The 61,320-nt window shown below is 39.6% G+C and overlaps 1 long non-coding RNA gene and 1 pseudogene across 1 annotated transcript; both read right to left on the bottom strand.

The window, feature by feature from the left end:
- Positions 1-5,469: 5,469 nt before the first annotated feature.
- LOC146571100 (uncharacterized) lies at positions 5,470-5,862 on the bottom strand. The gene is made up of 2 exons (XR_014893064.1): positions 5,749-5,862; positions 5,470-5,508 (listed from the first exon to the last, which is right to left on the bottom strand). It is a non-coding gene; the product is annotated as an uncharacterized LOC146571100 (long non-coding RNA).
- Positions 5,863-57,471: 51,609 nt separating this feature from the next.
- Positions 57,472-58,103, bottom strand: LOC146571099 (uncharacterized; annotated as a pseudogene).
- Between the last annotated feature and the right edge of the window lie 3,217 nt (positions 58,104-61,320).

The raw sequence follows: 61,320 nt of genomic DNA, 5'->3' as shown, positions 1-61,320 counted from the left end.
CACAGACTTCTGCCATGAATGTTGACAACAGTTCATGTGTTAGTAGTGTTCTTTTGCAGTCCTGTAACATAGAGTCGAGGATACGCCTCGCAATCCCAATCATCCGCTCCCAGGCACCGCCCATATGGGATGCATGAGGTGGGTTGAAGATCCATGAACAGTTTTGTTTGCTTAAGTAGCCTTCGACATCCTTGACTGACATGTTCGATCCGTCCATTTTCAGTTCCCGAGAGGCGCCGATAAAGTTCGTACCGCAATCCGATCTTAGTTGTCTTGCTGGGCCTCTGATTGCAAAAAGTCGCCTTAAAGCATTTATAAAGCTGTCTGTGCTCATTGATTCGATCAACTCGATATGGACTGCTCTTGTTGACAGACATGAGAACATCACGGCCCACCTTTTAGAGCTAGCTTGTCCTCCTCTCGTGCGCCGGGTTACAATGTCCCATGGCCCGAACACGTCTACACCCACATATGTGAAGGGGGGTGCAACTTGCATTCGTTCAGATGGTAAGTTTCCCATTTGCTGACATTCCGCTTTTCCTCTCAATTTCTTGCATGTGACACACTTAAAAAGCACTGTGCTGATAGCCCTTTTGGCTCCTACCATCCAGAATCCTGCAGCTCTAATGGCACCTTCCGTGAAATGTCTTCCTTGGTGTTTCACAGTCTCGTGATAGTGCCATATTAAGAGCGTTCCCAAGTGGTGTCGGGCAGGGATGATGAGAGGGTGAGTGGTGTCGATACCCAGTTCAGATTGTATGATTCGGCCTCCAACTCTTAAGAGTCCATTGCTATCTAGAATAGGATGCAGTTTCCAAAGACTGCTTGAGGGGGGAATAGGGATCCCTTCCTGAATACACTTTATTTCCTTTTCGTAGCACTCACTCTGAATGCTCTTTATGATACAGACCTTCGCATTTTCCAATTCTTCCACTGTGGGTTGACAGAGATGCCAACCACGACAGCTGGATGCTTGGTTGGATCGACCAAAGGAACGAGCAATGTGGGTCAAGCGGGCAACTGCTCTGAGGAGAGGACTGTAGTTGGAAAACCTCTCAAGATGGGATGAACTTACTGTTGACCTTGCGATTTGTGTCAGATTTGTTGTCACCAGCGGACGTATTTCTGTATCAAGAGTGGGATCCACAAGGTCAAACGTGACTGGAGATTGCGACTGTGCGGACGGTTTGAGGAGAAAGGCTGGCCCTTTAAACCATGTTGTGCTGCTCAGTTGCGCTGCTGCAACGGAGCGGGACCCATGATCTGCTGGGTTGAGTTCGGATGGAACGTGCCTCCACTGGTTGGAGCATGTTGATTGGAGGATGCGTTGGACCCTGTTATGCACGTACACATAAAATCTTCGTGACTGATTGTGGATGTAGCCTAGCACGACTTTACTGTCAGTGTAGTACTCAATGTCGTCAAACATGATGTCTATTTCTGCTACTATCAGCTCCGCAACTTCAACTGCAAGCACTGCGGCACATAACTCTAATCTTGGAATTGTGAGGCCGGCTTGAGGAGCTAGCTTTGTTTTTCCAAACACAAAGCCGATTTCTGTTTTGTTCGAAGTAGACAGTTTGATGTAAGCGACAGCTGCAATGGCTTTCACGGATGCATCAGCGAATACACAAAGTGTTTTGGTTTGGGCGCCAGATGTAGAGAGAGAAGTGTAGGGGCGTGGTATTTGGAGATCTTCTAAATCTTGAAGTGAGTCCTTCCAATTGCTCCACTCTGCCTTCATGTTGTCTGGGAGTGCTGCATCCCAGTCGTCCGTCAAGCTGGTAAGTTCTCTAAGAATCAGTCTGCCTTGAATTGTGATTGGAGCGAGAAACCCCAGAGGGTCGTAGAGACTGTTGACAGTAGAGAGGACACCTCTACGTGTGAAGGCCTTTTGCTCATTGTCAACTTTGAATGTGAAGGTGTCTGTGTCAACATTCCACAGCAGCCCCAAACTGCGTTGCACTAGCGAGTCTTGAGCACACAGGTCTAAGTTTCCAATGTTTTTTGCCCTGTCCTCTGGTGGGAAAGCTTCTAGGACTGTAGGGCGGTTGGAGATTACTTTGTGTAGTCTGAGGTTTGAAGAAGCAAGAGCCCGTTGAGCTTGTTGGAGAACTTGTATGGCCTTTTCTTCAGTAGGAAATGACTTGAGAGCGTCATCGACATAGAAATCTCGCTCAATGAATGTCCGCACCTCAATCCCAAAATCTAGCTCACCAGTCGCTGCTGCTTTCTTCAACCCATATATGGCGACAGAGGGGGAGGGACTGTTCCCAAAAATGTGCACTCGCATGCGATACTCTATAACTTCAGATGACATGTCGTTATCTTTGTACCACAAGAAGCGGAGAAAGTCTCTGTGGCTCTCTTTGACAACAAAACAGTGGAACATATGTTCAATGTCCGCCGTTATGGCCACCTGCTCCTTTCTGAATCTTATGAGCACCCCAACAAGACTGTTGTTGAGGTCGGGGCCTGTTAGCAACACGTCGTTGAGAGAGACTCCTTCATGTGGGGCGCTTGAGTCGAACACGACCCTAATTTTGGCGGGTTTCTTTGGATGGTAAACCCCAAACAAAGGGAGGTACCAGCATTCCTGGTTCTGACTGAGAGCTGGTGCCCCTTCAGCATGTCCTCTGGTACGCATGTTCTCCATAAACTCCAGAAAGTGTGTTTTCATTTCAGGTCGTTTTTCAAGAGTGCGCCGGAGTGACATAAGGCGATCGTAGGCTAGTTGTCTGTTGTTCGGGAGCCGTTGTCGAGGCGATCGAAAAGGCAGAGGACCAACCCAGCTATTGTCGCTGCCCTGATAGAACTCTGAGTCCATTATTTGGAGAAACTGCATATCCTCAACTGATGGTGCAAGTTTGTGATCATCCGCTGTTCGTGTGAAGACCTGCTGACCAATGCTGTCCACATTACATCCTGACACAGGAAGGCTTGGGAGGCTGTGACTGCGCTCAGGAGCTTTGGTAAATGTCTCTTTAACAGTTATTTGACCGTTGCATGGCTGAAAATGGCTTGCACGGCCATTCTCCAGTATGAAAGTCTTATAGCTGTTCACGTGTGGGGGTCTGTGCACTCCATCGAGACAGATGTCACCTACCACGACCCAACCCATGTCGAGTCTCTGAGCAAATGGGGCGTCGTCTGGGCCGTTTATCTGCTCCCGGACTTTGTGGACTCGAAGTATGTCTCGTCCCAGCAGTAGTAGTATGTCAGCATTTGGGTCTAATGGCGGGATCAAGTTGGCAATCTGTCGTAGATGGGCGTGGTGTTGGGCAGCTTCTGGAGTTGGTATCTCAGAGCGGTTATCTGGAATTTCGTTACATTCGAGGAGTGTTGGCAGAGGAAGACTTGCCTTTCCATTCACTGACTCTACTATAAAGCCAGAAGCACTTCTCCCTGATACTCCTGTGAGTCCGGCACACGTCTTTAACATGTACGGGCGACTCTCTCCTTGGACCTGAAAAACATCAAAGAACTGGGAACGTGCCAGCGATCGATTGCTCTGATCGTCCAAGATTGCATACATTTTCTTTGTTTGATCTCTGTGTCCAGCAGGGTATACATTCACTAGTGTGATTTTTGAACATTCTCTGGCGCTCACTCCTTCCCCACACACCTCAGTACACCGAGACGTGACTTCTTGGGTGTCTGCTTTGTCTCTCTCCCCGCCTTGCTGTGGGGGAGGGGGCGATTTAGACTCCCATGGTGCTGGACCTGGGTGGAGGGCAGAAATGTGATTTTTGCTGTCACACTCAGTGCACGTGGTTTCTGATTCACAGTTCTTGGCTAAATGGTCAGTAGATGAGCAGCAGCGAAAGCAGACGTTTAATTTTTTGAGGATCTGTTTGCGCTCTTCCAAGGGTTTCTCTCTGAACCCTCTGCACCTTTTCAGAGGATGAGGCTTGCTGTGAATTGGGCACTGTTTATTTGGATTCACAGCATACTTAGACTTTTCTGCATCTGCCTTGTCCTGTACTTGAGTTTTGTGAACAGATATGGGTCCTTTGGAGAACCTTTCGTGCATGTGTCTTCGTTCTGATGTTATGGGTTGGTTAGGGCTGTGGACGCTGAAGCTAGGGTCAGTTCGTGTTCTGGCTTCAGTGCGAATGAAGTTGACAAACACAGTAAAGGGGGGAAAGCTGACGCCATAATCGTGCTTGTACCTTGAACCAATATTCATCCACCTTTCTTGTAGATTGTACGGCAATTTTTCGACTATCGCTTGGATCCCTCTTGATGTGTCTAAGTAGGTCAAGCCAGGTAAGTAACCGTCCAACTTGGCTGTCTCTAGCTCTAACATTAGGTCGGCAAGATCACGGAGTCTATAAGGCTCTTTAAGTGTGATTTTAGGGAAGCTGTCGACCTTTTGAAAGAGAGCTTGCTCTACAGCTTCTGGGGAGCCATATATTTCTTCAAGTCTGTCCCAAGCCATAGCTAAACCAACTTCAGGGCATCTGATATTGACAGCTCTCATTTGTTTGGCTTGTTTAGCTGAATCTTTACCAAGGTAGCGCACCAGCAAATCCAGCTCTTCTCCTGGTGAAAGGTCTAACCCTGCTATTGCGGTTTTGAAAGATGATTTCCATGCCCAGTAACTCATGGGTTGGTCATCAAAGCTGGTAAGGCCTGTAGTAATGAGCTGGCTGCGGGCTAGATATTTGGCGAGGTCGTAAGTGTGTTGGCTCGGGGCATGTTCATTGCCCTGAGTATAACTGGATTTATATGGTGTCTGAACAAGAGGTGTAAACTCTTTGTAGTTGGTGGATGGGGGCTTGTACAGTTCGTTATGAGTAGCAGCACAGTTTGCTTTGTTTCCTTCTTTTATAGCAATTTCTTGAAAGGCGGGTGTAGGGTCTTTGTATTCAGTTTTTACTGGGGCTGTTGATTCTGCTGCATTGATAGCTGTTTGTTCCAAAACATACTGCGCAGTGCGTTTTTCTTTGCTCTCAGATAGGGGTGGCCCATAAGCTACACTGCGTGTTTCGAAGCCTAATTCAAGTAGACCAGCTTCTAAAGAATTAGCTTCTGCTATGGCAGCTTCCTTCTCTTGTTCCGCTCTCAGCGCGTCAAGAGTAGCTTGTAAGCGTGCTTGCTCGACTTTAATTTCTATTTCTTTCTTTGTATATGAGGCTCTTGTTTGAGCAGCTTCAGCCTTTGCTCTTGCTCTGAGCAGTTCAATGCTAGCTGACGAACCTGCTCTTGATGGTGGTTTATGGGAACGGACTGACTCTGTCTCGGCTTTGGAGGATTTACTTTCAGACATTTTGGATTTGTTGTATTTTGATTGTGTCCGCCCGTATACTTTACTTAGCTTATAGGATGGTCGTAGCTCCACGCGGTGGCTTCTGTAGCTATGATGTTTGCTGTGGTGCTGTCTTTTCACTGTAAATGGCCTCGCTAGAAGTCTGACTAGCTATCCACACAGCTAAACATGAACCCAGGAACTCCAGACAATAGATGAGATCTTGAGAAGTTTACTGGTTCTTTCATTTTGTGAAACTGTAACAATAAAACATATGTGGAAATGTACATTAATAATCTGTACTGTTAACAACAACATGTGCCAATGATCTAACAATGCATTCGAAGAGCTAACATGACGATTAGCACCGTTAATTAGCATATGAACTGGCGATCTCATTTACATATGAATAGCACATAGAAAACTTGCTAACTGTGGTCCATCACACATAAAGACAGCACTTTGAATGCCTCGTTGCTTTACCATTGAGTACTTACAGACAATGCTTTAACAAACACCCAAAGAAGGACACGAATGTGGAGCAGCCATCTTGAAGCAGCATCGCAAGCAAACATGAACTTCCTGTCTAACTCTTCTTCTACTGTCACAAAATATCGACTTAAAGGGACCGCAGGGCGGTGCACTTACTAACATTTAAAACATGAAATTAACTAAGCAGTAACATAACAGAGATAGAGTTGCTTGCATAAGTTTGGGGTGGAAAAGCCTCATGAACCCTCTGCAGGCTGCAGATATTATCTTATGGAAAAGTACAGACTTTAGCAGAGGATAGGGTCACGCTACAGAAACAAAGAGAGAAAGAAAGAGCATATGTCTACTACACAATGTGCACCATTCAGTAGTAGCAAAAAATCCAATTCTACTCACTTCAGGCACAACAATACATCTAGCCTTAAATTTTTAAAACATCTAATGGATAAACTCATTTTTGAACAGCCCCATGCCTCTATTTTAATTTTCTTTTTGGTGTATAACATATTAGTTTATACTATCTATCTGTTTTAAGAAATCTTATTTTAACAGCAAATAATCAAATGCTTCCCATTTGTGTGTGTGTGTATCATTTTATGTAAGAAATGCATCTTGATTTACTTGTGTTTTATGCCAAATGAATTCATTCATCATCATGTTGAAAACAAGCAACATCTTTGATGCTTGTTATCTCCTTTGCGGCAGGTTTACCAGAATAAATATTCTGTTATCCCTTTAGATTTTATCTGCATGTCATTCAGTTCCAAGCTTCTGCACCCAAATCAGTTTTAAGGTGATATGATCACCACTGAAGGGCAGGATCAAGGATGTTTGTTGAATAGAGCTCAGGGGCTTTATAATTTAGGTACAGCGTGGAATCACATGCAGGGCCTGTAAAACCTCGTCTGAAACACGGATTCTTTAATGTAATCTTCTGCTCGGTAAAGCAAAAGGCAATCACACAACTAGCAAAGTACTTTTAAGAAAGGGCTCGACCTCCCCCTCAAAATATGATTGCCCCTGACCAAGGCCAATGGACTAGAGTACTATTAATCTTACAATGTATTACTCCAGCAGATGAAATGCACTTTTAATGCACTTGTACTTAATTTAAGCATTCTGTGGCATACTCCTTTCTTCTTCTATTCTGCTTTATTTTGGATGCACTCTGTTATTACAGATAAAGCCACATGTAATTGTATGCTTAAGCTGCAGCCTTAAAATTACGTAAATACCAATTTTAAAATGTATAGAACTCTGAGAAAGGGTCAAAATATTCGTTTTGCCATTTTGCAAAACTGTTATTAAATCTAAAACTGTTTTCAGGTTCGTGTGCTATTTCACTTAAAATAGCACAGGGCCTTGCTTTAACTCCTCTCCGTGCTCCTATCCTGAGAAAATCCTAGACATCATTCTGCTTTATAAAATATACATAATGATATGAAAACGACAGAAGGAGAGAAACTATTTCTGTCCACTTCTTGTATAACACGAGGAAGCTGAGATAGATAGCAACGGTCAAATTTTATTAGCCTAAAAGCTGGAAAATCCAGTAATGATAAATTCTGCGACGACAAAGTCACCTTTTTTACGATGGGCTTGCCAATTATATTAAAAGAGATAAAAGTGTTATTCCTTGCCGTAAATTTAAAAAAAATTCCACTTAAAAAAAAAAAAAAAGACTTGTGTCTTAAATTTATTAGAGATCTTTGATTTCTAAATAGCATCCTAAAAAGGTAGTTAATGAAATGTACAGTGGGGGAAATAATTATTTGATCCACTGCTGAAATTGTAAGTTTGCTGACTTACAAAGAAATTAATAGTCTCTAATATTTATGGTAGTTACGTTTTAAAGGAAAGAAACAAAGTATTAACCAAGTAAGAAGAACCATCTCCTACAATTCAGCCAGAATTGTGTGTGCCACATGCACACACAGTTGCTTTGTGTGCATGTGACACACACATTACAATCAATCAATCACAGATAATCCTGATGTTACGAAATCAGCTTCTTTCATTCCAACCTTTGAACCACCATGGACAACACCAAATAGCTATTGGGGACAAGATTGTAGACCTGCACGAGGCTGGTGATCTGGAGCTCCATGCGAGACCTTGCCTCACGGAGTGAGAACGATCATGAGAGACGATTATGTCTAATCCAAAACTACAAACTTCCTTTCCTTAGCCAGAGCATTGAAGATGGAACATTTTTTACAGCATGACAAAAAAGGAGCAGTTATTGACTCAATCCTATAGAAAATCTGTGGAGGGAGGTGAAGATGCCAAGCAGAAGCCAAGAAACCAAAAAGATTTAGAGTTTCTGTAAAAAGGTGTTGGCCAAAATCCCTGAGATGTGTGCAAAGCTGGTGACCATCTTACTGCAGTTATTGCCAACAGGGTTTTCTCCATCAAGTGATGAGTCTTGTTTTAATTGTGGATCAAAAACTTCTTTCCCTCAATGACATGCAAATCAATTCAGAATGTGTTTTTTTCTGGATTATTGCTTGATATTCTGTCCCTCTCCATTAAAATAAAAAAAAACTTTATAGTAGCCAAGGAATTAAATAATTACTTGTTTTTCTGTTCTTTTTTAACGTATTTTTTTATTATAAGAGTTTATAATTAACTGTTACTATAAACAGGTGGACCTGCAGGGACTCCTGAGTGTGTGATATACATGGCAAAGCGGCTCCTCTTGTCATTTACACAGTCGCGACTGTGTGCTAGTCTTCTGTTTGGTGCCAAGTACTATTCCAAAGAGACAAGGATTTGCCTTTAATTAATTTCTTGAATGAGTGAGCGCAGTTTAATGGTTGTTTCCTTCCTGTCCAGAGGTGATAACAACAAAAGGCTATTTTTTTAACATTGTCGTATAAATTAACCTGGCCGTGGTCAATTTTGATCGAATGGGATTTTTTTTGTGTGTGTGTAAACAATACCATATAAAAAGGTGAAGACATCATTTCTGGTTATCAAAAATCGGCAATAAAACTAAACATTTATAGAAGGTTTTTAACTGCAAATGCAGCCAACAGTAAAAGGCACATCTTTATTACTGCTGCAGAAAATAGAAATGTCACCCTTTGTGACCTACTCGGACCTCGCTTTCGCAAGGAAAGAACTTCCAGAGGGAAAAAAAACAAGAGTTGGGACTTGTCTTGCCCTGAAATTCACAGGGCAAACTGCTGAGTTGTGCCTACATTTGCCTGTTCAGGCTGATCTGGCATACAGCCCCTCAAAGGCTGGCAGACACAAAACCAATATGACTGCAAGACAGGAGAAGAAAAACAGTCCTTTGTGTTTAGTTAATCCCAAACGTCCCATCGGTCTGAAATGATTTCAGTGTTGGCTCTTGGCTTTAGATTATGAGGAAAGGGTTGCCAGTTCCCTTGCCATCTGAATGCTTATGTTTTCTATGGAATAAATGTATGTAGATGTCACCAGCCACAGAAACAATACATCACCATGTGCTACCAGTTACACCCACAAAGGCAACAAAATAACTTGATATATATAGAACTTGATCATTTGAAAAAGAGCGTTTTCACAATACTCTGTGCAGTTCTGTGAAAGACCAAGTACACAAAATGATTGAATAGCTTGTAGAAACACCTTTAGCTGCAATAACTTGAAGTAATCATTTCCTGCTTGACTTTATCAGTCTCTCAGCCATTTCTGGAGGAATTTTGGTCCACCATTCTTATAGCATTGCTTTATTTCACTGAGGTCATTGTAAGCATTCATTTATACACAGCTCTTTAAATCTGGATTAGGTCTCGGCTTGATTCTTTTCTCTTTCAGTAATTCTGTCGTAGAGTTACTGGAGAATCATTGAATCATTGTCCTGCTGCATGACCTAATTTGGGCTAAGTTTTATCTAGCAGACAGACAGCCTTGCATTTGACTCTACAATACTTTGGTATACAGAGAAGTCCATTGTGTTCAGTGTTACAAAGAGTCCAGATCCTGTGGCTACAAAGCAAGCCCAAATCATCACCCCTCCATCACCATGATTGACAGTTGGTACAAGGTCTTTGTGCTGATATGCTGTGTGTAGTTCGGGCCAAACTTGGAGCCCTTTTGCTTTGTTTGTCCGAAGGACATTGTTCCTTCCAGAAAGGCTTGTGGTTTGTTCAGATGCCACTTTGTCATGCTACCATGTTCTTTTTTAGGGAGAAAAGGCTTACTTGGTCAGGCTCCTTATATTCGTACCTGGCTAACTCTGGCAGGTAGAATTTCAAATATAACTATTAGTTTTTTGTTACAGTTTGCTGGGACGTCCACATCTGTGGAGGATGTAGCTTTGTGTATTCACATCTCCAGACCAGCAAACTGCAAAACTTGCTGATGATCAGTTCATTAAACGTGTTCTTGGTTTAGATTCCTGTGAAAACTGTCATGTCTGAACTTTTAACTTATTTAATTCATAAACTGAAACAGACATGAGCCTTTCTGTGACATTCACCTTAACATGATGATATACAGTGTCTTTAAACCCCTCTCTTCCACACTCCTGCTTTTATCCTTGTCTAATTACAGAAGGTCGAGCCACATTCCCTCTGCTCCCTGGGGTGGGAGCTGCCATCACGACTGACCTCTCCATATAAGAAGGAAAAGGATAGCAACAGCGGCATTAGGTTGTTTTAATTAGTCTTTTTCTTAAAATGTACAATTTTCAAACTCCACACTGAAACCGCTCTGTCTTGGTATCCCCTTTTTCAAAGTAAAATTAACTGAAGTGAAACAATCAAAGCGAACAGTTGCTGCTGCTTTGGCAAACGTGCAGGACCATCAGACGAGTTTGTAGTTAGAAATAAACAGAAATATAATAAACACTGCTCCCCATAGGGTCACAGTTAAAACAATGAAAAATACCTCTGTTATGAAACAAACGTTTGGCAGAGTTGTCCGACTCAGAGGTCTAGGCCTTTTATCTCTAGACTATCCCACACGCGACACTAGATCCTCAAAGGTGATAGTATAAGGTTGTAACTCTTGGGTATTTTCTTTTTCAATCTCTCCCTTTACATAATCTAATGTCCCAGAAAATACATTTGCCTTGTATGCATTTATATTACTGTATGAATACCAGTTAGGCATGAGAAAGACCTTCATGTTTAAGCCTTTTTGAGACATTTTTCTGTATTATGAACTCATTTCAAACATTATTTACATCCTGGAAACAGTTACTTAACATATACTAATGTTGGGAAGTTGTGTGAAATGTAAATAACAACAGAGTACAATCTTGCAAACCTATATTTTATTCAGAATAGAAACTAAAATCAAGTCAAAGATTTAAACAGAGATTGACTGACAGTGAGTCCTTCTCTTAATATAAGCGGCATCCATGTTTTCCAAAAAACATGTTTTCAAAGTTAAATTCGCGTGACTGGAGGACAGTTTTCCATTTTACCTCAGTCCATTTTAAATGAGCTTTGGTCCAGAGAAGACAGCAGCATTTCTGGATCATGATCACATATGGCTTCTTTTTTGCATAACAGAGCTTTCACCTGCGTTTGTGGTTGGCACGGTGAACTGTGTTCACAGACAGTGATCTCTGGAAGTCTTCCTGAGCCCACGCAGTGATTTCCATGACGGAACCATACGTGTTTTTAAAGCACTGCCACCTGAGGGCCCGAAGGTCAGGAGCATTCAGTATTGATTTTTTGACTCTGACCTTTATCCACAGAGATTTTTCCAGATTCTCTGAGGTTTTGATAACATCATGAACTGTAGATGATGACATTTTCAAAGTTACATTGACAAAGAACATTTGTAGATTGGTGAACATCTGCCCAACCTTTACATCTATGAAACTCTGCCTCTCTAAGAGCTTTTTATTCCTAATCATATTACTGACCTGCTGCCAGTGAACCTAATTACTTGCAAAAAGTTCCTCCAGCTGTTTCCTTTTAGTATCACTTACTTTTCCAGCTTTTTGTTAACCTATCCCAACCTCTTTGAGACAGGTTGCTGCCATTAAGTTCAAAATTAGAAAAATACAATTACATTTTTTAAATATAAAAATTTTAAATATAATGCCAACATATTCTCAGTGGGAAACTCATTTTCAGCATGTCAACACATCAAACGACACGTACATTAAATATATGGAAATCTCTATGACAAAGACAATAAGCTAAAAAGAAAACAAGAGCGAGGATATAATAACAGGATAGAGGACAGTAGAAAAGCGCAATGGGTCGCCAACTGCTGCACCTGTAAGAAAAAACATAGAGACACAACAACAATGAGAAAAACAGCACCTGGAAGTGAAAGATATGAAACAAACACTGGCCCAGTTTTAAATGTGATGTGAAAATCTAACTGTCCTAATAATCTTCCAATAATTTAAAGAAAGGCTGACTGTGAATTGTACTGTTTAAAAGGGCACATCAAACTGTATTTGTATGTGTGTATGCACTTTTCCTTCTTTTATTCTAGTCCTAATAAATTAGTTAGAATGATATTTAAGATACAACTGAATATTGCAATACATTGCTTAAAATTTAAGCCTCAGAAATGCATTAAAACTAATATATATATAATGGTTATGAAGATAACATTCCTATTTATTTTATGCCTGCCAGGTCTGTTCCCAGCATTAACCACAAACCAGGACCACGATAACACTGCAAAGAAAGAGCAGAGCTGAGAGCTCAAGACTGATATGTGAAAATTGAGGCATCCTTCTGAGGACTAATGTGCAAAATGAGCAGACAGATTCACCACCTTTGGCAGCTTTTCAATTAATTCTCACTTTCCCCGAATACTATTGTGCACAAATTTAATTTTTGGCTTTAGGTTTCATGGGCACCAGACAATGGCTGTCATTTAGTGGTTTTTAGCTCAGTATTTTCTCATTTTAAACTCAGCACTTGCAATCAGTGCCCTTCTCTTTTGCTCTGTGGGGGAATCGGAGAAAGAAACGGAGCTTGTCTCAAATAAAGGAGCATTTTAATGTGAAACGCTGCTTTGAGCGAAGGTCATCAGTGAAGCTAAAACAATGAACCCGGGCAGGATATTGGCAGCACCTATTTATGGCCTCACCAGGATCAGGGTGTAAAGCAGCTGCTTATTTAACTCTGTTTCATCCGTAAGTTAAGATGCATCTTAAAGCAGGGCAAAAAAAAGAAAAAAAAAGCGCAGGTTTACTGGCTTTGTTGAATCCACAGAAGTGAAGACACCGTTCAAAAATGGACGGGGCTTCTAAGGCAGAGCAATTTAAATTTTCTGCCTTTGCCTTATTTTCTCGTTTCATTTCATCCTCTTTTATCAGCAACCTAGAAATCCTCATCTACCCGTTAATAGACCCCAGCAATGCTCTACTATGCAAATTCAAAAACAAAGAGCTGTGGATAATCTAAATTGCCCGTTTATTGTGAGATTTCTCACATGATAGCACGGAGCGAATGGTTCAAATTCTGAAAGAGAGCAACAGATGCAGTTCCAGTTTCGTTAACCCTCTCTAACTCTGCCCCACTTACTGAGGAAATGAAAACATGCTTTGAGATTCCTTAACAAGCAAATTTCATCATCAAATCTTCAGTGTGGCAGAAGGCAACTCTGCAACTCTCAACGTAATAAAAGCAATTGAAATGTTATTTGTGGTGATCACATTCACCCCTCATGGTAATGAATCTTTAGTTTTATTCATATTTATTTATATAGACCCAAATCACAACAACAGTCACTTTAAGGGGCTTTTGACTGCAAGGTAAAGACCCAGCAATAATAGAGAGAAACCCCCAATAATCAAACAACCTCCTATAAGCAAGCATTTAGTGATAGTGTGACAGAAAACCTTTCTTCTAACAGGAAGAAACTTCTGTCAGAGCCAGACTCAGGGAGAGCCATCCATCATGATGAGTAGTCTGGTAAAACCTGAGACAGAAGCCATTTATATTTAACTGAATACAATAAAAAGACACCAAATGTTGTTTTAGATTTAAGATTCTTTAAATTGAACTTTGACAAATGAAGAAATTCCTTTGCCTTAAATAAACTCTTCTATGAGTAATCACAATTATTACTCCCATTTACACATGCTGATCCAGAGAATTCAAGACTCTGTTGAATGACAAAACCTAATTAATCTAATTCATGTACATCACAAGTGTACAAATACATTGTTAAGACACAGGAAGAAGTGCAGAAAATAAGCATTCCTTCATCTTATGCACAAGCACCACCATCTTCTTTGTTATACTGGCACCCTCCCACTGCTTTTCCATCTCCTCCCCTCTGAGCTCTCACCAAAACCACAAATTAATAGGGTTACATGTTTTGTCAGAAAATAACGAATGATGAATTATTTTCCTTTCTCTTTTTCCTGAATGAAAGCAAATAGTTTCAGGCCCCAAATGAACAAAGAGACAGCCTCTTCTGCGCACATGGGGAGAATCTACTTTAACACTACACCCCCATCAGAAGTCATATTTCATGGTGGATTACAAAGTGAGGTCAACACACCCGATCTCATTTGTTTGTTGTGTTTCATTTTCAGGGAGGCGCATTTTCTCCCCGTATCAGCTGAGAAATAGGAGCGAAACAGCAGGAGGGAAAGACGAGGTGGGGGATGTGGATCTGATCAAAGGCGTGGTGTCTTATATAGCACATGAAGCTGTTTCATCATCTCTTGATCCTCCTCTGACGCTTCATGTGATGGAGTGTTTGGTTTCTGAACAGAGCTGTGTCTGTGTATGTGTGTGTATGTACAATAACTCGTGAATAGCCGAGATGATAATGCTGAGCCCTTACAAATGTCAGTTCCCTTGCTGAGCTTTAATATCCTGGCATTTCTTTTGCACAGCAGTAGGATTTTTTTTTCACACACCTGGAGCTCTCGACTAACAGTAGCATGTGGCATCTTAAGAAAAAAAACTGAGACAGCTGGTGGATACAGGTTCTTGTGACAAAAACATATATAACCTGCACCTAATTACCAGAATGACTTAAATAAGGATTAAAAAAAATTAAAGCACATCTATTGGACAATTAATTAGCATCGTAGCTCTGTGACTGTGTGTTTCTGTGCGTTCCATGGGCCTCATGGGTAAGTGTAGAGCTTCGTGCCTATATTTTAATTACAAATTGTATAAGGCTCACTGGGCCACCGCCCACCCAAAAAAATTCTAGTTTTGAAGATTTACAGAGATAATATGTTAAAAAATACAACAACAAAAAAAGGATCACCCCGTGCGAGGGCTGCATGGCATCAACGTGTTAGCTCGTTAACGTGTTAGTGCCATGCAGCCCCTCGCATGGATTAACTCGCTAACAGAGATTTGGCGCGTTAATGCGGTTATGGCGTTAACGTCATTTTAACAAGATTAACGCTGACAGCACTAATTACGAGTTAACCCCTAGTTATCAAAAGTGAATACTGATGAAATTGATGTGGAAATCTAAATTTTTATGTGATTATCTTTTTCCAGGCCAATTGAGACAGCCACTCCAAAGATGCTAATTACTGTTCCTGTCATGGATCTGTTGTTTAAGCATTGTGGAGGAATTTCTGTGAGGATCTGGCTGGACTGTAAATGTAAGTAGTTCATGTGAATTTCTGTGTATGTAGACGACATCATGTTTGCAGCAGATGGCAAAAGATTTGTAATTTTCAAGGAATTATCGCAGTTAAGACAGAAACTCTCTTCTCTTTTTTTCTCCATTTTTTTTTTATCTGACATTTTTACCACCAGGCTTTGTAGTGTCCATAAAGGACATCATGGATTACTTTCAAGTGCTAAGTAGCCCGTATTACACAGCTTTTAACAGAGTTTGTGGTTATTTTAGTGTAGAGAAATAAATGTTTCAGAAAAAAAACACTATTTCCACAAAAGTTAAATAACCAACAAGGTAAATATGCCATAGGAGCGTCATTGAAAATACTTATTATTTGTGAAATGAGCTATAGCATCATACATTTATCTTCAAGACTACAAATACACTCAAGTGTTACTCTCCTTTCCAATAAGTAACATCTGCATGCATGTGCTGAGACCAAAATACTCAATCTAGTCATGATTTAGTCATTCACTTAAAGTAAATGAAATCGATGATTGATGTTCAGCTGGAAGATTACAAAAGAATGGCATGGTCTAGATATCCAGATACAACAATATCCAAAATCAATAAAAAAATGAATACATAATGAAAAATTCAAAGATAACAGAGGATAGCATATTGTCAGAAAAGGTCCTCGGTCTCTGTTGTGGTGACTTTCCTGGTTGGTAATTCAAATGTTCCACATGAGATATCATTTCATTTAAAACACATTTCTTCGGTTTGTGGGTTTCACTGAGATTTTCTTCCTAAATAATGACAGAAGTTCAGCTTTTTTTCATCATGGTTAAAATGAACTAATTTTCCTGTAATTATAAGCCAGCTGTATATAATTACTATTTTCTTTAATACAGTTTTACAGTGTTTAGACTTTATTTAATCCCACACTGGGGAAATTCACTTGTTAGCACAAGGGACAGAAAGAATAGTTCATTTCAGATTACTACATGAAACAATAAATAACTAAGAGAATAGTGTACAACAAAGCCAAAATACAATACTCAGCACAGATAGTTACTATATAAGTTTTGTTTTATATGTACATTAAGTGCTGTAGGAGTGATGTAATATAAAAACAACTGGCTTCCATCTAGGTTATGTAATGTATGATTTCAAACTTATATATTTAAACTTCCATTGTTTTCATTCAAATTCTGTTGTTTTCATTCAAATTCCGTTGTTTTCATTCAAATTCTGTTGTTTTCATTTAAATGCTTTTGTTTTCATTCTAATTCTACTCTTTTTCTTCAGATTCTATTGTTTGTTTTAGAATTCTATTGCTTTCATTCAAACTCTCTTCTATACATTCTAATTCCGTTGTTTTCATTCATATTCTGTTGTTTTCATCCAAATTCTTTGGTTTTTGATCAAATTCTGTTCTTTTAATTCAAATTCTGTTGTTCTCATTCAAATTCCATTGTTTTCATTCAAATTCCATTGTTTCTTCTCAAATTCTGTTCTTTTCATTCTAATTCTGTTTTTTCATTGAAATTCCGTGGTTTTCATTCAAATGCTGTTTTTTTCATTGTAATTCTACTCTTTTTATTCAAATTCTATTGTTTGTTTTAGAATTCTGTTGCTTTCATTCAAACTCTGTTCTGTACATTCTAATTCCGTTGTTTTTGTTCAAATTCTGTTTTCATTCAAATTCTGTTGTTTTCATTCAAATTCCGTCGTTTTCATTTTGATTCCGTTGTTTTCGTTCTAATTCTGTTATTTGTTTTAAACTTCCATTGTTGTCATTCAAATTCCATTGTTTTCATTCTAATTCCATTGTTTTCATTCAAATTCTGTTGTTTTCATTCAAATTCTGTTGTTTTCATTCAAATTCGATTGTTTGTTCTCAAATTCTGTTGTTTTCATTCAAATTCCATCGTTTTCATTTTAATTCTGTTGTTTTCATTCAAATTCTAGTCATTTCATTCTAATTCCGTTCATTTCATTGAGATTCTGTTGTTTTCATTCAATTGCTGTTTTTTTTTTCATTCTAATTCCACTCTTTTTATTCAAATGCTATTGTTTGTTTTAGGATTCTGTTGCTTTCATTCAAACTCTCTTCTATACATTCTAATTCCGTTGTTTTCATTCATATTCTGTTGTTTTCATCCAAATTCTTTGGTTTTTGATCAAATTCTGTTCTTTTAATTCAAATTCTGTTGTTCTCATTCAAATTCCATTGTTCTCATTCAAATTCCATTGTTTTCATTCAAATTCCATTGTTTCTTCTCAAATTCTGTTGTTTTCATTCAAATTCCGTTGTTTTCATTTAAATTCTGTTCTTTTCATTCGAATTCTGTTTTTTCATTGAAATTCCGTGGTTTTCATTCAAATGCTGTTTTTTTCATTCTAATTCTACTCTTTTTATTCAAATTCTATTGTTTGTTTTAGAATTCTGTTGCTTTCATTCAAACTCTGTTCTGTACATTCTAATTCCGTTGTTTTCATTCAAATTCCGTTGTTTGTTTTCAAATTCTGTTGTCTTCATTCTAATTCCGTTGTTTTTGTTCAAATTCTGTTTTCATTCAAATTCTGTTGTTTTCATTCAAATTCCGTCGTTTTCATTTTGATTCCGTTGTTTTCGTTCTAATTCTGTTGTTTGTTTTAAACTTCCATTGTTTTCATTCAAATTCCATTGTTTTCATTCAAATTCTGTTGTTTTCATTCAAATTCTGTTGTTTTCATTCAAATTCCATTGTTTTCATTCAAATTCTGTTGTTTTCATTCAAATTCTGTTGTTTTCATTTAAATTCGATTGTTTGTTCTCAAATTCTGTTGTTCGCATTCAAATTCCATCGTTTTCATTTTAATTCTGTTGTTTTCATTCAAATTCTAGTCATTTCATTCTAATTCCGTTCATTTCATTGAGATTCTGTTGTTTTCATTCAATTGCTGTTTTTTTTTTCATTCTAATTCCACTCTTTTTATTCAAATGCTATTGTTTGTTTTAGGATTCTGTTGCTTTCATTCAAACTCTGTTCTATACATTCTAATTCCGTTGTTTTCATTCTAATTCTGTTGTTTGTTTTAACCTGATTTCACAGTTTCATAGCCAATGATAAATCTAAAGTAATGAAATCACAGCTTAACTATTATTTCAAAATACGGTGTCAAATCTCCACCCCACCAGGAGACAACAATGAGCGTCTTAATTTCTAATAGCTCAGAGTCACTCCCAACATAAGGAAATCTATTTTTAGAATAACAAGGGGGGAGGGGAGGAATCAGAGATTCTTCTCCCAGTTATTGAATAATTTACAGACCTTGCCAGTGTACTCATTAAAGCCTCCACGGTAGGCAGACAACGAGGGGGTGGGTGGGATGGAGGGAGAGTGCTGTCAAATGGAGAGGGAGAGAAAAAGAAGGATTGGCTATTTGGTAAGACGGCTTAGAGGAGAGGCGAGGAGAGAGAGCACGGGAGATGTTGGAGACAAAAGAAGAAAGAGAAGGAGTACAGAAAATACTGGCATATCAAGGGAGATGGAAGGGGAAAAAACACTTCCTGTCAGTGTGATGATTAAAAGATTTATGGGAGTTGAAAGGGAGGGGGTTGACTCTTCCCACAGCCACTCTTCCTTTTGTCTTCTTTGAACTTGGGATGTGTCGACAGGCTAAGGGAGTTTGGTTAAACCCGACTGATCGCACATATGAGGTGCCGCTTTGTCTTTGAATTAGCAGGTCCGGGAACAGACTCGGAGGGAGGACAGAGAAAGGCAAAATGAAGGAGGTGTGGTGGCATGAGAAATTGGAAGTGTGGTTAAGGGAATCTGTGGAAAGCAGGTCAGATAGATAGATAGATAGATAGATAGATAGATAGATAGATAGATAGATAGATAGATAGATAGATAGATAGATAGATAGATAGATAGATAGATAGATAGATAGATAGATAGTAGGGGTGCAACAATACTCGTATCGATATTGAACCGTTCGATACAGTGCTTTCGGTACTATATGTACGCATATGTATCAAACAATACAAAACATTTTATTTATTTCATCAACTTTTCTTCTGACGATGCTGTCTGTGTTGAGCGCTCAGTGAATGTCCGTTCGACTACTCCGCCTAGGCTGCACTGTCGCAAGCTAGCAAGACAGAAGCTAAGCTCGAAATTGAACCTCCCCCACCCTCTTTCAGATCTGGCATTTGGAACTATCTTGGTTTTCATGTGAAGCATGACCCTGATGGTAAGAGCATCATGGACAAAAGTAAAACAGCCACGCAATGCTCAATTGGTGGGAACTAGTGCGTTTGTTCCCACTGATATGTTTAATATGCTGCTGAGAATATAGCCCAGAAGAAGCGTATAGTATAGCTTTTATTTTGGAAAGAGCCATTTCTCTGTAATAAACTCTCTTTTCCAAAGATGAGCGATTTCTCGATCAGATAGATTTTTTATTTTTTTTTATTTTGTTGTTTCAGCAACATTACATTTAAAAACCGTACTTTTGAGTTAAAATATATATTTATAATTTTAATAAATGACAAATTAAAAGGCATGAACATTTTTTCGTATCGAAAAAATATTGAACCGTGACACCAAAGTATCGAACCGAACCGAACCAAACCAAGAATTTTGTGTATGTTGCACCCCTAATAGATAGATAGATAGATACATAGATAGATAGATTGATTTGTTTTTTTCTTCAAGGTACCAATTTTTCTGTTGCAGCACTCTGCCACAAACAAAGTCTGTAGTGCAGATGAAATGGCACCACTCAGTGTAAATTACCTCTGAGAGTTTAGTGTTAATGCTTCTGCTGCTGCACTTAAACCAGGCATTTAGTGTCATAAGAGAATTTTCAGTGCTCCTCCCTCTTCATCTTCTCCTACTCCAGTAGCTCTGTTCCACAACTCAGCACATATACTGTAAAATATGAAGCACCCAAGTCCATGACAAACCACCACGCGTCTCCCGTTGTCTGCATGCATCCCTGAATATTTCATAAACGGCACATAGCAGATGTTGTTGTAAAGAGCATCAATATTTCATGTGCCTTTTGTCTCCCTTTCTGATATTTTGTATTCTTGCAGCACTGGTGATGGCGGTCGCGTTAGCCAAACAGCCACTGTGGTTTTGTCTGTTACGAGGCATTAGGTCTGAGTCGTGTTCCGCTTGCTGGTTAATGGAGAAAACAAATCACAACATTGTTCAAACTATAGTGGGGGTGATCAGCGGGCTCGTTTGCAGGTGTCTAATGAGCAAGGCTTGCTCTTTTCTTTTTCTTCCTCTCCCTGATCCCTCATTCCAGCATGTCGTAATTCTCAATGACTTCCTTTTAATGACACCCTAACAGTGTTGATTAATTTCATCAGAAATTACACTGGAGGTTTGCAAGGAAAGCATTTGCATAATGCACAAAGTGTACAACGCTTTTTGAGTCACCCAGATGAATGGACTGAAGTTGGCAGAGCGAGTGGCCATGAATGAACATGAGGTACAATTGAAACATACTTCCAAATGTCAAACTATTCAGATTTTTTCAGCCTGCCCAGGCATGATGTGTAAGCAGCATTTGTCAACACCACTGCATATGGCCTGGTGTGTTCTTAAGCCATAGTGTGCTTCTTTTGGATTAATGTAGATTGGCAAAAGGAGGGGACGTTAGGAAGGGGAGTAATCTGGATTACCACCAAGCCTCATCCTCTTTGACCATAGCAATTCCCTGGAGAGTCGAAAAGCCTGTGTGCAATGGCATTTTCTTTGACCCATTTGCGGTGGTGGTATTGCAGAATGGAATATGAATGAATGCCTCCTCCCCTAAGAGCTTCCATTAGAGATCACTTAAGGGCTGCGGAGTCGGGGTGGTCTGCCTCTCCCCACCGCAGGGAAAAGGGTAACACCACCTGGGTCTGGGTGCAAATCCCCCCTCCAGGGGCAAGGGTACCTAGACCCGGTTTGTAGAGTACGCTTGGGGAGTGTGATTGTGTGTACAGCGTCTCTTTATGTCTGTCTCCACGTTGGTTGAGTGTGGAGTGAGTGCATATGAGAGCATGAGGGTGGGAATGGATGTTTGTGTCTGTGTGTGCCTGTATGTCTGTGTCTATATGTCAGGTTGGGTATCAGACGCCACCTCTCTGGGGACACCTCAGGCCCTCCAAGGTTTGGAGGCCTATCTCCACCCACCACCACTTCCCCTGCCGGTGGCGGACTCCCTCAGGTGTCGGTGTGTTGGTGGTTCTTTGTGTCTGGGGGTGGGCGTCCGGGTACACACCGGCTCACTCCTTGGCGGCCGCTTGTCGGGGCCTGGGGCCTGGGGCTCGCTCGGGCCCCTTTGGAGGTGGGGTGCCCCCGGCCTCTCGGCCTAGGGCTCGGTCACTCAGGCGCAGCTGGGGGCCGGCGGAGCTCACGGGCGCGTCACTGCAACCCCCCCTGGCTTCTGCTCCGCGGCTGCTGAGTGAGCCCTCATCTGGGACTCTCCTCAGCTCTTACTGGAACAGTGGCGCGGCTGCCCCTCTGTTGGTCTTCCATGGTCTCTTGTGTTCTGGGGGCCTCTGGATGTCTGGAGTTTTGATCTCCTCCATACCCGCTTCACACCCTGGAGGACGGGGCTGTGGCCCCCCCACACTCCCTAGCAGATCATTACATGGAGAAACCTTTGGAATGCAAGCATGCTGATCCACACAGGTATGCACACATGGGTATTCACAGACGCGGACTAAAGCTTTCTTGGCTGCTGCCTCAAAGCACACTGTGCGCTGTCTATCTTGCGTGCTGCACAATATCGTTTATTACTTAGTAAATACTGATATCTATGACTAGCTAGTTTATTGTGATGGTGCTTTGTTTTCTCTATTATTATGTTGCTCTTTGTTGTTTGCTGTCTCCTCTGTTTGTTTGTTTGTTTGTTTGTTTGTTTGTTTTTTCTCCATACAGGTGACCCAGGAGTTTTTTTTTTTTTTTTTTTTTTTTGTCTCTCTTCCCCCCCCTTCTCACCGTCTCTTCTCCCCTTGGGTTTTCTTTCTTTCTCTCCCCCTCTCTCTCTCATTCATTCCCCCTGTCCTATTTATTAAAAAAAAAAAAAAAAAAAAAAAAAAAAAAAAAAAAAAAAAAAAATGACAAAGGATGAACTGAAGCTCTGCCATCACGTAATGTCGCATACTGCTGTTTCTGATGTCATTTTAAAAAAAAAAAAAAAAAAAAAAAAAAAAAAAAAAAAAAAAAAAAAAGAGATCACTTAAGGGGGCCTGGTCCATTATAGAGAGGCTGCAGAGGGTGTGAAGTTGCTCTTTTTGAAGTCAGGAGTGGTGGTGAAGTGTGTGCATTAGCTGGAGTGTAGTATTTCTGTATCATTATGATCAATGTGTATCTAAAATGGGGATGGCTTACAATAACTATCATCTACCAATTGCATTTTTTTTGTCCTTTGGATTAATACAGTATTACATTGACTTGGCACAGCGATTGCTGAGGATAGATAGATAAGTGCTTTGTTTTAGTGGTTTATATGCATCTCTGAATACATGCTCTCCCTCCCACAAACACACAAGAGTAGAACTGCTGAGGTCTCCCAAGGGAGGAGCTGTTACATAGCGTCTAAGAGGTTATTAAGGATGAGTCGAAAGTGCAAAGATGAACAGCAGGCAGCAGCAAAATGGCCTCTTCTGAGAGGGTGCCATTCCTCTTACAGTAGCTTCACCTACATTGGTGGTGTGTGTGTGTGTGTGTGTGTGTGTGTGTGTGTGTGTGTGTGTGTGTGTGTGTGTGTGTGTGTGTGTGTGTGTGTGTGTGTGTGAGAGAGAGAGAGAGAGAGAGAGAGAGAGAGAGAGAGAGAGAGAGAGAGAGAGAGAGAGAGAGAGAGAGAGAGAGAGAGCGAGAGAGAGGGAGTGTGTATTTTGCCTCAGGGAAGAAAAACAAAACTAGATTCGTGCTCTGTATTTGATTTCCATGCCTGTGATCATTATTTTTTCTTCATGGTGGGGATCAGCTTAATCCCTGCTCCTGGTGCGCATTTCATTCTGTCACAGTGATTCAAATCCACTCATTTTCTTTTTCTGACAATAGATGGCACGAGCCACGTCTAAGAACGTTAGTTCACGGTTTGTCTTCGCCCCGGCCGATGCAGCTGCACAATTTCAGCGAAAGCAACACATAAACTAAGGGAGATCTTACGTGACCTGCATAGTTATTTGTGGCGTGGATTCAAGGGTTTGGGCTTCAATGTCAGCTATGAAATAAATGTCAAACAATAACAAATAAAAATGAAAAAATATAACTAGAGGAGCGGAGCCAGATGCCATCTCTCTGCCTGTACGCTGCGCTAACAGGTGTCACATTAATATGGGCCGACAAAGGGGAATTACTTTGTTTACCTGTGCATATAAATGGCACTCATTAATCCCTCTTTGCTGTAATATATTCAAAAGCAAATATATTTTTCAAGCGTGAAACATGAGTGTACCTACAGTAGAAATGTTTGATTTTCCATTCAGAACTCCCTCACCAAGCACTTGGTCATGAAGAATCCTTGGAATTCTTACTAGGGTCTTAATCTTGCAGTATATTGTACACTCACTGACCACTTTATTAGGTACATATTGGTAGCGCAGGGTCGGACTCCTTTTTATATGCCACGAAATGTTGAAAACACTATTCAGAGATTTTGGTTCATATTGGCGTGATAGCATCAAACAGTTGCTGCAGAGTTGTTGGCTGCACATCCATTATGCAAACCTCTCATTCCACCACATCCCAAAGTTGCTCTGTCAAACTGCTCTGCACCATCACACCACCACCAGTCATGCTTTCATGTTGCATGCACCAAATTTGTACCCAAGCCAAAAGGAACAATAAAACAATCAAGACTCATCAGATCATTCAACAGGTTTCCAACGTTCTCTTGTCCACTTTTGGTGAGCCCATGTCTGCTGCAGTCTCACATCTGTTCTCTATATGCTCTTCAGCATACTTTGATTTTAAAGGGTGGTTATTTGACTTACTGTGGCCTTATTATCTGCTTAAAGGAGTCTGGCTATTTCCTTCACACCTCTGACATCAACTACCCTAACCCCCTAACATTTTTTCTCTTTTGGACCATTCATAACCAAACCATCCAGATGTTTGTGTGGGAAATCCCAGTAGATCAGCAGGTTCTGAAACACTCATTCCAGCTCGTCTGTCACCAACAACCATGCAACCACGTTCAAACTCACTTAAATCATCTTTTTTATTCCCATTCTGATGCTCAGTTTGAAATTCAGCAGGTCATCTCAACCATGGTCTACATGTCTAAATGCATTGATTGGCTGATCTGATATTTGCATTAATGAGCAGTGGAACAGGCATACCGTATATAGCAGCCAGTCAGTGTAAACTGTCCTTACATGTACTATATTCAAAAATCTGCATTAAATGTGCTCTAAGCCATAATGCTTTAGGTATCCTTGTTCTACAACCACACTTCTTTCAGCAGCAGAATGATGGCTTGTTTTATTATAGTCCTGTTCAATATGAAATCCTGTGATCCTGTAATACAATTACTTTCACATTGCTATAATCTGCCTACCAGTACAGCCTGATTGTAGCTGTGATACTGATTAATAATCCAAAGCAAATGTTTGGCGTCAAATCATCCAGGAAATTAAATGAAAATCACAAAGTGGATAATAAACATTTATTTAAATAAAATAACAAACTTTAAAGACACTTTATAATCATTCTCTTTGAGTGATTCTTACATGTTGAACACCTGAAGTTTCTAACAGATTTATGGATAGTGCTTCCACATCTTAACACGTTTTGGTTTTTTTTTAAAGCACAGTCGTATTTCAAGTACATGCATCTCATCTATTTTTCTTACCTTCTAATCGTTGCTGTGATTTTGACGGCAAGCCAAATTTCTCTGTGAAGCATGTTGTCAGTAGTCATTTCTTTTTCACACACTGGCCGTTTTTTGAGGAATGCCAGATAATGAGCAGTGCATATTGGCAGAAGAATGGCTTTTCAGGAACCCCCAAGAGTTGAGCAATATTCATGATAACAAACATTTATTTTAAACGAGGTTGTTCTAGCACACAACAGCCATGAACAATGTCTGCAGTGTGTCTCAAAGGAGTTCACATCAGTGCCATTGAGTGGGCTACTTTATTATTATTGCAACAAGACAGCAGAGTTTAAAAAAATGGAAAATACAGCTTCAGGTTGTTTGAGCCACTTTGAGGACATTTGGAAACGTTGAGTTTCAGTTGTAACACCAGAGTTTAGTCTTACTCTTAGCTGGCAAAGCAACAACACACAAATTCAAAATTAATCAATGTTCCACTCAAATATAATCCTGATGTACAAATACAAAAGCAAGGCAGCACATTTCTTTCAAATTGCTAAAGTAATTTCTTCACCAAAAAGTGAAAGAAAATAATATAATGGTAGCTCATTGAAATGCTATTATTTGCACACATCAAAATACTGAATTTCGGTGCAGAGATGGCTCTAGTACCGATGCGCATTGTCTACACGCTTCAAATGAATTGACGTTTTAGGTCCTGACATTTAATATTTGAAATCAATAAGCCATCTACTCACATACAGCAATATGATGTGCACCACACATCATATTGCTGATGTGCACCTCCTCATGTCCAGAGAGTACAATTCAAAAGATATGGAGATGGTTGTCTTTAGCTTTAAAATCTTTAACAGCATACTCAGAACATATTTTTCTTATTTATCTATTTCTTAGTTGTATGGAAATGAAAATTTTTTACACCTCTAAGGCTCTAGTCACACAGTTGCAAATCCACTTGGTCAAACATCTGGCAAGTGCTGGTCCTGAGGAAAAAAACATATATTCCTCAACCAGATGGTGAGTTGTTGCTGGAAGTTGATGCTAGTCATCAATCGAAATCTGTCTAGCAGACCTAGAGACTAATCAGTAACACCCTGAAAACGTCCAGTCACTAACAAAAAATATGTATGTTGTGTGTAAAACTGGTCACAAAGAGGTACATAACACTGTACCAAAAGCCTCCTTGCAATTGTTCTGGTTGCTAGTAAGACACCAGTAGTTTGCATATACACTGCAAACTCTTGAAAGCTGACCACTGAGTAGTGAAGCTGAAATAGTCAAATCAGAAACAGAAAATTTCTACCTTCAAAGTGGAAATTTTATCACTCCGCTGCAACCAACATTTTTCAAAAGCACAACTTTTACTTTGAAGGCAAAGAGACTGTTTTTTTTTTTGTGTCACTCTTTTCACAGTTTCACTACTGTTCAAAGAGTAGTTGGTGAGTGTTTGCAAATAATTCGGCATCTTTAATGCAAACTACTGAGAAAGTCCACTAGTGACCAAACTAACTGTGAGCAGTCTCTTAATCATCCAGGTAAGGACATCCCAGAAAGCTTGTCTTCGTAACCAATTTTACTTTGTCAATGTTGGCAACCATTCGCCAATACAACGTTTTCCCTTGTGACCAGAAGTTGCGAGTACACTCTTATTATTAAATAAGTGTTGTGTTATAGGTAATTTAAACTGGTTTCCAATCAAGGGTTTGCCTACAAACAACATATAATTTGTCGAACTGGATTCAGAAACAGGTGAGGCCATTGAAAATACTGTGAGATAGAAAAATATTAGAATATTTTGGCTTTGCATGCAGAGATACTTGTAACGCGTTACTGTAATCCGATTACTTTTTTCAAGTAACGAGTAAAGTAAGGGAGTACTATTGCAAAAAAGGTAATTAGATTACTGTTACTTTCCCGTAAGCACGCTGCGTTACTGCGTTACTAAAACCGTGATTTTTTTGCGAGAGTGACTCATGACAATGACGTAAGCGAGTGCGACGTGGCAACAGCTGTGTGCAGATCAACAATGGATAATATAAGTGCAGGATAGAGTATGAGCGTGCAGCGTTTAAAGCGTGGAAGTACTGACCTTACTTTGAGTTTGATTCCATAAAAAGTGACAAAAACATTAGCGTCCACTGTTCACTGCGTGGGAAGAAAACTTCTTTTTACAGCGAAAAAAACCCTAAACGTCCAAGGAAGCACCAAATACGCTGCCACTGGAATGTGAAATTCACAGAGAAACTGCCGTATCCTTCCACTGACCGCTGCGACACACCTGCACCAGGGCATCTGTTTGAAGGAGTGAGTGTAAACACCAAAAATATATTATTTTATGTGCTGGAATGTGCACAAAATAGGTTTAAATGTTAAACAAATTTCTTCCAGTCAGAGAATGTTGCATATAATTTAATGTTTGCTTGGCTGTAGATTGGGATTTTTCCTGGTGGACGAGGGGGTTTCTTCCTTGTGCCTTTGGGTAAGGGAATGTGACCCTGACTATCATTTGCACTTATTCACCGAACAACAGTTCAGATTACCTTGCCTTCCTGGAGTACTTGGATATGACGGTGGAGGGTGACCTACCCGGCTACTCCATTGTCCTATTGGGGGACCTATATGCTTATGTGGGCAATGATAGTAAGTATTGATGAGAGTTGTGTGATTGGGAGGAATAGTCTGAATGATCTGAACTCAAATGGTGTTCTGTTATTTGGCTTCTGTGCTACCTGCTAGTGACCATGTTTTGTGGACTTAAAGAAGGCATTCAACCACGTCCATCAGGGGATCCTGTGGGATGTGTTTAGGAAGTATGGAGTGTCTGGCCCATCGCAATGAGTCATTCGGTCCCTGTACAGATGCAGTGACAGCTTGTTCCAAATTTTGGCAATAAAATAGACAAATTTCTGTTGTGTTTTGGATTTTTTCAGGGCTGACCTTCATCACCAACTGTGTTCAGAATTTTTATGGACAGAATTTCTGGGTGAGGTCAAGTGGTGGCAGGCTTCCACTTTGGTACCCTCAGAATCTAGTTTCTGCTTTTTGCAGATGATATGGTTCTGTTGCCTTCACTAGGTGGTGGCTTCTAGCTTACACTGGAGTTGATCACAGCTGTATGTGAAGTGGAGACAATGAGAATTAGCACCTCCAAGTCTGAGGTCAGAGAAAGGGCAAAGTGCCGACTCTAGGTTAGGAATAAGTTGCTGCCCCTAGTGGAGGAGTTTAAGGCTACGTCCACACTAGCCCGGATAGATTTGAAAACGGCGTTTTCATCTGAAAACGCTCCACGTCCACACTAGCGTTTTCAGTCATTTTCACAGCAATCAAAACATATAATCCACTCCGCTATCTTTGTTTATTTTGTCACATGACTGCATCACATGACTAAAATATGTCATCGTAGTCTGCGTTTTCGTGTGTCCACACTGCGACAGGACAGCTCCGTTTTGAAATGTATGCGTTTTCGAGAGCGTTTTCAAAACGCTGCGTTTTCCCTTGAGGAAAGCGCCGTCTCAGTGTGGACGGGAGGTCAAAACGGAGAGAATGAAAACACATTAGTGTGGACGTAGCCTAAGTATATTGGTGTCTTGTTGCAACCTGTTCTCACTCCCGAGGCGTAATATAATAACGATTTGTCAAGTCCCGTGGCGTTCCTGAGGGAAGCGAAAGGTGGCCGTCCGCGCTCTTATGCTACACGCCGGGTTATGGATGAAGTCCAGTAGAATGACGCTCCTGTGGTAATACACGGAATACAGCCATGTATTCCAGCCCTAACCCTAACCTTAACCAGCATTTTAATGATGTCAGATAGTGTTGTCCAAATCGATTGAAGAAAAACGAATGTACATGTGTAGATTCATTTCAAACGGTTCTCATGTTTCCTCATTTTTCCGTTCTCGTAATATAGGGACGTGATGGGTGCCCGGAAGCGTAATATTTCGACGATTTGTCACCTAGTGTAAAACTTTGAGAGTGAGAAATTCTTGCTTGTTCACAATTGAGGGGAGAGATCGAAAGATTGGCTGATGTATTGGAGCTGCTTCTGCAATGATGTGGATACTGTATTAGTCCATTATGGTAAAGAGAGGGAGATTAATTTAAAAGTGAAGCTGTCTATGCTTCTCTCACCTATGGTCACAAGCGCTGGGTGGTGACCAAAAGAACAGCTACAAGTGGATGAAATTAGCTTTCTCCAAAGAGTGGCTTCTTGCCGCATCTGTATTGCATATGTAATTGCCTTGCAACTGGTTGGAGGTACTCTGGGCATGTCCTATTGGGAGGAGCACCTGAGGAATCCCTAGGATGTGATGGAGTGATTTGTCTCTCGACTAGCCTGAGAATGCCTCAGTGTTTATGTGGATGAGATGGAGGAGGTGGCCAGGGAGATGGATGTCTGTTCTTCTCTGCTGCCTTCATTGATGAATGAATGTTATGACAAGATGAGTATTAAAAAAAAAAAAAAAAGAGTAAAAAGAGATGTAAATTGTTAATAAAAACAATATTGCATCTTTAGAATATTATAGATTTGGCAAGATTGTTACACTCTAAAGAAAAAAAATATTAGTGCTAAATGAAAGTGAAAATCATATCACAATGATGAGATGATTTATGGGGAAATGCAAAACTACAAAAGCAAAAGAGGGGCACCCTCTGAGTTAAATTGCTATACTTAAAACTTTTCTGAGAGAAGTGGACAGCTGGAAGGCAGTTTAATTAATGGGACCACTCACAGTTTCAGTCCGTCTCTTATCATATGACATACTGTAGAGTACAAATTAACTAACACAGCCTGTGGACAAATCTGTGTGACACCAGCAGAAGGCTCAGCATAATTAGAACAAAGACACTGCTGAATTGACTCCAGTGCTGTCTTGATTTTGTAGCCTTTCATCAGCCGGAAACAATTTTTACATCAATACTCTGGGAGAAACCTGTATATAATTGATATCGCTCAAGCATCTGTTGCTGCAAGTTCTTTGTGAGTCTCAGAGATTTTGTTTTTCCCAAACATCTCCATGAAGCTGCAAGGAAAACTGTTTTCTCTAAGCAGTCAAAAAGGTTTTCTGGTGGGTCAAATAATACAAACACACACCATTTAGGCTTAAAACCACAGCTTTAATTCTCTCTATTAGAAGTACTCCTTCATGAAAAATATGGTTAATGAAATGGAATAAATAGATTTCTAACAGTAGAATTTCTAACTTACTAATAAAGTTTTCAATGCTACAGGATACTATATTGGCAGCTATGCTATAACTTCAGTGTCCATCATTTATATTTAAAAACATTAAACAAACATTACACAAAAACACTGTCTGACTTATTTAAATATAAATAAAATAGCAAGAAAGCCGTCACAAACAGTGGCGTTTTACGGTTGTACTAGTTTCCATCACAGCTGTTGAGCCATTTTTATTTTATTGTTTGAGGGGAAACAAATCCATCTATTTACTCTGACTAATGCCCCAAACATTGTTTTTCTTTCTTCAAGCTTGTTATTGAAGGGATGTTCTTAGTTTGTGACATTTTGAATTGAATTTGCACAAAAATGAACAAAATATTGCAACCGACAGTATCAGTGAAAATATTTTTGTTGTACTCTGTCTATACTTATGACTTAATATGAATATGATGCCCTGTGATTACAAAATTAGTTGATAATACAGAGACAATGCTTGTGGTAGTCTGATATCTAACTGTGGACTTTTGTCTCATTGGCTATTTATAGCTTTTCTAAGTCCTATTTTTACACCAGAATAAAAATAGGGCAGCACCTTGCAACTAGGAAAAATTAGTGGTTGCCCATTAATTGCACTGAATTTTGCACAAAAGTCACTCTGTGGCATTCCATTAGGACAAGCAAGGCAATCAGTGCTTGCCTTGTCAAATCTAAAAATAGATGTAAATTAAAATGCAAAGTGACCTCTCTCCTTTCCTTTTTGCACTTATTTTATGCTCATAAGAAAAATGCAGCTGTCTCCATTTTATGGGCGTGTCCATCCCCTGTTAACAGTGACTTGAGCTGGGCAAGCTGAGAGGCCAGGAGCTTTTCTGTGGCTGCTTCAGCAGCTACATAGTGAATAAACCTCTGGTCTTTCATCGTAAACCGACGGGAGACCAGCATGCAAGACAAGCTGCTGCTGGCTCTGCTGTCACTGCTCTGAGATCAGTAACGACCCACCCTTTTGTGTGGAAACACAGCTAGCAAGTAATGAGCTTCAGTGATTTATCATGGTAACAGATGAATTTCCTCTTGCTAACCACCTTGGTCAACATGTGTGAGGTAGAGAAGATGGAGCGTGAAAAAGCTACCAGTAACTCCTTTAGAACATTAGCAAGAAAAGCTGTGACAATGATGGAGAGGAGACAGCAGCTCTGAACATGTTTGGTCTAATAAAATAAGCAAGTTGGCCAGGTGCAGGCTCAACAGCACTTTTCTAAGTAAACTTGTTTGACTGACTGTAGTATGTTTAACAAGGTGTTTTGCCAACACACCACATTAATTTTTCATTCATATTTTTAATCCCACTTGTAGATAATGACAGCTAACCTGTGCACTCCTCAAGCCTTTTAATTCAGCTGATTTTTTTATTATTAATATATTTTAATATACTTTTCTTTTTAAAATCAAGATGCTGGGATGTGTTTCTGAGCTTTGCTTGCTTTTGTGTAAAAGTATCCATGCCACTGCTCTGAGGACAGCAACTGACTGCAAGTGGCCAGAGACCTTATACCCTAAATTCTCTAAAATGACTACCAAACTGAACATTTGCTTTAATCTTAATAGTCTGAGGGTTTTGTCTAGGTTTAGCAGATTTGTAGATAGAAATGATTTTGGTTATGAAACGTCAGTGGGTCGCTAAAGTAATCACAATATAATCTGTTGAAGAACTGGCGTACACGCACTGAGCAGTTGTTGAAATATTTCATTCACAAAAAATGGTTTGGCAGAAATAAAAACATATTTGCTCTTTTTTTTTTCTTTTTTTTAAATTTATTCTTTATTCTGTTCACTCTTGCCTGCTTTTGCTTACTCTGTTGTAACATGATACCTCGCATTTATCTTAAAAACAAGACAACTCAGATGTTACAGTGTGGCCACCAGACCACATTGTAACTCTGAGGTGTCAGTGTGGCTGCAGCGCCCTTGCTCATATTACTGGTATAATCCTGTCTGTGTCTCTCATGTGCCCTTTGAACAAATTAAGATAAGCTTAAATATACCACATGAGCTTTATTTGAGAACAAAGAAAGGATCGCGTGTCTTATGTGACTCTTGGACATTGTTGCTTTTGCCTCTGTTCGATCAAGCTGAATACTTAAGTCAAGAGGAGCAGCAGCTCAAAGCTGGAGAGCATTGAGAGATTTTTGTATTTTATTTTAATTTTAGTTTTGACACAGACAGTATATGAATAAAAATGAAAATTGCCATGTGGATGAAACAAAGGCTCCGAATTCTGTTTGTATCAAGTCGAGCCGATGCTTTGTAGGATGCTCAGCTGAGCAGGAACGCTCAGTCAGCAGGGTTCTCCTAGTGCTCCTCTCAGCCGCCTCGCCTTTAGTCTCTCCTGCCTACCAGACTGACACCTAAAGTGGCACTAATTGGCATGGGCTCTGACAGCTATCCAGTGTGCCTGCGAAACTTTTAATGACACGACTTACACCCAACAGCATCCAGACTCTCTTTCCTGTTAAGGGAAAGCCTGTAAAAAATACACTCAAGCTTTGCATACTCCCTGGCAGTGTGTTCTGTCTTGCTTTCCTTTTTCGTTTGCTCTTTCTTTCTCCCTCATGCACAAATACAGACACGCCAGCCCACACTGTCACATACCCTCACTAATGTAACGTTACCCATCGAAGCACAGATGGGTGCTGTCTGGCAGAGATGACGCATGGACCTAATCATTTATTTTCTCTAACTTGTGGATGGGAAATGAATTATGCATGCATAAAAGGGACTAAAATGTAGCACATGCTTATGAAATGCAATAAAACTCTTATTTTCCATTGCAACCAGTATAATCTGTTTTACCGTCTTTTGGGTATGAACCTTAAAGCCTAATCTGTCTTTATATTGTTTTTAAAGCCTTAATCCATATTTTAATGTTCCTTTCCTGCATTGATTTGTGCACAGTGGAAGAGAACACCATATTTATCTTGTGGGGTAGATTCCTAAGAAGTTGCTCTGCAAATACAGATCGCATTTATCATCAATCGACTGTGCAGAGGCCTGTGCATACAGGAATATTAACACATAAAAACATGCAGACTCATGGGCACATATGCACGCTGTACGTGCTCAAGCATATATGAGAAAACAGAGAAGGCAAATATAAAAGAAGACATAAATGGCCGTCTTTTTTTTGCTCTTCCTTCCTCTGTCCATTTTCTTTTCCAATACTCCCGTTCCATTTAATCTCACTTTCATACTCCCACATTCTCAATATCACCTCCAAAGTGTTAGCACTCTGCAGCACTTTCACTGTGTCAGTCACTTAAGCCTTTCACAGCTACTCACACTTCTCTTCCCTTCGTCTGACACGGAGTAAAGCAGAAAGCAACGTTTTGGGCTAGATATTAAAGTCAGCAAAAGAGCGAGGGATCTTATCTCAAACATTTCGTATTCCCATTCTCCCCACAGACGAGAGCAGGAAATCTTCCTGGCCTACACTGTAGCATTTTTTGTCCACATTTGGGACCGAGTCTGTATTTGCTTATGCTCTACTATGTAACAGGGCACATATCATTTTAGTTCATGAGACAGGGGATTGTTGGATGAGCTGGAGATGAGAATAACCACTGCGGGGGAAATCGGATAAATAGAAAGGGATAGAGAAAAAGCAATGCCACAAGAGGGAGAGAAGAGGGAGGTCCTCAGTCCACTGCAGGTGCCTAAATTACTTCCTTCCTCTCACAGCTGGCCTTGCTATTCTATGCAACAAATAAGAGCCGCTGGAAATTGAGAGGTAACACCGTCGTTCTTCCTCCACTTTGGTCCTTACATTAAACCTGCTCTGATGTCTGTCTACTGTAAAATCCCTGTAGAATGGAATGGGAGAAAGAGTTATCCAGATACTCAAGTAAATTTAAGTGGCTTTTAATGTCATTTCAGCCATGTGCAAGGTACAGTACAGAGTGAAACAAGACAACGTTCCTTCAAGACCCTGGTGCTACATATGACATATAACAGACGAACACAGGACTACGTAAAGTGCAATGTGCAAAATTTGCAAAAAAACAAGACAAGACATCGCAACACTAAACAGAACAGGACGATACAGACACAATACAGTACACACAATACAGTTCAATGGAGATGTGCAAAATACTGAGTATTGTGCAAAACTATTGAGTATTGTGCAAAAAGTAGCTTGGTGTCTGAAGGTGTGCACGTGTGTGTGAGATACTGCAGATATGTGTTTGTCGTTGGTGGTGGTCTACATGCCACGTCACTACACACAAAGATCCTTTATAAAATCATTATTTGTGCAGAAAAAGCCCTGTTGGCTGGTGAAGATGATGGTGTAGTGGTTAACATTTTTGCTTGGTAAGGAAAAGCTTACTGATCCATTTTGAGCCAGAAACACAAATCCCCTTTGGGGTTGTGTCATGAAGGCTGGTGTTTGATGTAAGCCAGTTCAATTCAAATGTATTTACATAGCCCTAATTCACAATGGCGCTCACCTCACGGCACTTTATATTGTAATGAGAGAACCTCAGAGAAAACCTCAATAGTCAACCAACCCCCTATGTACAAGCACTTGGTGAGAGTGGAAAGGAAAAACTCCATCTTAACAGGAAGAAAACTCCAGCAGAATCAGGCACAGGGTTGAGGGTGAAAAATCAAACATGTTTTGTCAAATATGCAATTGAAATGTACAGAGCTCCCTGCAGTGCTGCCCCCTTGTGGCAAAGGAGCTGAGATAAAGAATACTGTACAGAATAGAATTGAACTGCATCGTAAGTCTTAATTGGAGTATGTGTACAGATTTTCCCATAACTTTGCTTAACAATTAACTTTAGTGAATATAATTGCAACATCTCACTACTGCGCAGGGCAAAAAATATATATAGTGCATGATGTGCAGGTATTTAAAAGGTTACAGACATTATTTCTTTTCTTTGCAAAAACAAAGTGCAGTCAATCATCAACAGTCTGATTAAGCTATATATCTACATGTTGTTGGTTTCACTTTATTATAATACCATCATTAGTATGTCATTGTTTCAAGTGTTGTACAGTAAATGCTATAAAAAGTTTTTAAATACTCACCAACAGGTGAGAGTCACACAAGTCACTTGCTTTCAGTAAGTCCTGTTTCAGTCTTGGCCTATTTCAAATTTCACCTCCTTTGTTTGTTTCTAACTTATCACCTCTGTGCCACAAATTCACACCATAACTCCTTTTTCACTCTGTGTTTTAGCTCCTCCTGCAAGGGCAAAACATATTGATTGTTATGGGTTTCTGAACACTGTGAATTCAATTAAAAAAAACCATTTTCAGATAAATCTGCTGCATGATTTATTGTCTGTCACTAACTTTGCTGTTATCATCCAAACCCCATCCAGTCATCTACTTTATGTTCATAGTGTGAATATGGCCATGCCCAGAGGCTGTGAGGCAGCAGCTGGGATGGGGTTTAAGCCACTGAAATGATGCCTGATGGGAGCTCCAATCGTGGATCCAGGTCAGTCATTAAGCTCTGCTCATAGCAATCTACAGATTACATATTGCCACATGGGCCATACTGTCAACTACAAATGCATAGAAGGAAATGTACTGTGCTATTAATAACACTAATTTACTCAAGAATGCATTGAATTACTAATTCAGCAATGTATGGCTGAATTTTAAAAGCTCTGAATCACCAGCTGTGGTATCTGTGTAAAATCTGTGTGTATGCCCAATGAATTAAAGGTCTGGGGATGCAGAGATCTCCAACAGGAAACCTCTCAGCCTTGGATTAAGATCAAACACTATTTGGATGCAGACTGTGGAAAAAGGGCTGGAGCCCTCAAGCTCACAAACCAACCAAAACAACATGCCCACTCATCTGCAAACACATAGGCATGGTGCTGGGATACTCTGCACACAAGCAGCTCTTTCTACTCTGATGAAACTGAAATTTATAGCTCAAAGATAATTCTGCAATAATGGTTCAACTGAAAGAATGCACAAACATGCATGCACAATATGCACAGGTACCACAAACGCGTATTGCCTGTTTGTTTGTATTTGGGAATTACTCAATAGCTCGGGCCATGTTTCCACCGTCTGCAGGCAGTAAGTGTTTGATCCAAGTCCAACTTCCAGCTGGCTTTGAGGATGGAGGTCTTCCTTTTCTTGGCTAACCTTTAAAGCCACATGCTTGGTAATTAACATGAAGCACCTTCTACATTACATCACCTCACCTCAGATCTGGGGGGAAAAAAAACAGAAAATTAGGACTGCCTTGGATGTCCGCATCATTATTTCAGTTTGCTCTAGACTGGCAAGGAAAAACACAGACTGTGTTAACAATCATGACCTAAATGGTAAACCTGCTGGATATACGCCAAGCGCACTTTGTTATCTGTGGCGGTTTTGTTTTGTCCCTGTGCACTGTGTCATTATAAAGGGCTAAGAATCGCATTTTGTGCTAGAGATAGAATATAATGTGTTTATCTGGGATCGATCGTGAGTCGAGGTTTAGTAGGCAGTCCCTAGAGTAGGGAGTGCAGTAGCATCAGTGGAGGGGAATGAAAACACTTTTTTTCTCTTTTTGGTGGGGAAAAGCAGAGAGGGAAGAGAAAACATGATGAAATCTTGAGGAAGGAGCACCATGGGAATAAAAATAACCATAAACATGCACTAATCAATATTTTTTTTATCTTAACAGTAGTACAAAACATACTCTGTGTTATAAAAGCCCTCATTCATATTGAGGAGTCCAAAGAGATTTATCCCCCCAGCATCTTTCCACTCTGTGTTTTTCATATCACAAAGCTTCACTGCTGGGTTCACACTTACAGAGAAGGAGCAGCCAGAATACACAATCCTAAAAAATTTTTCAAAAACAAAAATAAGGCTGACATAGAAAAGGCATCGACCAAGAACAGGCAAAAGGAAAACTACTTGACTGAACAATCTGGCAAATCAAAGAGTGAGGGATGCCAGAATGTATAAGGACTAATTGGATGGAAAACAAGTGACAGAAAAAGTGAGCGATGGGAAGAAGAAGAAAAAAAGCAGAATAAAATAAGAAACAGTCTACAGAGAGTCCAAGCTGTCCTTGATCAAAATTGTTTGTACCCACAGCTAGATTTTTTTTCTTTTTTTAGTAAATACAAGATTTTGATGAATTTGGTGTACACATGACTTCCATGACTGCTGTCCTGTGTGTGAAATGCATCACCTCCCTTTACATCCGCATGTGGATTATGTCATGTCTCGTTCTGACTCATTCAACTTAAAGATGCAAAAAAATTAAGTGGTATTTCTGAAAAACGCTCACATGTTCTTTTAGGGGTCATTCTATACTAGCTTACCAAAACTTGTAAGTATAAGGAAGCTCTGAAGAAATCATTTAAGAGCATTCGGTGATCGGTGACAGGGCTCGGCATGGTGGTTCTGGCTTCCAATTGCCTGAAGCCAGAACTGACTTGTTCCTTTGTTGGTTTTCTCCACAGACAAACATGGCTGTAAGTGTGAATGTGTGTGGTTGTCTGCTTTTCTCTATCTTAGCCCTGTGATGGAGACTGGCTTTCTTCTGTCTTTTATCCTGTCTCCCTCCCTCACCACCAACTGGTCACAGCAGATGGATGCTCCTCCCTGGTTCTTTCTGAGATTTCTGCCCCTTAAAAGTGAGGTTTTTCCTACCCACTGTCATCAAGTGCGTGCTCATGGGGGGTTGTTTGGCTCTCTCCATATTATTGTACGGTCTCTACCTTACAATATAAAACCTAAGAAAACTGTTGTTGACTGTTGTTGTAATTTGGTGCTATATAAATAAAATTGAAATGAACTGAATTTAATTAAAACTAAATAGACACGTGAAAGACCAAAACAAAACTCATGCAGGCTGTACCTCGCCTCTGGTCCAGTGTCAGCTGGCATACAGTGGCTTGCAAAAGTATTTGGCCCCCTTGAACTTTTCCACACTTTGTCACATTACAGCCACAAACATGAATCAGTTTTATTGGATTTCCACGTGAAAGACCAATACAAAGTGGTGTACACTTGAGAAGTGGAACGAAAATCATACATGATTCCAAACATTTTTTACAAATAAATAACTGCAAAATGGGGTGTGCGTAAAAATTCAGCCCCCTCAGTCAATACTTAGAAACGTAGAAACACCTTTTGCTGCAATTACAGCTGCCAGTCTTGTAGGGTATGTCTCTACCAGCTTTGCACATCTAGAGACTGAAATCCTTGCCCATTCTTCTTTGCAAAACAGCTCCAGCTCAGTCAGATTAGATGGACAGTGTTTGTGAAAAGCAGTTTTCAGATCTTGCCACAGATTCTCAATTGGATTTAGATCTGGACTTTGACTAACACATGGACATGTTTTGTTTTAAACCATTCCATTGTTGCCCTGGCTTTATGTTTAGGGTCGTTGTCCTGCTGGAAGGTGAACCTCCGCCCCAGTCTCAAGTCTTTTCTTCCAAGATTGCCCTTTATTTGGCTCCATCCATCTTCCCCATCAACTCTGACCAGCTTCCCTGTCCCTGCTGAAGAGAAGCACCCCCAGAGCACGATGCTGCCACCACAGTGGGGATGGTGTGTTCAGAGTGATGTGCAGTGTTAGTTTTCCACCACACACAGCGTTTTGCATTTTGGACAAAAAGTTCCATTCTGGTCTCATCTGACCAGAGCACCTTCTTCCACATGTTTGCTGTGTCCCCCACATGGCTTGTGGCAAACTGCAAACGGGACTTCTTATGGTTTTCTGTTAACAATGGCTTTCTTCTTGCCACTCTTCCATAAAGGCCAACTTTGTGCAGTGCACGACTAATAGTTGTCCTATGGACAGATTCCCCCACCTGAGCTGTAGATCTCTGCAGCTCGTCCAGAGTCACCATGGGCCTCTTGGCTGCATTTCTGATCAGCGCTCTCCTTGTTCGGCCTGTGAGTTTAGGTGGACGGCCTTGTCTTGGTAGGTTTACAGTTGTGCCATACTCCTTCCATTTCTGAATGATCGCTTGAACAGTGCTCCGTGGGATGTTCAAGGCTTGGGAAATCTTTTTGTAGCCTAAGCCTGCTTTAAATTTCTCAATAACTTTATCCCTGACCTGTCTGCTGTGTTCTTTGGCCTTCATGGTGCTGTTGCTCTTAGACAACCTCTGAGGCCGTCACAGAGCAGCTGTATTTGTACTGACATTAGATTACACACAGGTGCACTCTATTTAGTCATTAGCACTCATCAGGCAATGTCAACTGGGCAACTGACTGCACTCAGACCAAAGGGGGCTGAATAATTACGCACACCCCACTTTGCAGTTATTTATTTGTAGAAAATGTTTGGAATCATGTATGATTTTCGTTCACCACTTTGTGTTGGTCTTTCACGTGGAATTCCAATAAAATTGATTCATGTTTGTGGCTGTAATGTGACAAAATGTGGGAAAGTTCAACGGGGCCGAATACTTTTGAAAGCCACAGTAGGCTCCACCCTCCCTGAAAACTGAATTGGAAAAGTACTTATAAAAAAGGGCAGTATGGATACTTGTATTGAAATAACATAGTAATTTTGGGGCCCTGTGACAGACTGGCGACCTGTCCAGGGTGTACCCCGCCTCTCGCCCTATGACAGCTGGGATAGTCTCCAGTGCCCCCCGCAACCCTGAAAAGGATAAGCGGAAGCGAATGGATGGATGGATAGTAATTTTGGGTGTCAAATAATAATTAATAATTATTTTCTGACATATAGGAGGTACTATAGACTTGTACCAATTTATTATTTAATTGTTGTTTATTTAAATGTAGATGGACACTGAGAAGAAAAACATAAATAAGAAAAATGCATTAATTACCAGACTCAGCCTGAGAAAGAGAAGATGGATGAAGTGAGAAAATGCAAATCAAGCAAGGACTGCTAGACGTCACTTCCATCTGGAGATGCCAGTCTGTAAGTGTTCATTTGTCCTTAGCAAGCCCCGCCATACCAGAAGACCACCTGTTGGCCAAGAAAAACACAGACGGCAGCCGCCACCACCAAACTGCTGCGTTGAAATTAAACACTGAAGTGGGGAATGCCTGTAGGTCTGCTATAGAGTGAGGCTTAGCCTTTATTTAAATTTAGTTATTCACTATAGAGAAAACCATAGTGTGCGCTGCATGAAACCACCAAACTGGTAATTCATTCATCTCTTTAATGCCATTTGTCAAAACCCCCATAGTTACACCCTAAAACACAGCTAGTTTTTCTGTGGTTCACTTGAAAATTAAATGAAATAGAGTGGGAATGGGCGGGGGGATCAGGCATAACATGATGATCACTGATAAGTGACGTGAATAACACTGGTTATCTCTTTATCATGGCACCTGTTTGTGGGTGGGATATATTAGGAAATAGTCAAGAGCAAGTGAACATTTTATGCTCAAAGTGTTAGAAGCAGGAAAAATAGGCACGTGTGAGGATTTGAACAAATTGTAAACTTGCAAACCGAAGCTCTTGTGGGATGTTCCTGCTCTGCAGTATCTATCAAAAGTGGTCCAAGGAAGGAACAATGGTGCACCAGCGACAGTGTCATGGTTGGCTAAGGCTCACTGATGCACGTGGCGAGCCCATCTGTTGGACTGGCCTGTCTGGTACGATCCAAAAGACCAGCTGCTGTAGCTCAGATTGCCCAAAAAAGTTAATGCTGGTTCTGATAGAAAGGTGTCAGAACAAACAGTGAAGCACTGTTTGTTCTGTATGGGGCTGCATAGCTGCAAAAGCACCAACCATGAGTATCCAAGCATCAGAACTGGACCACGGAGCAATGGAAGAACATGGCCCTGTCTAATGAATCACATTTTCTTTTACAGCACGTGGATGGCCGGATAAATGTATGTCACTTACCTGGGGAACACCTGGCACCAGGATGCACTATGGGAAGAAGGGAAGGCGCCAAGGTCAGTGTGATACTTAGGCAATGTTCTGCAGGGAAACACTGGATCCTCCATCCATGTGAATTTTACTTCGACATGTAACACCTACCAAAGCATTTTTTGCAGGCCGTGTACACCGTTTCATGGAAGCGATTTTTCCTGACAGCTGTGTTAGTTAGCTAGTTTAACACTCAGAGGCAGTTGGGTTTTTTTTACTGGCTTTAGGCAAGTTATATGGGTCTTTCTGTCATGGATCGCTGTGTGGCAGGCAGGATGAGGACCCAATCGCAAAACTCACAGACTCAGGGGATGAACTCAAAAAGCAGCTTTATTGCTGACAAAAGATGACAGGAAATACAAAACTAAACTGGGAAAAACTAACATAAAGCTCACCAAGGAACACAGGGGAATCACACACAGCATGAGGGAGAACGCGACACAGAACTGAGGGAGACGCAGACATAAATACACAGAGGGTTAACGAGGGAAGTGGGAGCACATGGGGAACACAGGTGACACTGATAATCATAAGGAGACAGGGCGGGGTGAACATAAGATGACGTATACAGGTGTGGGAGTCCCAAAGTAAAACAGGAAGTACAGAGGTTCAAACAGGAGGAGAGAGAGCACGGGGAGAACACAGACATAACGGGCTGGGGAAAACATAGAATAAAACACAAGGAGAGACGAGGGCTCACAGATACACAGGGGCACACAGGAGGTAACCAAATAAGGATCATCATAACTAAATAATCCCAGGAACCAAGGCATGACTAGGGAATGAAATACAAAACATACAAAAACTGAGAATACTGGGCCCACATGGCCCGGGACCATGACACTTTCTGTGGTTAGTAGCTTAGTATGATGTTCTGTTTTGGGGCAAACTAAAGTGATGTGGAAGCCTTTAGGCTCAAACAAAAAGAGAAGATCTGTCATTCAAAAGAAGTACTTTGTAGACTTGCTAAATGTTGGCTGTCATGATAAAAAACAAAAAACAAAGTCACAGCAGCTATCATTAGCAGCTGGGTGATCGGCAAATCCCTTCATGTCGTGGGTCACATGATCAATAAACCACAGGGTCATGCTTTTCCACATTACGTATGTTCAGGTGTAGATGTTGTTAAGTCACCTTTGATAGCGCTGGAATGTCAAATCAACTGTGGGGTACATGCAGTGTTTTCACCTACTATTACTGCAGACATTCAAACTCATTGGATTTTTAAAGCAACCTCTGAATTAATGAAGGACAAAGATAGAAGGTAAGCACAGTGATGGTGCTCTCAGCCATGACCCTGTTCTTACCACACAAACACACACAAATCTCCAGTTGGCTGTTGAGCCCTCCCTGATCATCATTCCCAATGAGGGCAGCATCCGATAACAACAGCAAACATGAGCGCTAGCACATGGACATGCTGGGTGAGTGCGTGGGCATGCATTCACAAACACAACATTTTCTCAGCAGTGATAATCACATTTCATATTTAGTCACATGGAAAGCAGCTTTGATTAGACAATTGGCTGTTTCGACACGACACGAGCGAGAGAGGGATGTAGAAAGAGAGATCATCTGTTGTTAGAAAAATGTACTCCCTGTAATACAATTCTGTTATCACTGGAAAGAGTTCAGGTAGCTTTGTGCATGCTACGTTTTTTACCTATGGACATTTTTTTTAGAAAGGTTACCTTTTATCAGAAATTAAACCTGCTCATTCAACACCCTGAGGTATCTAGTGGGAGGGGTTTACCTTCAAACAGTGTTGGCTGGTCAGTAGAAATGCATTGAAACAAATGAAAATCTGTTCCTCCACCCTCCTTTCTGTTTGTGTGTTGGTAAGGTCCATTAGTAAATGAGCAGTTGACCATTAGTTTCCTCTTTCTAAATGGAAAATAATGATTGTTCCTGGAATCTACACAGCAATTTGATCAATTTCCGCCAGCGCTCCAAGCTTTATTTACATTTTGTGATTTTCTTTGCTTTCCTTTGTTTTCTTTCCTTTCTTTTGCTTTTGCTCATGCAATTAACTGCAGCACAATTACAGAGGAGATTAAATTAGTTCCTTAAGGTTTTATCATACTCGTTTTGTGATTCGCTAAGTTGCCTGCTCTCTACTGTGCTATATGAGGCCACGAGCTGCATTATTACTTCCGTCTTTTCCTTTTGTGCTGTTTTAATGCACCACTTTGGCGTACTTGTGTTTGGTTCAAATCCTCTTTGTTCCTCTAACGTCATCTTTGTGTTTTACATGTCTCTGGGTTTTTTTCTATCTGGGATTCTCTCGCACTCTTTTTTCTTTTCTCTTTGATGCTATGTGCAAACATTATGACAAACCACATACCGGAGCAGTCGGGCCTGATTGAAAGCTCAAGACGAGGCGAGCAGCAGTTCATGCATAACAGACCAATGAGAATGAATAGGAAGAACAACCTCTAACAATAAACATATAAATCACCCGTTGCACTGGAATCATATTTGTATGCATTGTCCTTGTCATTTTTATGCATCTCATTGCGTTGCGGGTTCCTCCCATGCATTTTGATGTCATGTAGGTTTTGTTTGTTTCTCAGTGCCGGTGTTAAATGTAGACTTTGTGTGTTTTATGGTTTCTATTTACTTTCTTTAACATGCACAACAGATGAAAGTTTTGCCTTTACAGATTCAGGGACTACTTACTGATTATTTCTTGTCACTGCAGAATTTCAATGAAGCCAAAGCAGTAAAGGAACCTAACTGTGTCTGTTTTACTTCACTGCCATTTAAAAGTGCATTGAGTGCTCTGTTAGAGTAGAAAAGTGCTGTATAAGTAGCGGTCCATTTACCATTAATTTCATCCCTTCCCAGACATGCGATGAGTGGCAATTTGATAAAGTGAGGGCATGCAAAAACAGGTCAGTACTGCAATTATGTTCCTCATGGTTAATTACAACATAATCACAACAGTGACAGAAAAACCACAGTACTTGTGTAATATTTTTGACATTGCATCAAGTGACATCTACATAATTGGTCAGTTTTCTTAATACCTGTATGTAAGCTTGGGATATTACTTTGATATCTAGACATTCTTGAGTCACCCTATATGTCTTAAAATTTAGGTAGACAAAGATTACTGAAACACATATGTACTGGAAATACAGTGTATAAGGCAAAAACAAAGTTTATACAATTCTAGCAAGCTGGAAAGTCAGTATATGGTACGAAGACTCAAAATGAGTGAAAAAGCAGCTAATGCTCAAAGAAAAATTGAAGTGATATGTGAACATTACTAGTTCCCATCTAGTAAGAACGTTGCCAGGCTGTGCATCTCAAAAAGAAGCCAACACGATCAGATACTGTCATATTAACAGGGTGGAGTGTCTGAAAGACACTACAGATACCTCCCGACTGTATAAAATAATCTCCCCCCCCCACATTCTCTCTTGCCAGAAGCATATTTTAGAAAGCTTTTGATGGCTATTCACTGATCAATGCTGAGAATGCCGTGGGCGATGTATCTTCTCAGCACCCCTCCCTGAGCTGCCATTCTCCTGCTGGAGGTCTGGAGGTTAAGAAGGCCTGTTAACCATGAATGTACTGTGGATTTTAATGTCAAGAGGTGCTGTTACACTACATAAGCAAGAACATGATAAAAAAAAAATCCTGGGCTCAGGGAATGAGTGTGTGGTATGAATGTACTTACTTTAATTTTATTGGCAAAAAAAAGCTGATCCAACAAAACCTGTTCACAGCAAAATCTCAATAGGCTGCAGATCCTACAGATCCCATTTGTTTGTTGCTACAGAACTGCAGTACATGAAAAATGTCTTTCTGAACATGTAAAACTTCAGTTCTGAATGACTGAATGAGAAACAGCCCTTGTGCGTCAGCTATTTTTTGTGTTACTCCCCAAAAGGCATCGTCTCTTGACATGTGGGTCTGCAGAAAATCACTCATTCAATATATCAAGTCTGAGCTGTGCGCTGGCGGCAATCACCCCTACCTACACTAATGCTCTCAGCAAACACATTGGCTCTTTGTATGTGTGTGCTGATGGCTCAAAATGTTCAGGGCTGTTGGAAACTGATGAGGTTTCAGCCTTCAGCAGCCACAGCCACATTATTTTATTGTAATTATGATAAATCTTCAATCGGAAATACCTGCTTGTTTATATAACTGATGGATGACTTGGCTTTAATTAGTTATTGAAATGAGGTGTTTCTGAGGTGTTTTTTTTTTTTGTACTGCAGAGATCCAGTAGTTCTGTTTGGAGAAGATGATAACACACTTGATGCAATATGACAACCAGGAAATGAGATATGCTATATGTAAGACTGGGAAAATTGCTTTTCATTCATATTACCTGTCCAAAAACACTAGCCACATTATAAATCTGATGAGTCCAAATTTAGTTGATATATCATTTTAAGACAACGATGCCACTTCTAGCATATTTTAGACAGACAGAGTGTACGCTCATCTCCATTTGCTTCTCCAAGACAGCAAAACAATTTCTACCGAGCAAGCTGGCAAGACAGCACAAAGTTAAATTCTAACGCCAAGTGGGACATACTGTGAAGTGAGTTAGAAAGCTAAAACGGTAAATATCATTGAAGATCATTAATGAAAAATTAATCAGATTCAAAAATGCAATAAAATGCTAAGGTGATCGATAGCTGCACCTAGTCTTTCTCATGATTCAAGTATTAGTCCATTAGTTTTAGGTTTTGTTTTTTGATTCCTAACTAATATGTTCAGGTCTTAGTTTATGTTTGGTGATCAAAAGTTTGAGGAATTAATTTTTGTATTTGAACTGGTCAGGTCATGTTTTGATTTCATGTTATTCCAGTATGATGTGAGTCTTAGTTGCTATTATTATTCAGTCTTTGATTTGTGTGTTTCTCATGCAGCTACAGTATTGTTTGGTCCATTGTTTTTGAGAGTGCTAGGCAACATGACATCATAACAAAAAATGGATAAAGTTTTGTGGCTGTCAATTACATTTTATTATTGTGAAATCAAAATCATACTATGCTTCCACGAGGTGTTGTAGGTGGTTAAGCGCTACAAATGGTATTTTTCAGCTCGTTTGTGGGTGGTTGCTAGGCAACATAAAACACCTTAATATATCAGTGATGTGTATTAAATGTTACTGCTGTGAAATGAAAAGATACAGTGCATTTGTGAGGTGTTATGAGTGCAAAAATACTACAAATGGGTCTCGTTGTAGGTTGATGCTAAGCAACATAATGACATTATAACATCTGGTATAGATGAGAACCTTCAGGGGTATAAGATACACCTGGCTGCCAGTTTTAGTTGCCCAACTCCTGAACTTTATCCATCATGCAGAGTAAGAAGTCCTCTGTGTCTGCCTCTGTCTTCTTCTGTGTTTATACCTCGGATCCCTGTGTTTTCATCTCATTCAGTATGTTAATTGTTAGTATTGTTATGTTATCATCAAATTGTTATGTTATTTCCTGTTTCACATTAAAAGTTTGCTTTCTTTTGTGTCCTGTGCCAGTTGTTTTTCCCCCTCTGTCTTTCCCTGTTTCTGTATGTGTGTGCAATGCCTGTGTGTGTATATAGTCCCATTTTCCTTTTGATACACTGTATGTGTTGAACTCTATATGTTCCTAGTTTTGACTTGCTGTGTTCTCTTATTTGCTTTTTTCTAGTATTTTCCCTTTTTTTCTTTTTGATTACGTACCATCTGGATTTTATGGAAGCCCGTTTCCACCACTAAAAAAAAAAAGGATCCATAACTCAAAATTTCGAGTTATTTTCTCAAAATTCCGAGTTACTTTCTCGAAATTTCGACATATTAACTCGAAATTTCGATTTATTAACTCAAAATTTTGAGAAAAGTAACTCGAAATTTCGAGTTAGCGCTGCCAATCAATAATCTAGGTGAATGACGTCATTTCCTCGTTACCCGGAAGCTGAAGGCTCAGCTACAAATGCTACAGCTAAGCTACCGGTATTACATCCAGTCGTGAATGCACAGATTGCTGAGTGTTTTCAGCCTGGCTTCACAAATGATGAAATCCCTGTGTTATTAGCTGAATCACATGGTGTTACTATCAGCAAACGTACTCGCGAAAGCGCCAATTTGTTGGGATCCGTTTTTGAGTGCGCGTTCCTCTGCGCCATATGCTTCCGGGTAACAAGAAAGCGACCTCATTCACGTATATTTTTGATTGGCAGAGCTAACTCAAAATTTCAAGAAAAGTAACTCAAAATTTCGAGTTACTTTTCTCGAAATTTCGACTTATTTCGAGTAAATAAGTCGAAATTTCGAATTAATAAGTCGAAATTTTGAGAAAATAACTCGAAATTTCGAGTTATGGATGCTAGCTGTTTTGTTTTTATTTAGTGGCGGAAACGGGCTTAGATGACAGAAAGTAAAGATTTTTTTTGTCATGTGTTGTTTTGTTTGTACCTTGTAAATCCTGCTTTCTAGGTTCACTACTTAATAGGTTCGCAACACAGTTTCAACATAACGATCATGGTATAGCAAAACACTTGTGTCGTGTGCATATGTAAACATGTGCACACGACACAAGTGGACAAAATCATATTTACGAAACATCAGAAAATTTAATTCATTATATAGTTCATCACATCCTAAATGATAGGGTTGTCTATGTTAATGAATTGGCATATAGTAGGCTAGCATTAAACTTGGCTCTAAGGAGCTTGGAAAGAAAAGCAACTGGACTTCTTCCACAAGGCCTTGGAAAGAGCAGATCATATGAAATGGGTGGGCAGACATCACCTACTGGTTTCCATTTGTCTTGCAATAGGCTGATGATTTAAAATAGCTGCAAAAGCTGAATGACCTCTTTTTAGTTCTAGAGATAAAGGAGGGGTACTTTCCAAAGTCTGACAGGCACAGGCCCATCTGCTCAGTGTCATCAGTGTCAAATTGTACAAATTAGTGTAACTCATAGTTGAAGGGTATCAGCACAATGCAGCTGAGGAGGCACAGTGACAGTGACATAACACAGATGCTGGCCTTCCAACTACCCTTCTAGTTGTTTTAAGCAGTTTACTGTAAATTCACATGTTATTACAGGACATGCATCTGCTGTCTGGAAAATATCAACATGATGGAGTATTAACCAACTCTTTTTGATGGTAGAAAGAGGCTGACATTAAACATGAGGTGTACTTCAAGAAGAAGCAGTTGCAGTAGAATGATTATCAAGAAATATCTTCTGCAACTGGAAAGATTTATAGTGCTGTACTGACTCACTTGAAGACTGAGAACCAAGACCCAATCAAACCAGTTCAATGTGGGCTCTCACCATTAAAGGTCTCAACATCTGAGCTGACAGTTATTAGCCCAGCTTTCCATCAGCCTTGTTAACAGTGTTGCTACTTTTATGTCCTGCCCTGATTCATGCTATGTGCTTCAATGAGTCTTACAAAGCCTTAATGTTAGTCTGAGGATGCACCAAGCAAACAGTTTGAGGGGAAAACACAGAGCCAATAAAACTGCCAACTCTGAACAGTAGTTGTATAAAAGCAGAGACAGCAGAAGCACTGTCTGTGGATTTCCATTTTTCAGGCCTTGCAGGGACAATGGAAAGAACACTGCACAGTGGTTTAACATGCCCGATTGCACAGAGACACCTGGTTATTGGAACGGATCAATCATGTGCAGCCGGAACAGATCATGTCCCCAACCTGCCTCTGATCTTTTCCTCGTCTCGCTTTCTCCTTCATGCCCTCTTCTCCCTGCATTCATCTAGCCTTCTTAACACTCCCTCTCAGTTTTCTCCCCTTTCCTTAATGTTTTCTTGTTTAGCCAATCCAAGCCAAGCCTACCTCATCTCCCACATAAGATTCACCTTCCCATCTTACCCTCCGAGCTCCAAATTAATTCTTATTTCATTTTAATAAGATAGATTAAGGAGGAATATATATGAGAATGCAATCTAAGACAAGAGCTCTCTGATAAAGCTACTGTAATAATATGCAGTATCACACGCATCGTGCCCGTACCAGCTACATCTCCTTTTCCATGCTAATAGAGTCACTGATGGATGTCCAAGCTAGATTCTTTGCCACACAGAGCACACCTCATCTCCAGCAGATGAACAAAAGCATATTAGACGTTTGTCTGTCACTATATTGAAGGATTTATTTCCCTTCATGAGAGTGATACAGATATTAAGTTATAAGGCTTTCTCATTACCCATGCTACAACCACCTCGCTACCTCTGTTTATCTCTCGTCTCCCTCTCACACCCTTTTCTCTGCAGTACCCATTATGAATATCACAACTGACAGTGTCTGGGCAGTAATTAGTATAATAATGTAGCCTCAAGCTCTGTGAAGGTTACTTTTGAGAGGGTGAGATGTTATGAAATCATAAAGCTTTCTGTCTCACCTTCACCAGACCATTTAACTGGTATTCAACTCTTCTTTATGTAGCACACAGGTGTATACATAGCATAACTTATGTATACAGTTTATACACAATTTACAATTTATATAATTTTTGAAGATGAAGATGTTAACATGCCTTCTTTTCATTACTATGCATAGATTATATCTGAAGAGGTTGAAGTTAATTATTTTTTCACTTGTTGTCTTCAAAACTTGTATTTACTTATTTTTTCTCATCAACAAAGTTTAAAGTTGATTTGTTCAACATAATTGCCATTCAGTTGTTTTCCCTCAGCAAATTAAATTAATTTAAACCGCATATTGGGTCAGCAAAAAAAGGCTTGTTATGAAGTCTAATTGATGAGCTTTGGAGTTTGTCCAAACGAATCAGTTCATTTCCCCCTAAAGTTACAGGAGGAGATTGATGCTGCACATATTTTTACACTAATAGAAGCCGGCTACGTAATTCTTCGCATGCAGGCTGGATGAAGGGAACAGCTAGCCCAATTCTGTTTAGTCCAACAGGGAAATACTTTTAAAGTAAACCTTTTAAGGCATTCAAACCACCAAGTAGCTTATATTTTCAGTCACATATGTTCTAGTTGTTTGTTTGTTTTTTTCATTTTTTACTGTATTTATTTTATTAAAACGGCTCTCAGTATTAATATTATATTTATTTGTAATTATTTGTTTATTTTAACTAAATTGTTGGTATATGTTGTAGGGAAAAAAAGAGATGTACTATGTACACTTCTATGACAAAGACATTAAAAATAACAATAACAGCATAAATTAACCATACATGTCTGTGCTATAACAGAGCAAAATGAAAAGGCGCTGCAGGCTAGTAATTGTAACGATGGTGACGACCATAGTCCCAAATTGTCAGCTTCAGTACATGACAGTGGCTGCCATCCGTCTTTAATAAGTCTATACACAGTGTTTAGAGTTGACACTTTTTTAACATATGTCATTTAAAGATGCCACTTTGGTCATTTTTCTCTGTTTATTTGTATTTTCTAGAACAAGTCATTAAATAGCTAATGCTGAATTGTACCAATTACATACCCTCAGTGCCCACTTCAAAAGTTGATGGTAGTTCTCTGGACAGCTGTAAATCATTTCCTTGCACTACAATAGCTGTACAAAAAGGAGCTGTCATTATCCTGTCATTCTAATTGCTATTATTATTAACATTATTATTATTATTGTGTTTTAAAGTTATTAACAGGTGATTATTTCCTCGTGTTATTGGTTTTAACTGCAGGGCTGTGTTTCTCTCTCACAGTTTTGTCTGAAAGACCAGTTTTCACCAGGTTTAAAACTGCACCCTGTGTGCTCGTCTCACCGGGCAGCGGACGACTCATCTTTCACAGAGAGCAGAGCGCCAACAAATTGCTTAAATTATAGTGATGCGCACAAAAGCAGAGAGTTTTGATTTTGAGTTTCCGATGTCGAGTTCGTACCATGTAATTTTGTAATTCAACCTTCTATTTCAAAGGATGTGCCATTTCACATTCATTCACAGTGCTTTTTTTTTCAATTGCTTTTGACTGATTTATAATACAACCTTTAAACAATGCATAATGTTTTTCATTTTCAGAGTGACTTATATGCTGTTACTTTTACCCTGAACCTTATTTCACATTTCAACCGAGGTTATTTATTCAACATTTGAGGCTGGCAGATGGAGCGCTGTAATAACGTGTCTGGATAACCTGGATGTCTTCTACATATTAGAGTCAAAATCATTCATTTTTTAAAACCACAGCTGTTACTGGATTGGGGTTAATGAACTTCATCTTTCTCAGTTAATGTCTCTATTGAACTGTTTTTTCCTGACATTATTCAGTTACTCGGTGTGAGCGAGTGTTTTCTCACCCCCAACTCGATTTGATTTATTACCAAAAAATGTTTTCTGCTATAATTTCACTCTGTATCATACTCTCTGGTAGATTCTTCTGAGGTTTTGACATAATGTGTTTACACTGCACTTTAAACAGCAATAGCTGCACAGGTGCTGTGTGTCAATTCTGCTATTGGTGTACCCATGTTGTTTTTCTTGGCCATTGAAAGTTTGATGATGTTCAGCCTTGAAAATGCTTTTTTTCAACTTTTTACTATTGTCACTTTTTACCTAGAGAAAGTGCAGAGAAAAAACCCTAAATCCTACTTGTACAAGTGAAAAATGACTGACTATAATGAAATGACCTACTGCTCATAGTAGTACTCGGTCTACCAGATCATATCCCTGGATACACTTACATAGATATGAAAAAAAAAGGCTTAGTGGATTTTGTCAGGTTGAAACACGGACATCATTTCAACCAATGTTCTGTTTCATAACATTTCTATTAAAAAAGTCTCCATAATGCCTTCAAGCCCTTCCAACTGGGTATTTTCAGCTGGCAGGTGGACGCAATCCTTTGACTGAGTTAAAGGTTTTAGGAATAGGAATTGCTATTTGTCCCATTTTAGTGAAACATCCTCATAGTGATTACTTAATGGGTCTTCACTCAAACTGTGCTCAAGGTCCTTTGTCACTTTGTGAGCACTTTTTGATTCCTAGAAGAATCGCTACTCAAGTGAGTACTGGTTGGGACTGCAGTGTATGCTACCTTGAGCTATGTTAGGACTGATTAAGAACCACATTAACATAAGATTCTCCATCCATCCATTCGCTTCCACTTTTCAGGGTCGCGGGGGGGCGCTGGAGCCTATCCCAGCTGTCATAGGGCGAAAGGCGGGGTACACCCTGGACAGGTCGCCAGTCTGTCACAGGGCCAACACACAGGGACAGACAACCATTCACACTCACATTCACACCTAGTGACAATTTGGATTATCCAATTAACCTATCCCCACAAGCTGCATGTCTTTGGACGGTGGGAGGAAGCCGGAGTACCCGGAGGGAACCCACGCAAACACGGGGAGAACATGCAAACTCCACACAGAAAGACCCCGGCCTGATGGTGGAATTGAACTCAGGACCTTCTTGCTGTGCGGCAACAGTGCTAACCACCGTGCCACCGTGCTGCCCAACATAAGATTCTAATGTTGATAAATTTTACATGTGCAAAATATTAAAGAAAGAACTTTAGACAAAACAAAATGTTGTGACATGTTGAAATATTGCTTTGTCACACATGTTGCACGCCAGTGCATAACGGTACCCTGTTAGATGGTGAAGATCATGATCTAATTGGTCAGTGGAGGGAGTGGTCCTAGTGGTTGACTCCCACATTAGTAAGGTATGGTTGGGGCCTTCCTATCAACAATAATTGTTCTTAATAATAGTATAGTCAACACAACTGGCATGCACGCATGGTTTTAATGGCCATGGTTACTACTGACCATGTAATATGAACATTAATTTGACAGTAAATGTAAAAGGTGAGTTATTATTAATCTCTGACTCTGTTCCACATCTTGTCTTTTGTCTTGTCTTCCTCCCCTCACCTCCAACTGGTTGCAGCAGATGACTGTCCCTCTCTGAGCCGGGTTCTGCTACAGATTTCTTCTTGTTAAAAGGGAGTTTTTCGTTTCCACTGTCACCATGTGCTTGCTCACAGAGGGTCATTTGATTCTTGAGATTTTATCTCTGTTGTTGTAGGGTCTTTACCTTACAATTTAAATCACCTTGTGGTGACTGTAATAGTCATTTGGCACTATAGAAATTGAATTAATTTGAAAAGAATTTATTTACGAATTTGTCATGGATTAGACTGTTTGTTTGTGCAATACAGCCAAGAGAACTGATCCCTTTGGACAGAATAAACTGTTAATTTGTTACAGTAGATTATTGTGCGATCTACTGTACAATATAAAGCGCCTTGAGGCGACTTTTGTTGTGATTTGGCACTATATAAATAAAATTGAATTGAATTGTGACTGACGATTTTGTTTGCTGCTATTTTATCACATTTGGATGACCTAAAATTCATTACATACAAATACTGTCTCCAGACAGACTAGGGTCTGATATTACAATTTTTCCTCAATGATTTATATACTGGGTATCACTCAGCATCGTTGTCATGACATGCCGAGTTATGGCAAGACCAGTCACTCACACCCACCTCATCACGTACTGTATGGACCTCCTGTAAGAGAAAAATAGAGAAAGAAAGAAGAAAAGATTCCCACAAACCATTTTCCTGTGAATGGTTTAATTCTATGGTATCGATCAACCAGCTTTAGATCTACTCCACCAAGGCACCAGGTAAAAATAGCCCACACTATCAAACTACCAAACAAAATCTAAAATAATGTCATGAGGAAAATAGAAGCAGAGCATTCCCTGTGGTCGACTTTGGTAGAAATAGATATAGATATAGATATAATTTATTTCGAACATGCAAATATAATTGAAATAACAACAGAAAGAAAAAAAAACGTAAAAATCATCAAGTTTTCATGTATATATCTTTGTCTACAGAATGCGTGTGCTCAAAAAGGAGTAGGATGAAGTTTATACTTTTCTTGTTCCTACCCCCTTATTTCAAATTTCATTGCTTACAAATCCATATCCAGGATTCAACATTATTTGATCATATATGGTTAACTATGTACAAGTCTAACACATTGAACATACACAAATAAAAAACATTTTCAGCACCGTAAACCAGAACAACAACAAACTACATTTTTACATAAACTAATCACCCTGTCTATAACACCCGCTTAATCTCTGAGCTTGTTTTATATCTATGTGACAAACACCTTAATGAACACTTAAGGTTGGGTTACTCAGGCCTTGATCTATAAAAAAAATGAGGACACAATCAGACAACTCAGTCACTGAGGGGAAGATTTCCTATATTCATGCAATTTATTATTTTTGAACAATCGTGTGATATTTTTGTATTGATGTACTTGTCTTGATTTCATCTGTACAGGTGTTCCACACACTAACTCCTCTGACTGTAATGCTCTGATAATTTACTTGTCCTTACTACTGGCTTGCTGAACATAAGGATTCCTCTCAGGTCATGAGTATTTGGTCTTATTTGGAACAAGTTCTGAATGTTGTGGGGCAAAGATTTATTTGCTGCTTTGTACATTGTTTGCGCAGTTCTGAGGTCAACCAAATCTTTAAATTTGAGAATATTTAATTTGATAAAAAGTGGATTTGATGGTTCTCTTGAAGTAGCTTTATTTATTATCCTTATTGCTCTTTTTTGCAGAATGTATATGGGATAAGTGTGTGTCTTATACGTGTTTCCCCACACTTCCACACAGTATGTCATGTACGGCAGTATAATAGAACAATAGAGAGTATATAATGATGTTTGATTTATGAGATCCTTGACCTTATAGAGAATTGCCAGAGACTTCGATATTTTGCCTTTGACATGAGTAATGTGGGGAATCCAGGATAGTTTGTGATGTATTATCACACCAAGGAATTTTATTTCAGATACTCTGTCTAATTCAGTGTTATTTATTGTCAGTTTACTGTTAGCAGAATATGTGCGATTCCCAAATATTATGAATTTTGTTTTGCTCAGGTTCAATGTTAATTTATTATTAACCAGGTCTTCAGATTATTTAATTCATTTTCTAGCTCATTCAGAAGTTGTTCCAAGTTACTTCCACAGCACAGTAAGTTTGTATCATCGGCAAATAATATTATTTTCAAAGACTTTGAAATAGCACATATCTCATTAATGTACAATATGAAAAGCAGCGGCCCCAAAACTGATCCTTGGGGAACCCCACACACAACAGGTTTCAGTTCTGACTCCATGGCATTTATTTGGGTAAATTGTTTACGGTTTGCAAGGTAACTGTTAACCCATGATAATGCCACCCCTCTGACCCCATATGTACATAGTTTGTTAAGTAACAGGCTGTGATCAACTGTATCGAATGCTTTCTTTAAATCTAAAAAAAACTCCGACAGCATATTTTTTGTTTTCAATAGCAGTTGTTACTGTATCTATAAACTCCATTAAGGCATGCGTTGTGGTCCTTTTGGGTCTAAATCCATACTGCTGTTCATATAGTACATTGCTTTTTATGATAAAGTCATATAATCTATTGTAAAATATTTTTTCCAGTATCTTAGAGAACTGCGGTAGTAGAGAGATGGGCCGATAGTTTGTGAGAAGATGTTTATCTCCAGCTTTATATATTGGAACTACCTTTGCAATTTTCATCTTATCAGGAAATAAACCACTTTGTAATGACAGATTACAAATGTAGGTAAATGGTTTCACAATACATCCAAAAATATCTTTAATTAAGTGCATATCAATGCCATCACAGTCAGTTGATTTCTTGGAGTTAAAGGATGTAACTACATCCATAATTTCCTCTTCATCTACTCCCCTCATAATCATTGAGTTTGCTACATTAATAGTTTTAGTTTTAGGAGGGTGCCCAGTTTTTACAATTTCTTTAGCCAAGCAGGACCAACATCAAGAAAAAAGTCATTAAAACCATTTGCAATTTGTTTTATGTCACTAGTTGTTGTATTTTGTATTTGAAAGTTATATGGATATTCCAATCCTTTAGTTCCTTTATTTACAATATTATTTAGCACTGTCCACATGTTTTTCATATTTTTTTATTTTCATCTAAAAGTTTACTGTAGTAATTTCTTTTACTGCTTCTCATGATCCCTGTCAATTTATTCTTATACCTCTTATAAGTTTGTTCAGCTTCTATTGTTCTTTTCTTTAAAAATGCCTTGTACAACAGATTCTTTTTCTTGCATGCGTTCAATATCCCCTTTGTTGGCCATGGTTTTTTTTCCTGAGTTTTCAGTTTTCTTTGTTTTATTCACCAGGGGACAGTGTTTATTGCAAAGAGTTAATATTATTGATAAGAAGTTTTCATAAGCCACGTCAACGTCTTGAACATAGATGTTACTCCAGTCTTGATTGTTGAGCTCTTTCTTGAGGCGGCAAATTGCTTCTTGTGTTTTATGTCTACTTAATTTCTTATTAGGTTCACATCTGTTAATCCTGGCGTAGCTCTGTACTGTTGCAAAAACTGGTAGATGGTCACTTAAGTCATTTATTATTAATCCACTTTCAACATTGCTGTCAACAACATTAGTGAAAATATTATCGATAAGTGTAGCACTATGTGAGGTTATTCTTGTTGGACGGCAGATTAAGGGATAAAGACTAATGCTGTACATTGTATGGATGAAATCAGTGATGGCACTGTTCACAGTTGGATTCAACAAATCTATATTGAAATCACCACATATAAATGTCATTTTCTTGTTGTTAATGGGATTGTACATCTTCAACATTTCCTCTGTGAACATTTTTATACATGATCCAGGGGTCCTGTAGATACAGCTGATTTGCAGATTCTTTGATAGTTATGCACTCCATTATGTTATCCAGTGCTAGTGACAGTTCACTGATGATTCTACATTTGTAATTTTTATCAGTATAAAAGGCAACACCCCCTCCCCCTTTTTTTATTTCTATTGATGTAATACATGTCATAGCCATCAATCTTCACTAAGTTTTGAGCCCCATCTAACCAAGTCTCTGAAACTGCAATGACAGTGAATTTCTTAGAAAACTGTGCCAGACAGTCCAGGATTTTTGAATGGTTTGAATTGAGGCTCCTACTATTAAAATGTATGATTGATATTACATTATCCATTATTATATTTTGATTGAATTGCTCATTTGTATAATATTCACATTTTTGATCATACTTATTGGTATAGAAATTGTTTTCAGGGTCTATATCATTTTCCAAGTCCCATGGTCTGTGATCAGTATACTCAAAGGGTTTTAGTCCCAAATTCTTATATACAATGTTCATATATGGGTAAGGTTCATTTTCACCTTACTAAGAAAAAAAGTGATTATTTATCACAGTTTTGTCATGCTATATGATTTATTTCTATAGTTGGTGTCTCGAGTTGTTTTTTTGGTTTTTTTAGCATTTCTAGTATTTTTCCAGTTCTGAAAGTTCTTTAATGACCACAACTTTTTGTTCTTCTGGTGTTCCTTTGAGTTTGATGTAGACCTTGCAGTTTGCAGTCCATGTTGATTGAATCTTGTTTTGTCTTCTTAGTATTCGTGCTTGTTGTGCTATGTCAGCATTTTTCTTTGTCAGATGCTCGTTTATGTAGACATTGGTTCCTCTCAGCTTCTTAGCTTGTCTTAGTAGCTCCTTTTGTGATTTTCTGTTCACAAAACGAATCATTATAGATGGTTTTCCACTATTATTTTTCGAGGCAGAGGATGGCAAGCTTCAATATCTTTACTATTAATGGTAATTCCCTTGCCACTAAAGAAATTGAGAATTTGTTGCTCCAAAGAGTCGATGTCAGCTTCAGTGGGCTCCCTGCCTTCCTCTGCCACTACAGCTCTGGCATACGTTCTGTGTTTGGTCTCCAATCCACTTACTATTAAGTCATTCATACGGGTGTACTGCTCTAGATCTGCCACTCGGGACTCAAGTAGGGCAATTTTTTTGTCCTTTTCTTCATTTAGTTTTTGCAGTTCTTTAATCTGTCCCATCATATTCAAAAGCAATTTCTGTTGTTTGGAGATAGTAGAAAGCTCTCCTGACATGTAATTTAGAGATTTCTTAATCTCCTCCATCTCATCCTCGGAGACTGTGGCTTTCTTTGGTGGCATTTTGTAGGCGGCTCAGATAAGATCCAAACACACCTGTTTAGTTGTTGATGCCTGATGGTGGATCCTGGGCCTGGTGCCTGGTGGTGGATCCTGGGCCTGGTGCCTGGTGGTGGATCGGTCATTGGTCTTTGCTGGTCACAAATGTTTTTGCACACAGTTTTAGGAATATTGTCTCACAATTAAAATTTAGGAATTACAGCCATTTTTACATCATCATTATAGCTTCAAACACTCAGTAAAATACGGTGGACTTAAATGTATCACATGACAGCGTCCTTGAGTGTTTCACAGCATCAAGCCAGACTTTTTTATTTCTCTTTTTCTTCTCCAGAGATCAGCACTCTGTGAAAGATCATCTCCTTGCTGGTGGAGATCAAAGAAATGAAAACCAATTCCAGCAAACCACGAAATGACAACACAGTTGCACCGCAATGTCTGAGGCATCAAAAGCCTTACCTGAGTATTATATTTGATTCAGTCTAATAATAGGGCTGATTAAGGAGAAAATTGTTACATAATCAATAAGACTTGGAGTTGCTTGAAAAAAGTGTAAAAACCTGAGCAAAAGTTCCTTTATTTTAGTTAAAGAATAAAAGGGGGTAAAAGCTGACAATGACAATCTTATATAACAACAAAATCTTTTATTGCGGAGTCAAGAGGTTTCATTTGTTCCACTTAGAAATGAGTTTCAAAAGACAAAATACTAAAGGCACCATCTCTGCATAATTCTTCTGAACACAGATTTCTAGTTTGCCTGTTGCTGAATGCAAACTATACGAACATGATAAAAAGAAGCTATAGCAAGATCCCGCCTCCCATCTGTACACAGTTTCAAGCTAAATGTCAAAGGTGCCTATAAGCAATCTGATTTGAGTGTGGCGGTTCCAGCTGGTCCATATTTATTCTCAGCTCTGGGACAGAGCATCAGGTTCACGCTGGGCTATATCTAGACTTTGCCATGTCTCAGAAGAGTCTTCTCTCAAAGAGTGAACTGCTGAGTGATGAATAAAAGTGCCAACATGATTCGCAGTCAGTGCTGTTTTCATGGCTCGGATGAAAACGATAAGGTCGAGCAGCTTTGAGAAAATCTCATCATTAGTCCTCTCACAGGCCAGGATTTAATTATCTACACATCCAAATCGTCCGCTTCCCCCTTCTCAGCAGATTATTCTGCTCCTGGAGGATCATAACCATGATGCCTTTCGCCTCTTTCCTTGCCTGCATGGTAAAACAGCAAAATAAGGATGCCCCGTTTATGTGTGTGTGTCTGCATGTCCTTCATGGGGGATGGTAGGACTAGTTGCATGATGAATAGGTGCAGCATGTGTGTCTGCTGTACATGTGCTTGCATGCATGTACGAGTGTGTCGGCGAGCTCTAGAAATAGGTTCATGTAAAATTTATCTTCAGACAGAAAATTGACCCAGATTTAGTGGAATCTCATTGTGCCTAACTACATAAAATGAATCCCATGACAAAGACAGAGCGCAACAATGACAAGAGGAGCTAAACAAGGGGTTGCTGATTAAGAACTAAAAAAAAAGGAGCAAAAAGGAGGACACAAGGAAAAGAAAAGGAAAAGAAGGAGGCGGAGAGCTGAAGTGAGCAGAAGAGGGGGGGAAGCAAAGACAGAGAACAGAGATGTGCACTTATACCTCCTCTGAGAGCATTGTAATGCTGCTGCTTTATGTCTTAATGTTGATCACGCTGACTCTGGTGGGACCTCATTAGCTCAAGGCAGAGAACTGTGTTCAGCCATCTATTGCCTGGTAGGGAAATACACAAGTTATAATGTAATAATATTAGCTGAAGGCTACAACTACAAATGCTAAGTTGTTCAGTAGCCTCGTCTGCCTCTGAAGTAATTTAGTAATAGAGTAAGAATAGTTGATATAGCTTGATTAATAGTCTCATACCAGGCTGTACTGATTTTCTTGTGTTTGCATTGAGCAACACATAAAATATGCACCAACACTGGGCCAATCAATTGTCTCGATTTTTGGGGGAGAGACAACAAATAGTTGTAGATGAACTAGTAGTTATGTGTAGAGTTTGATGCAGCAGATAAATGCCGAACAGTCTGTGCGATTTAGCAAAAATACTTCTTCTCGTTATAATAAAATCATACTCAGCAAATCACAGTGATTGAGGAAGAAAGCGCCAAGCATTGTTGTTTTTTTCTTCTTTTTAAGGTGTCTTTCCTCTGCTACATATGTTCTATACAGCTTATATTGTTTTCACCATCCAGTTGGAGGGAATCAGTTTGGGAATTTGACCAAATGTCCCACGCCCTCATCTTCCTGGCAGTCCTCTTCATCCTGCTATTACCAAATTAAAAATCCAACAAGGTCAATAGTTATTTTCTCAGACACACGGTCTCCACTTCTCACTAAGAATATCCCCACGGGTTCATCAGCCTTTGAAATTCCACTGGGCACCAGACACTCGGTCCAGACACGTACAGTGATCCCCACCAGCTGTGGATGTTTACTTGGTAAGATTTCTGGACTCATTATTTTGGTCCTGCTGATGGCTCATGACTTGCTTGTTTGTAATAACTATATTTCAGTAGGAAGCATTTATCTGCTGCTGTATACTTTCCCACAACACCATTACAGACAGACGGATAACATTATCTATTTCTGCATTGCCAGCTGTGGCTCATTTCCTTTTGAATTTTGTCCAAGTGCTTTTTTAACTGAGATGTGTAAAAATGTACCATTGTGTTCCCCTCAGTCTTTCAAAATAAAAAAATAAATAAAAGGATGCATATTTGTTTGCATTAAACTTTATATTTATAACTCTACAATAGACACAGCCCACTGACTAGAGCTAGCTTTTGATTTAGATCACTTTCGTTCCCATTAAAATGGCACCAAAATCCTCAACTCTGTAGGGACACCGTATGCCAATACAGCTGTCACTATACTTGATGTCAAAGCTGAACAAGTGTGAATGTTACAACACAATTTAGATAATTATTTAGCCTTAAATTCTCTTCTTTAAAATTCTGACAATTCAAGTGGTAAATGTCTTGCTGCTTTTGTCACACTTACCTTTGCTAATAGCTAATACTAATACCCTAGCTAATTCTGGTGTTTCAGCTACACTGTAAAACCTGACCAGTTAAGTTAACTCAAATGATTTGGGGA

This window comes from Mchenga conophoros, linkage group LG7 (assembly GCF_057382185.1).
Source record: "Mchenga conophoros isolate Kocher_MC1m ecotype Shallow Benthic linkage group LG7, M_conophoros_male_GT1.1, whole genome shotgun sequence".
NCBI classification, from domain to species: domain Eukaryota; kingdom Metazoa; phylum Chordata; class Actinopteri; order Cichliformes; family Cichlidae; genus Mchenga; species Mchenga conophoros.
This window is presented reverse-complemented; position numbering and strand designations above follow the sequence as displayed.